Source organism: Trichosurus vulpecula, chromosome 1, assembly GCF_011100635.1.
Source record: "Trichosurus vulpecula isolate mTriVul1 chromosome 1, mTriVul1.pri, whole genome shotgun sequence".
NCBI classification, from domain to species: Eukaryota; Metazoa; Chordata; class Mammalia; order Diprotodontia; family Phalangeridae; genus Trichosurus; species Trichosurus vulpecula.
In genome coordinates, this window is record NC_050573.1 from 54168415 (window position 1) to 54239682 (window position 71268).

Consider the following 71268-nt stretch of genomic DNA (forward strand, 5'->3'; position numbering starts at 1 on the left):
GTAACGAGGCTACATTTAGGGAACATGTGCGAACAATGCAGCTCCCAACCTTAGACCTGCATGGTTTTGATGTTCCTACTACAGAGGTTCCTTATGAAGTTCACGTCTGCCTTGGGGTGTGGTGTCAGTCATGGACAAGTTGCTCTTCTACTCATTTGGGCTGGCTTCTTGTAAGAAATAGTATCTCAGCTGGACGACTGGCCCAGCCCAGCTTTTCTCCTCTTAGGGCTTGACATCTGCTAGGATTGTCAAGCAGGTCTTTCAGCTAATCACCACTTAGGCACCAGGCACTTCATACTAAGCACCTTTGGTACCTTCAGTACCTTCAGACACTGGCTTGGCTGAGTGGGACTATGCTCTCTTCAGCTAGAGCAAGGGGTCAGCTGACTTCAGCCCCATCATCTGTTTCTGTTTGGCTAGTGAAAAGTGATGAGGTGGTTTCCCTCAGTTTGGGACTTTACTTAAAATGATCAGCTAAGCTTCACTTCCCAAGCACCACTTACTAATAAATAAATTATTATTTATTTTTAACATTCTTTTCTCTTTAAATTTTGAGTTCCAGATTATCTTTCTCCCTCCCACCGAGAAGGCAAATAATATATCAATTATGCATGTAAAATAATGCAAAACATTTCCATGTTAGCCAAATGCAAAAAAAAAAAAATGTGAGGAAATTCTACTTCAGTTTGCACTTAGAGTTCAACAGTCCTTTGGAGGTGGATAGCATTTCTTTCTTCATGAGTCCTTTGGAATTGTCTTGGATCATTGCATTGATCAGAGTAGTCAAGTTTTAATCATCATTACAACCTTGCTATTACTGTGCACAATGATCTCTCCATTCCCACTTTACTTTGCATTGGTTCGTATAGGTCTTGCTGTGTTTTTCTGAAATCACCTCCCTTGTCATTTCTTACAGCACAATTGTACTCCATCACAATTGTATACCACAACTTGTTCAGCCATTCCCCAATTGATAGGCATCCCTTTGACTTCCCCAGTTGGGTCTTAATGCAGATGAGTAGCTGGAAAACATAGACATCGAAGCAGTTGGTGCCTTGGGTCAAATTCATTTCATGTCAGACTCTTCACTTTCAGTCTCAGACCCTTTCTAAGTTGCATAATGTTTTCTCTTCATCTGAAAGCATTTCCCTTCACATTTCGATGTCTCTGTCTTCTTGTCACTTCCAACCTTTAACTTACTAGGTCTGATCTTGTCATCCTCATTCATTAAATGCTAACTGTTCCCTATTACCTCCAGGATCAAACATAAAATCTTCTGTTTGGTTTTTAAAGCCTTTCACAATCTGGCCCCTTCCTACCTTTCTAGTCTTGAGGCACCTTACCCGTTTCATGTCCTCTGTGAGTTAGTGACACTAGCCTTCATGCTGTTCCTCTCACCAGACACTCCGTCTCCTGATATGTGTCTTTTGCAGTCTGTCCTCCAAGGGGTGGAATGCTCTTCCTCCTCACATCTGCCTCCTGCCTTCCCTGGTGTCCTTCAACACTCAGCATTTTCTGCAAGAAGACTTAACCTATTCCCCCATCCTACCCACCCCCCCAACCTGCCATCTTCTCTGCATATATCTTAGGTATACATTTTTTTGTATGTTATTTCTCTTCCCCCTCCCTTTAGAATTTGAGCTTCTTGAGGTCGGGGACCATGTTTTTACCTTTCTTTGTATCCTCAGCACTTACCACAGCGCCTGGCACATAGTAGGTGCTTAATAAATACGCATTTACTGAATGACTGAAGTACAAATGAGGCAGAGCACCCTGTTACCCCTGGAAACTCTGTTTCTCGTTAGGAAAGGTCCAAGGTTGCATTAACCTTCTGGGCTGTGACATCTCACTGTGAGTTCCTATTGAGTTTCCTGTCCCCCGAAACTACTAGATTTGTTTTTTGAGACAAATGGCTGTCTAACCATCTTGTCCTTGGGAACTTGGTTTTTTGAACCCAGGAGGAAGATTGTCTATCTCTATTGAATTTCAGCTGTTAAGCTTTGGCCAACTCTCTAGCCTTGGCTCGAGGCTTTCAGTGGGTTTTTTGGATCCTGACTATGTCATCCTGTTTATTAGCTATTTCTCCAAATTCCGTGTCATCTGCAAGTTTTATGAGCTTTCCATCTATGCTTTTATCCAAATCCAAATCGATAAACATTTTAAGTAGTTCAGATGCCTGAAATCCTCCATCAGAGAGGACTTGCCAGGCTGACGCTAAATCATTAATGACTACCTTGACTCCAACCATATAACCATTTTTGAATCCAACTAATTATATTAGTGTGTAGTCTACATCACTCCATTTTTTCACAATAATACTGACACGTTAAGTCAAGCTTTTATTGAGACCTACTATGTGCTAGGCACTGTGTTTAGTGGAGAGGATCTTGTGGAATTTGAGGAGAATATGGAACTACAACATTCTGTTCCTGAGTGGTTTGAGAGAGGAATAAAAATTACGTGAGCGGAATCTATGTCCTGCACATCAAAAATGAGACGAATGAAAAAAGCTTGAATCTACAATAGCAAGCCTGACCAAAGAAACAAGAGAGAGAACAATAAGAAATGAAAATTTATAGAAGCAAAGAACTATCTAGAAGAAGAGAAGGGAAAAAATAACATTATGAGAAATATATTTATTATGCAAGCAAAATGCACTAAGTTCAAAGACAGGAAGCACAGAGACAACCTAAGGATCACAAGTCTCTCAGAATAACACAATAGGACAAAAAACCTTAACACTATAATGAAGGAAATAGAGAGAACTGCCCAGACCAAATTCCAACTGAAAGAATTCACAGATCACCTCCAGGAAAAAAAAAAACAAAAACCAAGGCTGCAAACTTCAAGCCACACAGTGGTTAAATTTAACAACTCAATTCAGAAGCAATAAATTCTGCAAGCCACCAAGAGAAAGACTTTCAAATACGAAAAAAAGAACATTTGAATAATGCAAGAAAACATAGGAAGAGATGGAATGATGTATTTCAAAGAGCACTGGAGTTCAGAATGAAGCCCAGGGTGACCTGCTCCGCAAACCTGAGCCTAACCATGCATGAAAAAAGATGGACATTCAATAACAAAGAGTCATTTGAAACATTTTTAGAAAGAAAACCAGAATTGAAGAGATTATTTACTTCATGGATACCCCAAACAATAGAAGTGTAGAAAGAGTGAGTAAATGCAGCAACCAAGGACAGGAACAGAGTGAAAACAGAGATCAGTAAGAGATTCTTTCTGAATCTACACAAAAAGACTGGTGAAGATAACAGTGAAGAGATGGACCTGAGGCAGTATGGACAGAACCTGCTGACTCCCTGCCTGTAGGTGAATTGATGCTTTTTTTTGTAGGACTACATTACAACATGGGAGGGTACTTGAAAGGGGGGAGGAGAATAGGGGGCCAGAATGGAATGTATGGTCGAGGGTCAAATTGAGGGCTAATAATTAGGAAAGAAGGTGACTCTTGTGGTCTCAGAAAGAGAAGAACCTACCGGGGAGTAGATAAGGAGGAGGGGGAAAGGATTGAAAAAAAGGAAGAAAGGAAGGGGTCTTCCTTTAGTGGTGGGAGGAGGTTCCACTGATAAATGCTCATATGGGTGAGAGGGATCATCTATGAAAGGAGACAGGGACCTTGTGCTGGGTGTAGCCTGGGGAGTTTGGTGCTTGAAAAGCCCACTTTTCCTACCTTGGAAAAAGGGAAGTTGAACTCCAGGGGGCAAATAGCACCTGGGGAAGTGGTAGAGCATTGAATTAAGAGGAAATTTGGAGGCAAATGGGAAAAAAGGTAACCAAAGGAATCTATAAATCAGTGATGGGCTGCATAATCAGGGATGTAATGGGGGAAGGGCTCTACCAAGGGGCATTGTTCAGGGTGTGGAGCACAATGAAAAAGGGAATCCATGGCACAAACTATATAAGGCAGTGGTAGAAACTGCTTAAAAGGGAAAGCCTAGAATGGATAACTTTGAAACTCTGAGTGAGGAATACAGATAAGAGAGAGAAACTATATAATTAAAACAGTTATGAATCAAAGAATGAAGGTCTAGAGTAGGCAGAAAGAAAGGATAGATAATGAAAAGAGTGAGAAATTTTGGAAAGGGGCATAAGATGAGATTTACAAAGCTAATGAACCGGACTAGTTGATAGAGAAGAAAGGAAGGGGAAATTTACTTAATTAACCGAGAGGAGAAAAAAGGTGGGTGGGTGAAGAATTATATAATCCAAGAAAAAGGAATTAAAAAATGGAACTTATAAGCTCAACTACAAAGAGAAGAGGATAACAAATGAAAGGAGGGAATCAGGAGTGAAGGGAAGAGAACTAGTGGAAACAAGACCACTTCAAAAATGATTAAGGTAAAATAACTGAAAGAACAGTTATATGTATACAACAGAAGAGGGAAAAATCATAATAACTCCCCCAATATTAGAGACAAATTGAGGAAACTGTAAATATAACTTTCATAACTTTGAATGTCAATAGATTAAACAATCCAATAAAATGAAAAAGAGTAACAGATTGGCTAAGAAAACAAGTTTCTGCAAAATCTGTTGCTTGCAAGAAGCACATATTGAAAACAAAGACATACACAAAATAAAATGGAGGGGATAGAAAACAAAAACAAAATTTACTATACATCAATTGAATCCAAGAAAGCAGGGATAAACAAGGAAATTATATTATGCTTGAAAGGAACCATAAACAACAAACTAATATTAGTAATAAATCTATATGCCTAAAATGTCTTAGCATCCAAATTCATAAGAGAAACATTATCTGAGCTACAAGAAGACATAGTTAACACAAGAGGGACCAGAGATTTCAATATCCCTCCCGGTTTTGGTTAAGTCTAAAAGAAAAATAAAGAAAAGAGAATATAGGGAACTGAATAAATTACTGAAAAAACTAAAGTAAAAAAATAACAACTTATGGAATCTTCTAAATGGCACAGCAAAGCAATATGAATATTTCTCTAGCACCACAAATAAGTTTTATAAAAAGTGACCATGGTTGTAACATAGGAGTCATCCTAAACTCCTCACTATCTTTCCCATAAATAGTCTATTGTCAAGGTCTGTAAATCTCACCTTTGCAACAGCTCTCAAATATGTCCCCTTCTCTCCTCTGACATTGTCATTACCAATGCAGGCCCTCATCACTTCATATCTAAACTTTCATAATAGCCTGTTGGTGGATCTGCCTGCCTCAAGCCTCTCTCCATTCCAATCTATCCTCCATTCAGTTACCAAACTGATCTTCCTAAAGGACTGGTCACTTCCCTATTTAATAAAATCCGGTGGCTTCATATCACCTCTAGAATCAAATAAAAAATCCTCGGTTTGGCATTCAAAGCCTTCTATAACCTAGCCTTCCCTTTAAAAATATAATAAAATATAATAAATAAATAAAATAAAAATATAATGAAAAGCCTTTATCTAAAACCAAAAGTAAGCATCATATGCAATAGAAATACACAGGAGAACCTTTCCCAATAAATACAGGAGTGAATGAAGGAAGCCCACTTTCCCCAATTTTGTTTTGTATGGTTCTGGAAGTGCTAGCAACAGCAATAAGACAAGAGAAAGGTAAAAATGGTAAAAAGGAGATAAAATTATCCTTATTCGCTGACAATATGACGGTTAATTGGAAAATCCTAGAGGATTATCGAAGATCCTAATTGAGTCAATTAATAGCTTTAGCAAAGTTGCAGGTTACAAAACAAATCCTTAAAAACTAACAGCATGTCTATATAATAATAATAAAACACAAGAAGTAATAATAAGAAGACTATGTCAATATAATAAAAAGGATGATACTACTAAAAATAATTTTCACTTTTAATGCTATACCAATCAAATGACCAAATAGAACTTGATAAAATAATAACAAAATTCATTTGGAGAAACAAAAGATCTAGAATATCAAAGGCAATGATGAAAAGAAGTAAGGAGGGAGGATAAATAGCACTTTCAGACTTTAACTATATCACAAAGCAGCAGTCATCAAATGCCATTTCTGGCATTAGAAAATAGAGACCTGTGGAGTTGTGAACTAACCCAACCATTCTGGAGAGCAATTTGGAACTATGCCAAAGGGCTATAAAACTCTGCATACCCTTTGAGCCAGCAATACCATTACTAGGTCTATGTCCCAAAGGGATCATAAAAATGGGAAAAGGACCTACATGCACAAAGATATTTATAGCAGCTCTTTTTGTGGTGGCCAAGAATTAGAAATTGAGGGGATGCCCATCAATTGGGGAATGGCTGAACAAGTTGTGGTATATGAATGTAATGGAATACTATTGTTCCATATAAACAGGATGCTTTCAGAAAAACCTGGGAAGACTTCCATGAACTGATGCTGAGTGAAGAGAGCAGAACCAGGAGATTGTTGTATACAGTGACAGCAATATCGTGTGATGACCAACTCTGATATACTTAGCTCTTCTCAGAAATACAATGACTTAGAACACTTCCAAAAGACTCATCATGGAAAATACTATCCACACCCAGAAAAAGAAACATGGAGTGTGAATGCAGATTAAAGCATTATATTTTTTCTCTTGTTGCAGTTTTTTCTTTCTCATGGCTTTTCCCTTTGGTTCTGATTCTTTACGATGAGACTAATGTGGAAATCTGTTTAATATAACTGTACATGTATAGCCTATATCAGATTGCATGCTGTCTTGGGGAGCAAGGAGAGGAGGGAAGGAGAAAAATTTAGAACTCAAAATCTGGTAAAGGTGAATGTTGAAAACTAAAACTAAATAAATAAACCAAAATAGAGAGGTGGATCAATGGAACAGATTAGATGAGAGAGAATCAGAAACAACAGAACTCAATAATCTGGTTTGATAAAGTGGAAAAAAGAAATTAACTAAGAAAAACTCTTTATTTGATACAAATTGCTGGAAAAATGTTAGAAAGCAGTCTGGCAGAAATTAGGCTTAGACCAACACCTTATATCCCATTCCACAGTATACTCTAAAAGGATATGAGACCTTAATATTAAAGATCATACTATAAAAAAATTAGAAGAAAAATAAATCATATGTCTCTCACAGCTATGGGTAAGTGATGTATTCTTAACCAAAGTAGAGACAGAGGCAGTTACAAAAGATAAAATAGATAACTTTGAGTACTTGAAATAGAAAAGTTTCCCCACAGACAAAATTAATGTACCTAGGATAAGCAGAAAGTAGTCTAATAGAACATTTCTTTCACAAAGGTTTGGTATCCAAACCATAGAAATAATTTGCGTGTTTGTGTGTGTGTGTGTACTTTGTGTGACATGGAAGAGAGTGGCACAGGACTTCGTGCCCTCATCAGAGAAGGCACCGTGCTCTAGGAGCAAAGCAGAATTGAAATATCTCAAAAGAAATGTGAGATGTGCAGATTTAGAGAATCCACCCCAAATGTTCACATGGACGATTTGTGCCCAGCCTATGGTAGAGCATGCCAAGCTTGCATTGGTCTGATCAGCCACAGTCGGACACACTGTAACTTGACTCTAATATACTGATGTCATTTTGGTCCTCTTTGAGAAGAATGAAGGACAACAACCAACTAACCATATGTATATATACATATACATAAATAAACACATCCATATATATATACATATATATATATACACACACACACAAATTGTTTATGTATCTTGGATACCAAAAATATACAGCCCTTCCATATAATAATAACAAAACTTAAGAAACAATAAAAGAAAGGGAATCCTATTCTAAATAAATACAAAATGCATAAAACACCTGAGGATCAACCTACCAAAGCACACAAAGGACTTGTATAGATTCCATTCCAAGTATTCCTTATGGAATTAGACAACTTAAAAAGCTCGAGAAACATTTAGTGCTTGTGGCTAGGCTGTATCAATATAATAAAATCATTATATACATGAAACATGTATGTGTATGAAGACTAACAGCCATTCCCCAATAGATAAGTGGTCAAAGGATATGAACAAACATTTCTCTAAAGATAAATTGCAAAATATTCACAACCACATGAAAGAATGCTCCAAATCCGAAAAATGCCAATTAACAAAACCCTGAGGTTTTACTTCACACTCAGCAAATCGACAAAAGATGGCAACAGCCAGTGTTGGAGGGGTAGTGGGAAGATAGATACACTAATGCATTGTTGGTGGAGCTGTGAAATGGTATGACCATTTTGGAAAGCAATTTGAAATTATGCTAATAAAGTGACTAAAACATCCGTACTCTTTGAACCAGAGGCTTCTGGGCTTATACCCCCAGGGAAACCATTACTAAAAAGAAATTCCCCACATTCTCCAAAATATATGTAGCTGCACTTTTTCTGTGACAGCCAAGAATTGGAAATAAAGCACACAACCATTGATTGGGAGATGGCTAAACAAATGGTGGTATGTGAATGTAGTGAAATTTTACTGTAAGAAAAAATGTGTGCAATGAATACAAAGATGCAGGAAAAGATCTATATGAACAGATGAGGAATGAAGTCAGCAGAGTCAAAAATCAAAACTAATTAACAAAATTATATGAAGCTTAAACAGAACCTCATTTCCTTGGTGTAGCAAGCACCTAGTGGAGGGCTTGAGGGGCTTTCCTTACCAATGCAGAATGGCTCGTTCTCTACAGCTTACTGTTTTAGAGGCTGGAATTTTTTGCTTTGTATTCCTCATGCTTAGCTCAGGAGCCTAATCGCTGTTAATTCGTCCAGAACACTGAGTGGTTGTGACTTGCCCAGAGTCACATAGTCAAGTGTGTCACACTTGAGCTCTGCCCTCTTGACTACTAGACCAGCTCTCTTCCCCTCCACCCCAATTCTCTGCCTTTCTGTTACATTTCTTCATAAACTGTGAGTTAGTTGGTGAGTTCCTTGTGCATCCACAAGTATCTCTTCAGATATTGCATTTCCCCCTCTTCGCTGAAATTGTTGTCCTCAGAATTTTATTCCTTCCTGCGCTGACTTCCCCTGCAGAATTTTAGTCTGTGGGATCCTGTCTCCTTTCCGCTGGATATCTTCTTTCTCAAAATCTAGAGTGCATCCAGATACTGACCTTCTTTCTTCTATTTCAAACTCTAGGAGGAAGTGGCATCTCCCCTGCCAGGATTCCTAGCATTTCCCTTCCATCCATGTTGGGGGGCTAATGTAGAGCATTGTTTGGGGATGGTGAATGGAGGGGTAACCAAAACAAAGCTGGATATTTTTTCCCAAATCTGACAAGGAGTGTGTGTGTCGGGGGGGGGGGGGTGAGGGGCAGGGAGGAGATCTCTACTTTAAGTAAACTGCTTCTCTCTCTTCTGTAGTGAGGAGAACACTGGACTTGGAGTCATATGATTCCTCAGGATTGGAAGCCTTTGAGGCACAGAGCCAGTGAGGCCACTCTCAGTTAATGGGGCATCTTTGCCAGGCCTGGTACAGAGTACCCCAGGCCCAGTCTATGGCTGTGCCATACAGAACAGATTCAATGCAATATGCACTTATTAAGTACCTACTGTGTACTATATGAGGGGAACACATGAAAAAAATCATAATAACAGTATCTGCCCTTAAAGCATGTACAATTTAATAGGTGGAGTATGACACAATTTGGTAAAGTGGGAAAAATACTGAATTTGATGTCAGAAGACCTGGGTTTGAATCTTAGTTCTTTTTACTTATTAACTGTATGACCTTGGGCAAGTCACAGTCTTTGAGTCTTGGTTTGGCAAGATTAGGGTGGTGGAAGGGTTTGCCCAGATGCTCTCTAAGTTCCCTTCTAGTTCAAAACATTCTGTGATACTGAAAATCACAGATAGACCCCTTCCTTGTTGTCTGGCCTGGCTTGTGACTCAGATCTGGTCTCCTAGCTTGGAGCTCTAAGTTGGTTGTAGTTTCCAAATACTTTGGCCTCAGGTTCTTTCAGTTTTTCTCAGCTTGAGTTTCCAGATAGGAAGTTGCAAAGCCCCACAGGAGAGGGCTTGTGTGAGTCTGTGTTTGAGGGGAATCTCCCCTTGGCGGGGGGTGGGGGGTGGGGGTGAGGGTGGGGGGGGTGGTGGTCTGAACAGGGAGAAGGCAAGAAACCAGGATTTCTATGGCTCACACTAGTGACAGGGTGTGAGCTGCTTCCTGAGGTTGCCAGTTTCTTTTATGAGTTGAGGACTCACACCCTAGGATCTGGTGAGTGAATCAGGGCATCCAGACTGGGGCTGCACTTACTGATACCGCCACTGAGTATTGGCTCTGGGTCTGGAGAGTGGGATGGGGTGAGGTGGGGAAGGCGCAGGGAATTGAGATATCTGAATGTGGATGAAGTCTTCTTCCCCCTGACTGTCATGGAAGCCATAAAGTATTTATTGAAGATAAATGTCTGGGACGGGTGTAGGTCCCTCATACCAGGGCCTGGCCCCAAAGCCCTTTGCACCAGGAAGACCTCATGCCTCTTCTTTCTCCCCTCCGTCTCCAGAAAGGCAAAGATGACACCCTATTTCTCTTCCGGAAATGGTTTGTTCCTTCATTGGGCGGGAGAGTTTTTTTGTTGTTTTTTTGGGTTTTTTTTTTTTTTTGAGAGAGCACGAATGGTGGTTGGTGGTTGGGTAGTTGGGTGAGGGGGAAGGCCTGTGGCTAGGGGCCCAAGAGAAAGGAGGAGCCTTTACTGAGGGGGTGCTGAACCCTGTCTCCTCCCAGCCAGAGGGGCCAGGGAACCCCAGCCAAGGAGGGGTGCGGCACCCTGAGGCACAGGCAAGAGCTTAAGCACACCCTGGTTTTGGAATGAGGAAGGAGCTCCCCACTGGGTGACAGCCAGGGGCAGGCCTGTGGTTGAAACTTCTTCCTCTGCACGCCTGCTGCCTAAGGGACACCCGTCTCCAAGTCTGAGTTTATTCTTCCACACCGAGAAGAAGGGGGAATTGGGACAGTTGGTTCTTATCTCTCCTAGGCTTGCCTGTCAACCTGGTTGTCTGGGTCTGGAACTTGGTGCCATTCTCCTCTTCCTCTTCTCCCTACCTCCGGAGTTGAAATATAAGCTAAGGCTTATAGGAGACCCAGGCTAGAGAGGGCACAGAAGAGATCCATCCCTTTTCCCTTGGGATCCATCACTTATTCCTGGACCCAGCAGAACCAGGAGCTGTACCAAAGAGCTCTGTTGGCCCTTGGGGAGAGTTAGGAAAGGTAGGATCTTCCTGTAGGAAGTCTGCTTGCAGGAATCCAGGACACTCAACATGCTGCCTCAGTCCCTGTGACGGCTCTGAGCCTTTGTGTTCCAAGGTCATGGCCCGTTCCCTCAGCTGGCACTGCTGCCCCTGGTGCCTGACAGAGGACGAGAAGATGGCCTTAAGGATTGACCAAGAAATCAATAAGATCCTCATGGAACAGAAGAAGAGGGACCGAGGAGAGCTTAAGCTGCTATTGTTGGGTGAGTGTCTCTATCTGTCCAGTCCTCCCCAGCCTCAGGGGCATCTGACCCAAGGGGAGGATCGACCTTCAGAGGAGGGTCCAGAGGCAAGAATCCTTGACTCTCTTGGGCTCATAGAGTGTCAGAGTGAGGAGGGACCTTAATGACCGTACATTCATTTTAGAAAGGCCTAGCAAGAGGAAGGGAATGGCCCAAGGTCCTACGGAGAGAACCCCAGGCTCCCGATTGCCAGCAAATAAGGTGATGGCTATGAAACAGTGAAACTATATGTGAAAGGATCAATTGTCACCCACATGGCATTGCTGGTAAGGCCATGAGTCACTCCTGCCTTGACAATTGCCAAATTTGTGCCTCTTTCCTACTAGGTTGTCTGGCTTTCCTCTCTCTGATTCCCTTATTTCTAGGAAGTTCTTTTGTTCCTCTCAAAGACCCAGGGAGGAGAGAGAGTCTCAAGTGGTCAGTCATACAGCGCAGTGAGGGCAGAGGTAAATGAATTGAGATCTAGATGGAAACTCAGAGGTCATTTTACAGATGAGAAAACTGAGGCCAGAGAGGGTAGGAGACCTTCCTAAGGTAGGAAGGGGCAGCATGAGGATTTAAGCTCAGGTCCTCGGAGTTCAAATCCCATGAACTGGTAGACCTTGATGCCCTGAAGGGCCCTGTCATCAACTTGTCAGACCAGGCTGGTCCTGTTCCTCAGGATAACCATGTATGTGTACCTCTCCTGCTCTCTGTTTCTACCGTCCCTACCTCCACCACCAACCCCACCCCCAGGCCGGCTAGGCCTTGCACTTTGGAGGCTGCTGGGATGGGGAGGGTCTCCACTCGTGTTTATATCAGCATGGCTTTTATTCATTTCTACGAAGACTGGGGGATTTCTCCCATTGCTATTTCCTCAAAGCCATCCTTTCTTAATATCTGTTTTCTCTCTTCCTTCTCACCCTAGGCTGGAGCTGCAGGGCTAAGGGTCAAAAAGATAGGGGTGGGCCAGATATGGGGAGGGCCAGAATGGACTAGAAGATCATCCTTAAAAATACTCACTTATCTATGAGGCCAGGGGGAGATGGTGGCCCCTGTCTTTAACGCTTAACTGAATTAATTAGTAGCATCCACAACTTCACCCCTTCCTTCTCTCCCCTCCCCATACCCCACTATTTTGAGAGCTTCTGCCCGTCTTTCTGCCCAGGGGCCTGGAAAGATTCCACTTCTTTGTCTCCTGGCAGGATCTCCCTGGAGTAAGCCCAGACCAACCTCGGCCTCATTTTGCTGCCTTATTTCAAATCTTATAGTTCCCAGGCTTGGGGGCTAGAGACCTATAATCAAAGAATCACAACTGAACAATTGGCTTGTCCTCCCAGCTTTGACTTTCCATGTTTTGTGTTCTAAGGACCTCTCCAGCTTTGATGTTGTATGGCTCCAGGGATCCTTCCAAGTCTGAGGTTCTATGATCTCTAGTAATCCCTGTTAGGACTTAGGGATCCTTCCCAGAAAAGAAGCTGAGACAGGAAGGCCTCTAAACACCAAGTCTTGGGGCACTCTTTCCTGGTCATAGAGGATTAAATGTTTTTAGTCCTACTTTCTAGATGAATCTTCCTCCCTCACCATCCAAACCAGAGCTCATGTGGTCACAGAGAAAGCAGGCCCTTCCTGTCTGAGCTCCAGGTGCCTCCTCAGCTCAACAGACATTCTCTGAAGTCCCTAGTGTGTTGGGCCCTGGACTGAGTAAGGACAGAGATGGAAAAGATCGGGCCTCTGCTTTCCTGGATGGAGCTTGTAGTCTAGAAAGGAGGTGAAATAGGGCCCATGTAATAGATAGCAGGGTAGGATAAAGGCCATAAAAGAGAGGAAATCGGTGTTCTGAGGACTGAGAAGAGGGAACAGTCATTATGGGCTTGGGGGGTGGGAAGTGAGTCAGGGGAGTCTGGAGGAAGCAGCATGCATGTTGGGCCTTGTGGGGTGGGTAGGACTTTAACAGGCAGAGACGGTGTTGGTTAGTCCACATAAATAGAAGGAATGCCAAGGAAAGGGGAAAATCTAGGACAGGGGTGGGGACCTATGGCCTGGAGACCGCATGTGGCCCTCTAGGTCCTCAAGTATGAACCTTTGACTGAATCCAAACTTCACAGAACAAAGCCCCCAGTAAAAGGATAGTAAAAGACTCTAGGATGTGCTTGGGAAAGAACGTGTTGACAGATGTGAAGGGAATTGGGATTTTTATATTAATCGACATGATACGTGTCATGAATATACTAATAATCTAGATTTGTCAGAATTGCCTCTTCTGGCTTGAGGGTCAGAAGCTTGTGGACTCATGGACTTGTGGCAAACTGCTCAAGCCCTAGAAATAGTTGTTTTGTAATCCCCCTCCCTGCCCTCCCCCACTTGTGATTTATGCACATAAACTGGGCCTCTACTCCAGCATAGGGAGCATCCTTCACTCTGAAAGTCATTAACTAAACCGCTGCTTGTTTCCTGGCACTCCTGTCTCTGGCCCGCTTTGTGTGGCTTCAGGTGTTTACAGGTTAGAGACCTGTCCTGTCTGGACTGGTACAGTAAAATCCTGTTAGCACAGAGCATCAAGAACCTGAAGGGGAACAGGGGAGATAATCTGGAAAGATTGCTTAAAGTTAGTTTGTGGGAGGCCTTGAATATCAGAGCGAGGAGTTTGGATTTTCTGCTGGGGTCAGATATCCATAAGTTTTTGAACAGAGGAGAAGTATCAGAGATAGACTTTGGGGGGAAATATGAACATTGGGTTAGAGCAGGGGAAGACTGGATATGGGAGAACAATCAGGAAGCTATTATAAGAGTTCAGACGCAAAGGATGAAGGATGTGGCCTCAGAGCATGTGGCCCAGGATGTCAGAGCCAGAAAGAATCTTCAGATCATGAAATATTAGGGCTGGAAGGAGGAGATGAAATATACAGATGGTTAATAACTGAGTACTCAGTGCTGGTACTCAAACCCAGTGAAGACTTTGTGTATTTGTTCTGGGAATTAAGGAAATGGGGGTGTTTGGCCTGAAGAAGTGATGACCAAGGGGGAACATGATAGCTGGCTTCCAGGACTCAAAGGGCTGTGCCCTGGAAGAAGATCTGACTTGTTCTGTTCAGGCCCAGAAAGAAGGCAGCACTACCAACAAATCTGCAGACAGGCAGATTTTTATCCCATGTAGGCAAAAATTTCCTCCTAGTGGGAGCTATCTCAGCCACCCTGAGAGGAACTGAGTTTCCCATTGCTGGAGGTTTTCTAACACAAGTGACCACCTTCTGGGGATAGATTGAGCTAAAAGACCCTCAAAGACTCCCTTCCTATTCTGAGATTCTGTGATCTAATCCAACCTTAGAACAGAGAATGTTGGAGCAAGAAGGAGCCTGTATTCCGTCAGTGTATGACTCAGGCCCCACTGCCTCACTCTCCTGCTTCCTGCCCTCTCCTCCCAGCTCCCTCTCTGTCCTCCACCCATTTCCTCATTTGTGGCCTGCAACTTTTCCCTTCCTTGTGGTCCATCCACCCCTTCCCCTTTCACTCTCCTTCCAGTGAGGGTCCTAAGGAAAAGCCGACAGCGGTCTGGTAGTCTTTTCTGTTACCACCAGGCCAATGAACTCCCTGTCCTAACCTAAGGTTTGATTCTACCTTCCATTCCCAAATTCCAGGCATGACTCCAGGCATGTACCCTTGGAGCCTATGAAATGGGGTGAATTTGCCCAGTCTACAGTCTGCAGAAGGAAGTTGGAAGCCAATGAGATCATACCCAAGGAGGCTTTGAGGAGGAGATGTAGGGGATGAGTCACAGAGTCATAGGATGGAAGAGTCTGAAGGAACCTTAGAGCTAAGAATACTTTTTATTATAAGCATACTGTATGTGTTGCATGTATAGTATGTTTACTACGAATTACATAGAACAGTATATTTTATAAACATGAGAGTCTGCCAAGCATAGTGGATAAAGAACTGGCGTTGATCTGAGTCCTACCTTTGACACACCTCCTGGCCATGTGACCCCTGGGCAAATCCCGTAGCTTTTCAGGCTCCAGGTGAGTCTCTGAGATTATAAGATGTGGAGAAGCCAACTGCCATTTGGCAGAGAGACTTTCCTCACCAGGGAGTTCCCTATATCAATAAAATTCCAGATGTAGCTCTTATCCCTCTCCCCAAAAGAATATAAACTTTGACAGATCTAGAGTCTCATAAACACATGAGCTTCTTTCCAACGGTTGAGGCAAGAAATTGTCCACTGCTTCTTGACCTCTTTGACTTCGGTCTACGCTGGCCCTCTGCGAATCCTCCACAGGAGACTCTGCCATCAATATGCTGGGGCCATTTGTCTGACACAGTGTGCAGGATGGTGGGCTGTCAGTTGCCAGTTTTAATAAATACAATTAAATAAAATGAAGAACAACTCCTACCCCCAACCCCTCAAGGTCCTCAAAATACCTTTTCCTTTAGAAAGTAAAAGAATAGGGAATTTTTAAAAAAGAGTAGCAATTGGAGCTTTGTTCAGTCTGTGTCTTTTTCGAGCGTTGTTCTTTACATGGTCAGAATCAGTGAGTATGTTCTGCCAGCTCTGCTTTCTTTTTATCTGCATCCCTTTTGTGTTTCTTTCCTCATCTTTGTTATGTTTTAAAAAAAGATTGCAGTTTGGTCATTCCCCAATTCAATTTAGTTCTATTCAGCAAGCACTGAGCTAAGGGCTTGTGGTTGAGCTGCATCCAATACTTCGTGACCTCATTTGGGCTTTTCTTGGCAACGATACTGGACAGGTTCACCATTTCCTTCTCCAACTCATTTTATACATGAGGAAACTGAGGCAAACAGGGTGAAGTGACTTGCTCAGGGTCACACAGCTAGAAAGTTTTATCCTGAATGATCCTCTCAATCAATTAATTAATCATGGACTTTTTTCATCCATAGAATTGAAAGGTAATTTCTTCGTTGTTCTTCTAATTTCTCTGCCATGTGACCTTTTATAACTACACCACATATCCATTTAGAGCTCGTCTTCTGTGGGAGGTGTTGGTCTAGAACTTCCCCCAGACTGCCGTCCATGTTTCCCATTCATTTTTATTAAATAGTGAGTTCTTTTGTGGGAGCTAGGGTCTTTGGGTTTGTCAAACACTATGCAACTGTGTTTGTTTTCTCCTGTGTATTGTCTATCTAATATATTCTACTTATCAATCTCTCTCTTTTTTAACAAATGCCAAAATATTTTAATGATTATTGCTTTGAAGTGTGGTTTGATGTCTGATATTGATAGACCCCCTTCCCCCCACTTTTTTCATTATTGTCTTTGAGGCTCTTGACCTTTTGGTTCCTCCATATAAAGTTCATTATTATTTTTTCTAGCTCTATAACATACTCTTTTGGGAGTTTGGCACAGCACTAAATAAATCAATTTAGGTAGTGTTGTCACTTTTATTATATTGGCCTGACCTGTCGTTGTTCAGCCACATCTGCCTCTACATGACAAAGTCCATGGGGTTTTCTTGGCAAAGATACTGAAGTGATTAGCCATTTCCTTCTCTAGGGTGTCTCCATTTTACAGATGAGGAACTGAGGCAAATAGGGGTTAAGTGACTTGTCCAAGGTCCATATAGCTAGCAAGAATCTGAGTCCAGATTTGAACATAGATTTTCTTAACTCCAGGTCCAGTGCTCTATCCACTGCACCTCCTAGTTGCCCTACCCATTAGCTTGACCTACCCATCAGCAATTACTATTTCTCCAGCTATTTAGGTCTGTATTTCTGTAAAGAGTATTTTCTAGTTGAGTTCACATAGTCACTGGGTGAGTCTTACTAGAAACAGTCTCAAATATTTTCTAGCTTCCGTAATTATTCTGAATGGAATTTCTCTGTCTAGCTCTTCTTGCTGGATTTTGTTGGTTATATATAAGAATGCTGACTATTTACATGGATAGGCTTTATATCCTGTGATTTTGCTGAAGTTATTATTTCAATTAATTCTAGGGTTCTCTGAGTATACCATTGTTTCATCTTCAGAAAGTAGCAATTTTGTTTTCTCTTTATTCTTTATTATCTTTATTTATGCTTATTCCTCCCATTTATTTTTCATATTTAATTGCATTTCTAACCCCATGTCAGACAGTAATGGTAAGAATGGGCATCCTTGCCCATTATCGATCTTGTTGAAAAGGCCTCTTAACTCTTCTTCATTACATGCAACGCTTACTCTTGGACTTAGATAAATACTATTCACTGTATCAAGGGAAGGTCCATTTATTCCTATGATTTTTAGAGTTTTTCACAGAAATGAGGGTTGGATTTTGTTACATAATTATTGATACCTAGAATTTGTCAACATTTGTTAATATAATCATTTTTATTGTTTATATTATTAATATGGCTTATTATATGCATATCTTCCTTATTTTGAATAACCTTTCATTTCTGGCATAAATCTAACCTTATTATAGTGTATGATATTTTTAATGTGTTGTTGTAGTCTATTTCCTAATATTTTATTTAAAATTTTTGCATCAATGTCCACTGGGGATATTGGTCTATAGTTTTCTTTCTCTGCTTTATTTCTCTCTGACTTGGGCATCCAGATCATATTTGTATCATAGAAAGACATTAAAAGGTATCTTCTTATAATTGTAAACAGTTTATGTTGCATTAAAATTAATTTTCTTTGAATGTTTGATAGAATTCATTTGTGAATCCATTGGGTACTGGAGTTGTTTTTTTTTCTTTTGAAAGCCCATTTATATCTTATTCAATTTCTTTTTTGGATATTGGGTTATGTAAGCTAATATTCCTGGTTTTTTTTAAATCCAAGTGTCTTATATTTTTTGTAAGTATTTATCTATTGCCCCAAAGTTATCAGTTTTCTTAGCATATAATTGGACAAATTAGTCTGTGATAATTTCCTTGATTTCCTCTTTATTTGTTTCAAGTTCTCCTTTTTCATTTTTGATATAAACAATTTGGTTTTCCTCTCTTTTTTAAAAAAATCAAGTTAGTTAACTGTTGATCTCTTTTATAAAAATTTAAAAACCAGCTCCAAAATAAGTTTTGTTTATTAATTAATGATCTTTTTGTTTTCATTTTATTAATCTCTTCTTTAATTTTCAGAATTTCTACTTTGTTATTTAGTTGGAGTTTTTGATTTGTTGTTATTCAAATTTTAAAAAATCATTAATTTGTTGTTTCTCTCTTTTATTGATTAAAGCATTTAGACATATAACATTTCCCCTGAGAAGTGCTTCAGCTGCAGCCCATAAGTTTCTTATGTCTTAAGTTTCTCCTTACTGTCATTTTTTAAATGAAATTTTCTGTTGTTTGTTCTTTGACAAAGATATAATTTATTCTTTGACCCATCAGTTCTTTAGAATTATGTTATTTAGTTTCCAAGTACTTTTAAAATTCTTTCTTTAATGGACATTTATTTAATATTCAGTTTCTCATATATATATATATATATATATATATGTATACACACACACACACACACATATATATATATATACATATATATATATACACACATATATATGGAAAAGTGAGGTCCAGAATGGGGAAGGGTCTTGTCTAAAGTACAAAATTGGGAGAACCTTGGCTAGACAACAGTTCATCTGAAGGTGATCTAGGGGGTTCAATGCTATAGCTCAATGAATTAGCAAATGTGATATCTAGTCTGGAAAGGTAGGTTGAGACCAGGTTATAAAAGGGATTTAAATGCTAAACCAATGAGTTTATATTTGATTGGATTAGTGGAGTTTATGGAATGAGAGAACGACATGGTTAGACATGGGCAGGTTAATGGAAGATCAGTTGGAGAGGTGAGAGAGTCAGGGAGACTGATGAGGCTATTGCCGTAGTCTCAGTTAGAGGTGATGAGGGACTGGTGACTTTGTGAGAAGGGGACGGATGGTAGGAAAGGCAAGACTTAGCGACTGAGTGGATATGGGCTTGGGGTAGGGGGTGGGTGAGGGGGGTAGTGGAGGAGAGTGAGGATATGGCAACCAAGAAAACCAGTTCCATCTGGGGCCGCATCAGGGAGGCAGCAATCACTCCACTCCCTGCCCTAGTCAGTTTACATCTCAATTACTGGATTCGGTTCTGAGTGCCATAGTTTAAGAAGGATAATCTGGATAATCTCACCTGGGAAGGATAATTCCCAGGTGAGAAACCAGGATGGTGAAGAACCTTGAATTTATGCCATGAGAAGATGAGTTAAAGGAGATGAGGGTGCTCATCCTGGAGAAGGAAGACTCAACAGGGACATGATAACTGCCTTCAAATATATAAAGGGCTGTGATATTCTGGATAAGAGATTAGAGGGGTTCTGCTTGACCCTAGAGGCCAGAACTAGGCCAGATGGGCAGAAGTTTCAAACAGGCCAATTGGAGACTGACCATAGGAAAGACTTCTTATTAATCCAAGAAAGACTCCATTCCCTGGAGGGCTGTGAACACAGCTTGGATGACCCCTTGATGGCTATGTTGTAAAAGGGATGCTTTTTCAGATCTGCGGGCTGGTCACTGAAGTCTCTTGCCACTTTGAGACTGACACAGGCAGTGGTGGAGTCAGGGCTGGGACCCAAGTGGGAGTCTCATAATTTCCCAGTCCTGATCCCTGTCCTCTGCAATAGACCTATCTATGTAAGTCTTTATTGTCAGTGTCTGCCCAAGAGTTTCTTGGGAAGTAGGTTGACGTCTCTAATCTTTAGATAAACTGTCAGGATTGGGAACCCCTTCCCCACCCACCCCCAGAGAGGAGAGGCTGGTGAAGTTCCAGGAGCCCCTGTGTGGGGCCTGGGATGGAGGGCGAGGGGAGAACTGGGGGGGTATTTCTGACTCTAATCTGGCCTCTCACCCACAGGTACCGGGGAGAGTGGAAAAAGCACCTTCATCAAACAGATGCGGATTATCCATGGGGCAGGCTACTCTGAAGAGGACCGCAAGGGCTTCACATCCCTGGTCTATCAGAATATCTTCACCTCCATGCAGGCCATGATTGAGGCCATGGACACCCTTCACATCCCCTATAGCTGCCCCGAGAGCAGGGTGAGCCCGGCAAGGAGGAACCAAGGGCGGTCTGGGGTCAATGGGAAAGGGTTGGTATACTCTGTGGCTGCTCTAGCCCATGGTCATCTCTCTTTCCTCACATCCATGCCCCTCCCCCCACTCTCACAGGTTGAAGGCTAGAGGGAGCCTTAGAGGACCCTTTGTTGGACTGGTGGGAAAACAGGCACAGAGTAAGGAGAGATATTTGCCCAAGGTTACCCACCTCAGGACTATCTCCTGAAGCATGTGTGGGAGACATCTTGGTGCAGTGAGTTTGGAAGTTAGAGGCTCTGGGTTTTAATCTTACTTTCACCCCTTAATACTTAAGTGACTTTAGGCAAGGCATTCAACCTCCCTAAGCCTCAGTTTTCTCATTGGTAAAATGGGAAAGTTGGGCTAAATCCCCAAGGTTCCCCATAGTATAAATCCATATTCCTGTAGTTCTCAGATATGATTATGGAAAGATGAAGATGACATATGAGGGTGTGCTACGGGTGACCTGGAGGCAAACTATAAAAGAAATTATTTTGGGAACCCAAGAACTGACATCTCTCCTCTCTTAGAGGCTCCTTCTGGCCTGACTTGGTGACCCCATGGCCTCTGACTTCTTGACCCCTTTACCTCCCAGCATCACGCTGACCTGATTATGAACACAGATGCCTACAAAGTGACGACCTTCGAGAAACCCCATGCCCACGCCATTAAGTGTCTATGGAAAGATGCTGGCATCAGGATGTGCTATGATCGCCGTCGGGAGTTCCATCTGCTGGACTCTGCTGTGTAGTGAGTGCAGGGTAGACCCAGGGTCTGGTGGGTATGATTGTTTGTGTGTGTTGGGGGGTGGGGGCGGGGTGGTCTGCCTGGAAAAAATTCAGCTTCTGGGTCATTGAGTTACCAGCCTTTCCCCCAGCCTCTGGGGTGAAGACTGAGCTCTGGAAGTCTCTGGGCCACATCCCTGGGAGGGATGTTGGAGGGAACCCCCACAGACTCAGCTCAGGGGCCAGGGGGACCCCTGGTGGGGATCAGTAATCCAGAAATCCAGAGGTATCCCATAGTCATCTCTACACATATGTGTGTGTGTGTATGTCCTCAAACACAGCCACACAACTCTGGGCACTGGGGGGCAATGTATCACAAAAATTAACAAATACATGCCCCCGGGATACTTATGTCTGGATCTAAAAGTATTAGGTGCATGCGCATGCATGTGGGGAGGATGAGGGGTAGGGGTCTATGTGTTAGAAGGTGTGTGCCTGTGGGCATGAAAGAAAGGGTACACCTGTGGGCACCGTGTGTGTCTGAAGAGACAGAGAATATATCTATTAGTAGGAAACGTGTGTTTGTGATGTGTGTGTGTGTTTGAATATATTGTCCCACCACTTTGTGGGAGTCTGTCTGTATGGGGCTTCATGTGTGATGTGTGTATCTGGATACATGTACTGTGTGTCTCAGCTGAGTGTGGTATATGTTTCTCTATGCATGGCTGGGGGTGGGGGGCGTGTCTGGGCACAAAGATAGAGTATGTGAGACTTTTGGCAGAGCGTGGACGCTCCAGCACTGCTCTGTTGGATGTCTCTGTGGGTTCATGTATCCCCATAAGCTCCCCAGCCTCATTTCCTCTCCTTTCTGGAGAAGGGCACATACCCACTACACCTGCTACACCTGACACCAACACCTCTCAGCATCCACCAGGGGCAAGCTCTTAGTGAACACTTAGCCCACACACCCTGGAAAATAAATAGCCAAGCCCTTTATGCCTACCATTGTTTTACAAGTGATTCTGACCACACTCACACAACCGCCACCCTAGGTCAATAAACTGCAATGGAGCATCTGTGTAGAGACAGCCCTGAGCCAGACACTGTGGGGTGGGGGCAGGCAGGAGAAAGAGGCAGTGATTGTCTGACCCCTCAACCCTGTGGAGTGCAGACAGTGGGGCCAGTGAGGACCCAGAGAAGGAAAGGAACACTGTAGTCCTAGAAAGCTCCCTGGTGGAGGTGGGGTAGGGGATGCCATTTTGTGGTGGGCATACAGAAAGGCTGGCTTCTGATTTGTTGGGGGGTGGGACTGAAGAAGCATTGCCCCAGGACCCAGGGGATTAAGAGGGTCAGAGCCAGGGCTCAGGGCCAGGTCTGGTTTTGTAGTTACCTGTCCAACTTGGAGCGTATCACAGAAGAAAGCTACATCCCCACAGCCCAGGACGTTCTGAGGAGCCGGATGCCCACGACAGGCATTAACGAATACTGCTTCTCTGTTCAGAAGACCAACCTGAGGTGAGCTCCCCAGAGCTGTCCCTCCCCCACCCTGACTCATTGGATCAGGCTCTGGACCTCCTGGTCCCTTGCCCCCCCCCCCCCATCAACCCTGGCTTCTCCAGGATCCCCTGCCCAATTCGTGGAGAACTGGGCAGCCAGCAGGCTCATGTGTCCTGTGTGACTCTGGGCAAGATGGGCCTAATTCTCTCCACTTGTAAAATGGTTGGGGGTGGGGGTGGGGGTGGGGGTGGTTGTACTAGCATGGCTCACCTTGGCTATGGGACCATCTCTTACCTGCCCTTGTCCTTCCAGTACCTAGGGCTCTCTCCCTCCTCTGTTTCTGGGTGTTTACTTATTTCCTAAGCACCTACTATGTGCCAGTCAACATTTTCTAAGAACCTATGTGCCAGTCAACATTTACTAAACAACTACTATGTGCTGGGCACCCTTTGCAAAGCACCTATTATGTGGCAGTCAAAATTTACAAAGTACCGACTATGTGCCAGCCAACATTTACAAAGCACCTACTATGTGTCAGCCAACATTTACAAAGCACCTATTATGTGCCAGTCAACATTTACTAAGCACCTATGTGGCAGCCAACATTTACAAAACACCTATTATGTGCCAGCCAACATTTACTAAGCAACTACCATGTGCCGGGCACCATTTACATTATTTGCTAGCCAACATTTACAAAGTACCTACTATGTGCCAGTCAACATTTACAAAGCACCTACTATATGCCAGCTAACACTTACAAAGCGCAATACTATCCTCTGTGGATACAAAGAAAGGCACAAGATAGTCCTTGCTCTCAAGGAGCTCACAGTCTAACAGGAGAGACTTTATGTAAACAAGTGTGCACAAACAAGATATATCCACGAGAAATTGGAGGTAATCAACAGAGCAAAGGCATCGGCATTCAGAGAAACTGGGAAAAGCTTCTGACAGAAGGTGGGATTTCAGCTGGGATGAGAAGGGAATCCTGGAGCTGGCCTCCAGCAGCCTTCAAAGCTATGATCTGGTGAGGGCAAGGGATGCTCCCTGTTTGATTTCGTATCCCCAGCACCAAGAGCAGTGCCTGCCCTGAACACAGTGAGCGTGTACTGAATAGTCATTGAATTAAATGCTTTCTTCCTAAGCTGACATTCTGGGTTCTAAGGTCCTTCCCACTCCTGATATTCCATGTTCTAAGGGCCCTCCTAGCTCTGGCATTCCACGTTCTAGGGCCTTCCTAGGTCTCACATTCTGTAAGGTCCTTCCTAGTCAACATTTTATGGTCTCTTCTAGTTCTAGCAACTAATTCTATAGCATACTTTTCCATATTCACTAGGGAATTTACTCTATAGGGAGAGAGTTGGAGACCTGGGAAGCTGTGGTAGGTGGGTGCCAGCATCCTACTTTCTTCCCTCCCTGGGCTCTGAAGTTTTCTGGAACTGTACCTACTAGGGAAGGCCCCTGGGAAATAACCTGGCCATGGGGGTTGGGGGGAAATGACGTAGACCCCACTATCAGTGACCCACATTTCTGAGAACAGAGAACAGGAAGGAGACCTGTACAATCAGCTCTGTTGTGGCGGTGAGCAGGGTGGGGGCAGGGCGGAGGCCCTGCCAGGAACCTGGCCAGATCTTTTCCAAACAGGAGGTGGCTCCTGCACTTGAAGCTAAGGTTGGGGCCAGCCTGGGGGGCTGGCTAGGGGATGGACAACTCAAGGCTTTACACTTTCCTCTCCCCTGAGCTCAAAAAAGCAGCCCCTGTATCCTTCTTCCCAGGGGCTAGCCCCGAAAAATGACCGCTTTTTTTCTCCAGCCATGTGCCCTTTCCTTCTGCATGCTAAAATCTGAAGGACCCTTAGAGATAATAATAGTAATGAATAACAGCTCACATTGGCATAAGCACATTAAAGTTTGTAACCTTTGTATTATCTCATTCTATCTTTATAACCCCCATTTTAGAGATGAGGAAACTGAGACAGACAGAGGTCAACTTGCCCAGGGTCACACAGCCAGTAACTATCTGTGGCTGGATTTGAACTCAGGTCTTCCTGACTCTTCCCCTAGTGTTTATATTCTGAGCCACGTAGCTGCAAATGAGCCAATCCCTTCATTTTATCGTTGGTGAAACTGAGGCTCAGAAAGACGAAAGGCAACTTATTCTAGGCCACTTGGCCAGTGATCAGCAGAACCAGGCTCAGAACACAGGGCTCTTGACTCCTGGTCCACCTTAGCTCTAAAAAAAGCTAGATGGACCTTGGAACACAGGGTGTCAGGGCTGGGAGGGCCCTTAGAACACAGGGTATCAGAGCTGGGAGGGCCCTTAGAACACAAGATGTCAGAGCTGGGAGGGTCATTAGAACCCAGGATGTCAGAGCTGGGAGGGCCCTTAGAACACAGTGTCAGAGCTGGGAAGGCCCTTAGAATCTAGGATGTCAGAGCTTGGGGGTCTCTTACAACAGAGAATGTCAGGGCTAGGAGGGTCCTTAGAAAGTTTTTAAATTAACCCTTTCATTTTATACTTGAGGAAACTGAGTCCCAGAGAGGTGTATTTACTTGTCCAAAGTCACCTATCAGTTTAGTGGCAAATCTGGTCCTGTGTCCACTACTTCTCAATCTCATTCCTTCTTGTCTTTCTCTAAGACTTCTGGGTATGCACGGTTGGGGGGGGGGGTTTCCTGAGGAGCCTTGGCATTTAATTCCAGATCTGTGTGTAAAAGGTCAGGCTTGTGTCCTACAAGTCTCCCCCAGAGCCCCCACTCCCCACCCCTTACCTTAGCCCAGGCACGTATTGGGTCTTTCTGGTTGGCGCAGGATCGTGGATGTGGGAGGCCAGAAGTCTGAACGGAAGAAGTGGATTCACTGTTTTGAAAATGTTATCGCTCTCATCTATCTGGCCTCACTGAGCGAATACGACCAGTGTCTGGAGGAGAACAACCAAGAGGTCAGTCTATCAACTAGCCTTTACTATCGTTCAGTCATTTTCTGTCGTGTCTGAACCCTGACCCATTTTGGGGTTTTCTTGGCAGAAAAATGGGAGTGGTTTGCCGTTTCCTTCTCCAGTTCACTTTACAGATGAGGACGTGACTTGCCCAGGGCCAGCACCCTATCCATGGAGCCACCCAGTTGCTCCCATAAAGAGCCTACTATGTGTCAGGCACTGTGTTAAAGGCTGGCAATACAAAGAAAGACAAAAGACAGTCCCTGCCCTCAAGGAGCTTACAGTTGAATGGGGAGGACAACATGTAAACAACTGAATATAAAACAAGATGGAGGGGGGTTGTCCCAGAGGGAAGGCTCTAAGCTTAAGGAGACTGAGGAAAGGTTTCTTGGGACTTGAGCTAAGGCCTGAAGCAAGTAAGGGAAGTCAAGAAGCAGAGATGAGGAGGGAGAGAGTCTTAGACATCGAGGAGGGACAGCCAGAGAAAGCCCTCAGGTATTGGGAGACGGAGTGATGGGGGAACGATGAGGTGGCTGGAGTCACTGAAGCCCAGAGCATGTGAAGGGTGGGAGAGGGTCAGGTTATAAAGGACGTTAGAAGCCCAACAGAGGATTTTAAGTGGGATCCTGAAGGTCATAGGGAGCCACTGGAGTTGATTGAGTAGGGGTGTGAACTGTGGGTTAGGAAGCCCAACGGGCAGCCACGTGGAACATGGACTGGAACAGGGAGAGCCTGGAGGCAGGGAAACCAAGTAGGTGTGAGGTGAAGAGGGTCATATCCTAGGAGAAAATGAAGGGGAGGAGAGGGTGGTGGTGCCTGGGACCATTCTCTGTCCCCCAGGCAGGGGTCTGCCTGGATACTCATTCCCACCCATGAGACATTCACTTAGAGAGACACACAGTCCTAGGTAGGTCCTTGGTACTTGTCATAGGCCATACGCACTGAAATGCCCCCGCTCCCAGAAGGTGATCTGTCACCCAGAGAGACACCGTCAGTCTTGCTTCCATCCAGATTCACAGCCTACTTGGATACGGTTCCACGTGTTGTCAGGCACACACGATCAGTCAGACTCATAAGCATGAACACTGGTATCTTGCGTAGAGAGCCAGATGCAGTCACTTGAAGACAATCATTCGCTGTCACACAAACACTCCCCAGAACCCCGGAATCTCAAAGTTGGAAGGGACCTCGGGTTTCATCTAGTCTAGACCAGACCTTGACAAAACTCCTCCTCTGCAACACCCTCTGACAAGTGGTCATCCAGTCTTTTTTTTTTTTTTTCCAAGGCAATCAGGGTTAACTGACTTGCCTGGGGTCACACAGCTAGTAAGTGTCAAATGTCTGAGGCTGAATTTGAACTCAGATACTCCTGACTTCAGGGCCAGTGCTCTGTCCACTGCATTACCTAGCTACCCCCATCCAGTCTTTTCCTGAAGTTAGAAAAGCTGGGTATGGACCTGTGATTTTATAGGAAACTTTGCTGCTCCCCCAACCCCCCCCCCCCACACACACAGACACCTCTTAGGCCGGAACAAATGAGATTGAAAGTCAAGAGAATCCAGGACTGGACCTGCCCTTGGCTATATTTATGACCTTGGACAGGTCATTTCCCTCTTCGGAACTCAGTTTCCTCATGTGTAAAATGAAAGTGTTGGATGGGAAGGTTTCTGAGGTCTTCTGTTTTAACATGTTATGTTCTAAGGTCTTGCTGGTAGTAGTTTCCCAGCGTGGAAATGTCCTCTCCTAACGTTGATCCATCATCTGTTTGTGTCTTAGAGACACAAACTGAGGAGCTGAGAAGTGAATGGCTTACCTCTGGTGGGGAAGGTGCGTCAGAGTCAGAACTCAAACCCAGGGCTTGCTGGCTCGAAGGCTAGGCCTCCATTCACTCTGCCATGCGGCCTCTCATATTTACCTAACGTGACATAATTGTAGTTCACATTTATCTAGCACTCTGAGGTTGTCAACAAATTCTACATGCCTTATCTCGTTTGAGCCTCACAATGAGACGGTGAAGTGCCCGAAAGAATTTCCTTCATTTGACAAATGAGGAAAATGAAGGCCAGAAAAGTGATTTGATTTGTGATCGATGGAAGTAGGATTGGAACCCAGTATACCACCGTGCTACTGCAGTGGTCTCCAAAGCAGGGGCTGTGGAATAACCTTAGGGAGGCCATAACTTGACCCCCGGGGTATATCCCTTAGATCAGCTAATGGGAGGGTAGGGAGACTAGCTTCATCCCATCCTCTCCCTCTTTCCATAGCCAGTTGTGGGCTTCTGTTCAGCTACAACATCCCCTTAACCACCTTCCCCTCCCTGACCTCTCCTGCCCCTGGTCTTCTGGGGATGTACAGGACAAAGGCCCCTAGGGCAGTTGTAAACTATTCTGCCCCAAAGCAAATGGGCAACAAAATCCCTGGGAGGCAGGCCCCCTGCTCCTCTCCTGGCCTGTGTCTCCATGCCCTGCCTCCCTATCACCTTGCAGCCAGAGCAGGAGCCCCCTCAGTGGGTAACTCCCCCTTATTTCCTTTCTTTCTTCCTTCCTTCCTTCTTTTCTTTCTTTCTTTCTTTCTTTTTCTTTCTTTCTTTTTTTTGTATTTTTTTGGAGGAGGGAAGGGTGGGGCAATTGAGGTTAAGTGACTTGCCCAAGGTCACACAGCTAGTAATTGTGTCAAGTGTCTGAGGCTGTATTTGAACTCAGATTCTCCTGACTCCAGGGCCCATGCTCCACTTACTGTGCTACCTAGCTGCCCCTTCTTTCTTTCTTTCTTTCTTTCTTCTTTCTTCTTTCTTTCTTTCTTTCTTTCTTTCTTTCTTTCTTCTTCTTTTTTTTCTTCCTTCCTTCCTTTCTTTCTTTCCTTCCTCCTTCCTTCCTTCCTTTCTTTCTTTCCTTCTTTCTTTCCCTCCTCCTTCGTTCCTTCATTCCTTCCTTCCTTCCATTTCTTTCTTTCTTTCTTCCTTTCTTTCTTTCTTTCCTTCCTTCCTTCCTTCTCTTTCTCTCTGTCTTTGTCTCTCAATGTGAAAGCACAGGATGAGTAGGCCTAGATGAATTGTGATTATATTATCTTTCTATCAACTCTCCCCCCTTCAAAACCTACCTATTTTTTGTTGAAGTCACCACCATTCTTCCAGTCTCCCAGGCTGGCAACCTCAGAGTCATCTTTGCATTCTTCCATTGCTTTACACTGCATGTCTAACCAGCTGACAGATTTTGCCCTTTCTGTCTCTCAGTATCTCTCTCCTCTCTCCCCTTCTTTCTCTACTCACACAGCCACTACCTTAGGCCAGGCCTCATCGCCTTCTGCCTGGACCTTACCGTGGCTTCCTGACTGCTCCCTACCTCCCCTCTCCAATTCAGACTCCGTGCAGCTGCCAAAGTGTAGGTAGGTCTGGCCAGGTCATCCATCCCTCTTCTCTAGCGGCCTCCTGCTGACTTTACTATCAAACATGATTTTATCTCATTTCATTGTCTGAGATGTTTATTTTTGGGTAAATTTTATAATGTGCATAATTATTAGTACAGCAGCACATGCATGTAATTTATAAATAGGTGAATATACACATAGTAGGGTGCATGCCCCCAACTTTTTCTCTCTTAGGGATATGCAATCAAAGAATCCTATAGTTTATACATCTGCACTGAAGTATCCCTCCATAGCATAGAGGGGACCCTGGGCTCTAGATGGCTATGCCAGCAGGGCACCAGGTCTCCAAGTCTTATTAATCTGGAAAGGCTTTGAGTATGAGCCCAGGGACAGGCTTACTGTCACCAAGTTCAGAGAAGCTTATGTCTGAATCCAGGTTGGCTGATAGGTAAGAAATAGCCTCGGCCTCTGGCAACTCTTCAAGATCACATCCAAAGTCTTACGGGGTCTACATAGAATCTGTGCTGGTGACCAGTGGGACTGGAGAGCCTGAAAGTATAGATGAATAATCCCAAGCACAGATACAATCAGACACACACAATGCACAAAAGTAGTTGCCCCCATATCCTAAGACACACCAGTACTTACTTGTACAGGGACAGACCCCCTTATCACGCAGTCACTCACAACTATTGTCCTCTCCTTTGGTCAGAATGTCAATTCCTTGAAGGCAGGGGCCATTTTTCATTTTGCCTTGCACATAGTAGGAGCTTGATAAAAGCTTGACCTTGTCAGACCAATCAGATGCAATCAATATTGATCAAAGAAAAGGAAAGGCATTGGCAAATTGGAGAATCATAGGGTAATAGGTGTAGATAGAGCTGGAAGGGACTTCAAATCCTACACATGAGGAAACTGAGGACCATGGAGGTGAAGTGACTTGCCCAAGGTCTCTCTGACAGCAATCACCAGAAATAAGATTTAACACGGGTTCTCAACTCCGTGGCCAGATGCCTCCAAAGGAAGGTGACCAGGATGGGGAAGGGAATAGAGACCATTTCATTCCTGGTGATTGTAATCTGAAAGAAATGAAGCTATTTATTTGTCTGGAGGTGTGGGGGAGATTGAACACCATCTTCAAATATTTGAAGGATTGTCATGGGGAAGAAGGATTGCCGTCAATTGGCCAGTCTATAAGCATTTATTAAGCATCTGCTATGACCTAGATGCTTCGCTAGGTTCTGGGGATACCAAAGACAAAGATGGAAGTCCCTCCCCTCAGAGATCTAGCGTTCTATTGAGAGAAGCAACAGGGACACACATAAGTTTGTTTGTTGCTGTGTCACGTTCAACTCTATGAGACCCTATTTGGGGTCTTCTTGGCAGAGACACTGGAATGGTTTGCCATTCCCTTCTCCAGATCATTTTACAGATGAGGAACCTGAAGCAAACAAGGTGAAGTGACTTGCCCAGGGTCACACAGCTAGTAAGCGTCTGAGGCCAGATTTGAGCTCATGAAAATGAGTCTTCCTGATTCCAAAGCTGGTGTTCTATCCACTGTGCCACCTAGCTGCCTATATACAATTTTATGCAAAATATAAATAAAGGGTAATGTTTTTTGGAGGAAGGAGGGACTAAAAGCTCGGAGGATTAGTCACTTCCTTGTTATTGGCAATCTTTGAGTGAAGGTGGATGGCCATAGAGGGACCCTAGATGTTGAGTTAGAAGGGAACTTAGAAGACATACAGTCCAACCTTTTCATTTTTACAACATTCCATAAGCAGCAAATGACAGAGGCTGGTTGGATTAGAAGGCCTTCTGAGTTCTTATTGTATCGAATGACCATTCCCCCGTGATGCCTTCCCCTCCCCAGAACCGGATGAAAGAGAGCCTGGCTCTGTTCGGCACCATTCTGGAGCTGCCCTGGTTTAAGAACACCTCTGTCATCCTCTTCCTTAACAAGACAGACATCCTGGAGGAGAAGATCCCCACCTCCCACCTGGTCACCTATTTCCCCAGCTTCCCTGGTGAGTGATTCCTGACCTTGGCCCCGAGGGATCGTGGATTTCTCTCCAGGCTGCCCTATTTGTCATTCTGCATGCGGAGGGATGTGGGGAGATCCTGGCCATAAGTCATTCTCATCCTCGATTGGGGGGTGGCCCCGCTTTATCTGCGCTCGATCCATGTTCGTTTCATGCAGTCTGAGGGTGGGAAGGGACAACCAAGGGCTAACCAGGTCTACCTCCTTTAGTTTACAGACGGATGGGGCGTGTGAGGTCTAGAGAAGGGGAAACAGCTTCCCTGAGGTATCACCAGTGGCTAGGAGCTAAATCCCTAGAGCCCTGGTCTTTTGCCCACCTACTAGGGTACCCGGACCCCTCTTCCTTCCTCCTCCCTCCCAGGACAGACCCTCTATAAACGTGCAACAGACTGTCTGTCTCTCTTCCCTCTGGGCCTCGTCTTCCTAAACTAGGAGGAATGGATTCAATCCCTTAATTGCTTTTCAGCTCTAAAATCCTAGCATGGCCCTCACTTACATGAACCGATGCATAGTGAAGAGAACAGAACCAGGAGAGCGTCGTACAGTTACTCCCTGCTGACCCCCCACCCAGGGAAAGGGTTGTGAAGGCAGCTCCCCACCCCCACTGCAGAGCACACATCCTGTCCTCCTCCCAGCTAGGCTCTCTGGTTCCCGATTTGAGGAAACTAGACCCCAGACAGGAAGGGGGACTAACTGGCCAGACTCCAGCCTCAGCTGGGGAGCAGGGGGGGTTGGTCCCACTTCCTCTTTTGCTCTTGTGGCAGCTCGTGGAGACCCCGAGACACTCCTCCGGCCACCATGTTTGGGCATGTCTTTTACTGTTCCTTTCCTCCCCCTCATCAGGCCCCAAGCAGGATGCCGAAGCAGCTAAGCAGTTCATCTTAGATATGTACACCGGAATATACACTGGCTCCGGGGATGCCAAAGGCTCGACGAGGAAGAACTCCCGCTCAAGGCGTCTTTTTAGCCACTACACCTGTGCCACGGACACCCACAACATCCGGAAGGTCTTCAAGGATGTCCGGGACTCAGTGCTTGCCCGCTACCTGGACGAGATCAACCTGCTCTGACTCCTTCCCCACGGGAAGCCAGAGAGGAGGCCAGGCTCCCGCATACAGCACTTTGGAGGGCCCCTAAGGGTGGGGAAAGCCTCCTTTTCTCTCCCTGGCTGCTCTTGGCCCTCCTGATGGCCCCTGGCCTTGTGTTCTCTGAAACTGGTCCTAAGCCAACTGGTACTTGCCACCGTGGAGTTCCTAGAAGGGAATGTGGGGGGCTGGGTTTAAATTTAGACCTTAGAACATCAAGGCAGGCAAAGAGAAGATGCATATGAGATGCATGAAGATGCACGTAGAGTTGAAAAGATTCTTAGAAAATATCAGGACTAGACTGGAACACAGAATGTCAGAACTGGGAGGGCCCTTAGAACACAGAATGTAAGGGCAGGGAGGGCCCTTAGAACACAGAATGTCAGAGCTGGGAGGACCCTTAGAACACAGAAAGTCAGAGCTGGGAGGGCCTTTAGAACACAGAATGTCAGAGCTGGGAGGGCCCTTAGAACACAAAATATCAGAGCTGGGAGGGCCCTTAGAACACAGGATATCAGAGCCAGGAGGGCCTTTAGAACACAGAATGTCAGAGCTGGGAGGGTCCTTAGAACACAGAATGTCAGAAATGGGAGGGTCCTTAGAACACACAATGTCAGAGCTGGGAGGGTCCTTAGAACACAGAATATCAGAGCTGGGAGGGCCCTTAGAACACAAAATGTCAGAGCTGGGAGGACCCTTAGAACATAGAATGTCAGAGCTGGGAGATCCCTTAGAACCCAGAATGTCAGAGCTAGGAGGGCCCTTAGAACATAGAACGTCAGAGCTGGGAGGGCCTTTAGAACAGAGAATGTCAGAGCCAGGAGGGCTCTTAGAGCATAGTTGGAAATTCCTCATTTTGCAGATGGGAAAATTGAGTCCAAAGGAAGGGATTCAGCCATCATCCCTCCTGAGTCAGTGTCTATAGTCTTCCAGTAACCTTGGGTCCTGAAGGAGGGTGGTCCAGCCCTGAAGTGGCCTTTGCAGACCTAGGTAGCCCTGGGTACCGTAAGGCACTTTCCCAGATGGAGGCGGTACACCCCATTGTGGAACAGCTAGACTGGAGACTGCTAGTGGGTAACTCTGGGTATTTGTCCTCATTCCTAAAGTTGGATGACAACTCCTTCTTAAGCCTCCCATTCCCTCTACCCCATTCTCCTCTATTTATTTCCTGATCTCCTGTGAGTCTCATGGGGCGAAGGCATTAAAGACATGTATAAGTATTCAAGTGGAGAAAGAACTTGGGGCTCTTTTATCCGCTGGGGTCCCTGCTTTATGGGTGCCAGGTTATATTGACATGGAAGTCTCATGAAGAAGAGGGTGGGATCCAGGCTGCCAGTGTCCTATTGGCCTTCTTCTGGGTCATCTTCTCCGCTATCTCCTGAGTTCTAAAGGAGGGCCATATCAAGGGGCCTCCCCAGCTCCCCATTCTCTAGCTGGAGATGGGCGTGGGGGTAAGGGTTGGGATTCAGCAGCCTGAAACCCGCAGCTCAGGCCAGGCAGAGGCCATGGCTAGAGAATGATAGGCACTTAGAGACCAGGTAATACAACTTTTTGTTACTGTTTTTAACTTTTATTGAGGCATTTTTTCCTTCCGTACCAGTCATGTCCAGACCTCCCCCTCCCTATTTTTCCCATTTATTTCATAAAAGAGGAAACTAAGGAGAAGCGACTTGCCCAAGGTCACACATTGAGTTAGTTTCAGAGCTGGGACTTGGATGTTCAATTTGATTTTCTGTTTTTTTCTGCCTCAGCTGCCTTTGAATGGATCTGATTCTCCAAGGACTGCCCCTAGGGTTAGGCCATGTTATGGGCCCCCCAAAACATGACTAGAACTGTAGCCTCTTAGAGATCTAGCCGAAACAGCTAAGGACACCAAAAGTCTCAAGAAGGGTAGATGTTTGCCCGAGGTCCCACATTGAGCTAGTGGCATGATCAGGATTAAAACACCACTAAATTGGGAACAATGGCTAAAAAGGGACCTCAGAAGTCAGTTTTCTGTTGAGGAAACTGAACCCCAAAGAATTTGAGAAATTTGCCCAAGTCTATGCCACTAGTGAGCCAAACTAAGATTTGACCCACTATCCTGTGTGTCTGAAGCCCCCACTTCACCACACGGCCTCCCTAGGCTTCAGGGCACTGGGCAGGTCGGGGTATGTAGTTAGGGGTGACCATCAAGGGAACTGGAAGCAGCTACAGTCCCTTGGTGAAGGGAATCCAGTGACTAGGCTCTTCTAAGGCCGGCTGAGGCACCCATGGGGGGCTTGTCTCCATGGCAACTCCATTCTACTTTCTTTGTGGTCCTGATCCATGGAATCTATGTATAGATGAGCTGACAACTGTGGCAATGGCAAACAGCTCACTGCTTTTGTCCCTATAGTACTTTGGGTCAGGGGCTCTGGACAGTGATGGAGAATGGGGTCAGGGCAGCAGACTGAGGGGGGAGGTCTCCTTGGGCCTGAGCACAAGGTCTCCCAGATCCATGATTGGGATGTAGCAGCTGTTTCTGAAGATGATGCTGGTCACCTCCCCTCAGTCCCTGGCTTCCTCTGACAGATATCCTGGTCAGCCCCAAAGCCTTTCAGCACTGGTTGGGGGGGGGGGGCGGTGATGCCATGGCTGCCCTCCCTGCCATCACCTCTGAGGACCTCAGCCCCTATTCCTCAGGTCCCCCAGGAGACCTATCAGGGATCCTTCTGTTACCAGCCTAGGTCCTTCCCATTCAGAGAAAGAGGCAGGGCCTGGTAGCTGGGAACAGGAATTCTTATCTCCCTCACCCCATGTCCCCAGTTCCTCTGGCCCCACTCTCCTGGCCTCTAGAATCAGCAACCCCTCACTAGTGCCCCTAATGGGTTAGACAACCTAGACAGGATGTTACCTTTAGAAGTTCCAGGGTCCCTCTGACAGTGCAACCAACCAAGGGTAGGCAGTATGTTTTAGGAAAGATGTTGACAAGCAAGGCATATTTGACATTTGGCAGAAGACAGAGAGGATGATGAAGATGCTGGAGGCCATTTCCTACAAGGACCTATTCAAAAAGCTAGACAAGAGAAGCCTGGGAGCAAGGTGAGCTCTCTGTCCTCAGATGCTGAAGGGCTGACTCCTGAAGGAGACAAAAACATTCTGGTATCCCCAAAAGGTAGACCTTGGAGTGATGCAAAAAAACTTCAGGGAACCCCTAGAATTGCTTAAGCCAGCCAGCTTTGTGCCTGGCGGTGTGTGCTCAGCGCTGGATTTCACCGGCTAAGGCAGATTTGGGTTAGCTGGGGGAGGAAGCTTTAGCACTTAGAGCTGCCCTAGAATGGAGCAGGCTCCTTAGGGAGGGAAGGACCACACTTGCCTATGTTTCCAGTGACCAAGGAGCAGCAGAAGAACACACAGAGTCATATTCTCAGATCCTTGGAAGGCACAAAGCCTGAGCCAGAGGACCTCAGGACTGGAGAAGTAAAGGGCAAACCACTTGGGTGTCTTTACCAAGAAAACCCCATCTGGGGTCGCAAAGAGTCAGACACAACCGAATAGCAGCAGCAAAGGGTCTGAGGTGTCCAGGGTCTGGCCAGCAAGAGCCTGAGTGTGTGTGAGGGGAAGGGTGGAGAGACGGGGAATTTGGCTGCCCCACCAAGAGGACCCAACAATAGAGGGGCAGCTCAGGGAAGGGAAAGGAAGAGCAAGTCTTGGATGAGGATGAAGAAGAGAGAGTTAAGACAGCCCCCAACAGACCCAGACTCAGGAGAGCATGCCTAAAATCTCATCTGAGCCCCCGTGTGTTCCTCCCTGTTCCCCTGAAGCACTGTACCCTGGCACTGCTAGACTGTCCTTCACCTCCATCCCCTTTCTCCTCATTAGTTCAAAGGAAGCTTCCTCAAGGATCATGGGGAGTGGACCGGGCTAAGGACAGGAGGATCGTAAAATTTAAGGGCTGGAAGAAACCTTTTTAGCACAGAATGTCAACTGGGAAGCACAGAACAGAAAATGTCAGAGATGCTCCGCATGTTAGAACGTGGGATGTCAAAGCCAGGAGAAAATAAATGAATGAAAGAATTAAAAAGCATTTATAAGGTACCCACTATGTGCCAGGTACAGCACTGAGTGCTGGGGATACCAAAAAAATATAAAATCAGTCCTTTCCTTTAAGGAGTTCATATTCTAATGAGGGGAAGTCAACGTGTAATTAACTAGGCACACACACATATACCCACATATACATACATATATGTACATGTGTGTTTTTATAAGACACATAGAAGGAGGCCATACATACATACACACCACATAGTCTCCATCTCTAAATATATAGATGTGTATATCTACATACATATACTCTCTATGAATGTAGAGCTATCTGTCCATATCTATAGATCTATATTGATATAGAGTATGTGTGCGCATAGCTATATCTATATAGATATAGACGGATAGCTCTATATCCGCAGAGAGAGCTCTCTCTAGATAGATAGATAGATATGTAGCCGTCTATCTAGAGAGAACCGCCCAGCTAGTAACTCTTTTTGTGTGCTGTATTATGCTGTATGTTGGAGGAAGACGATACAAATCAGGTTGGTGCCTGCCCTCGGGGAGTTTACAGGGTTAACGGGGCAGAGGCCAGATCTATCTAGCACCTCCCTCCCAGGGATGTTGTGGGGACCAAATGAGATTGTATCTTTCTTTACATCACCTCGCTTACTTAACACAGGTCTCCCTTTCGACACAGCTGGGGCTTATTAGATGTTTGCTCCCTTCCCCATTTGGTGGCTAACTAGAGAGCACAGTAACAACGAACCAGAGCATGAGAAAGGAATGCACAAAGCTCTCCCCTTGCAGGGTTGCCTTTTTTTTTTTTTTTGGCTCTGTTTTACTTTGTTTTTTGAACGTGAGTTGTGATTTTAATTCCCTATGCCAATGCAGATCAACAGCTACTCTCCAAATTACAGTTTTAAAGTTTTGCTTAAAGTTTGTTTAAAGAACACATAGCCAGTATGTGTCAAAAGCAGGACTTGAATCCAGGTCCTAGGAGTCATCTTGGTTGATTCTACTCAGCCCTCTAGACACAAGCTCTTTTATGGGGTTTTCTAGGTAATCTGTGAGTAGCCTATTGGACCACACCCTGAGGGAAGAGTGACTTCTCTTCTCTGTCCCCACCTCAGATTGAGGACTTCCTGAGGGCAAGATTGGATCTCCACCTCGAGATTAAAGCCTCTTGAAGTTCAGGGGACAAGTCTCCCTTATCACACTGGTTTAGTCCTATCTTGCCCTCTTCCTTTTGTGACCAGTTCACAGTCTTTCCCACAGGGGGCGCTGGGCTCCCATCATGGGCTAACTGTTGCTTATGAACTCTCCCTTTCTGGTTTCTTGGTGTCCTTTTCCACCCTGTGAATTGTTGGTGCATCAGCTACTGTCCTGCCTCCTTCACCTCGCCAGAATCATACAAGTGTAGAATGTTAGAGCTGGGAGGGCCCTTAGAACACAGAATGTCAGAACCGGGGAGGGTATTAGAACAAGGAATATCAGAGCAGGGAGGGTATTAGAACATGGGATGTCAGAGCAGGGAGGGCTCTTAGGACACTGGATGTCAGAGCTGCAAGGGCCCTTAGAACACAGAATGTCAGAGCTGCAAGGGCCCTTAGAACATGGAATGTCAGAGCAGGGAGGGTATTAGAACAAGGAATGTCAGAGCTGGTAGGGCCCATAGGACACTGGATGTTGGAGCTGGGAGGGCTCTTGGAACACAGATAGTCAGTGCTGTGAGGGCCCTCTGGACACAGAGTGTCAGAACCAGGGAGCGCCCCTAGAACACAGGCCCTAGCACACACAATGTCAGAGCTGAGGTGGGAAGGTCCTTGGAATATAAAACACAATGTCTAAATTGACAGGACCCTTAGACCATGGAATGCTAGGGTTGGAAGGGTCCTTAGACCAGAGAAGAGAGAATGTCAAAAGGGAAGAATTTTCACTGTCCAACATCCCCTTCAGTTCCTGGCCAGGTCCTGAACAGCCTTTGGAGCCTTGATGTGTCTGGTCTCTCTGTGTTGTCACCAGGTGGATGCATCTGTACTTTGCTTTTCAGTATATGTGTATGTCCATCAATGTCGTCAGTATTTCTATTTCTGTGTTGTTCCTTTTTATTAATGTCTACACAGGTGCAGGTTTCTTGTGTATGTCTATCATCAGTGGGGTGTGTGTGTGTGTGTGTGTGTGTGTAAATGCCAACACTGCCTGTGTACTAATTTCCCCTTCTGTGGCTTCCAGGAATTGAGGTTCCAGACTCAATATCTGGGCTGCCCTTCGAGCCCTTCCTTGGACAGAGTGAGTTAATGAGGGCAGCTGTGGCTGAATTATGGCCAAGGGTTTCCATTCTTCAGGATGCCCAAGGTATATCCCTTTCCTCCCTCTTTCCTTTGAGAAAGGACTGCATGCCTGAAGGGAGCATGGAGAGGACCAGCTTCCCTTGATACCTAAGCACCTTAGCCTTACTTGGGCTCCTTCCCCTGCCAGGCCAAGGCCTGTCCTGCTTTGGTCCCCATCTGGAAGCTTTCCTGGGGGCCTCCTTGGTTACTTCTCCTCCGCCACAGCTGGGGTGGAGGCCCTGCTGGGGCCCTGGCCCCTCCCTGCCCCTCCGCCTCACCCTTGGGGGCACTGCTCTGCTGCATAACAGGAAATTTCAAACAACAGGAAACCCTGGCCTAGTCTTCTTTGTTGTTCAAGACAGCAGGGCACTCCACCTTGCTCCTGCCCAGACACCAAGATCTCTCTTTGCCTGTGAGTGGCCCTGGGGAATAGCAGAGCCTAGTTTCCTTGTGGCCCCTGGTTTGCTCCCAGGCTGGGTGATGAACCTCTCCTCTTGCCACCAGCTGGTGGACCTTGGGCACCCGGACCTCATCCTGCAGCATTACAACTACACGGGACGCCTGGAATTTCGGGGACCACCTGAAGAGGGCCTAGGCTGGCTTCGTACCCTCTTTGTGGCTGTCAGCTGTCTAATCATCCTGGAGAACCTGCTGGTCCTGGTGGCCATCATCACTCACATGCGCTCTCGGCGCTGGGTCTACTACTGTATTGTCAACATCACCCTGAGTGACCTCCTCACAGGCGTGGCCTACCTGGCCAACATCGTCCTGTCTGGTAGACTGACTTTCCGTCTGACCCCCACCTCCTGGTTCCTCCGGGAGGGGCTGCTCTTCATGGCCCTGGCTGCATCCACCTTCAGCCTCCTCTTTACGGCCGTGGAGAGGTTTGCTACCATGATGCGTCCCATGGTGGCGCGCAGTACCAGCAAGATGGTCCGTGTGTACGGCTTCATTGGCCTCTGCTGGCTCCTGGCCTTGCTGCTGGGTCTGTTGCCTTTGCTTGGCTGGAACTGCGTCTGTGACTTCTCCAACTGTTCCAACCTGTTGCCCCTTTATTCCAAGTGGTACATCCTCTTCTGCGTGGTCATCTTCAGCTTGATCCTGGCCTCCATCATGCTGCTCTATGGTGCTATCTTTCGCTTGGTCCGCGCCAATGGACAGAAGGTCCCGCGAGGCTATGCCCATTGCAAGGCCCAGCGCCTCCTGCAGACGGTGCTGATGATCCTGGTGACTTTCCTCCTCTGCTGGGGTCCACTCTTTGGGCTGCTATTGGCGGACATCTTTGGCACCACCGCCTGGGCCCAGGAGTACCTACGGGGCATGGATTGGATCTTGACTCTGGCGGTGCTCAACTCGGCCATCAACCCTCTCATCTACTCCTTCCGAAGCCGGGAGGTGTGTCGGGCTGTGTTGGGATTCCTGTGCTGTGGCTGCCTGAGCCTGGGGATTCGAGGGCCCGGGGACTGCCTGGTCCGGGCCATGGAGACCCATTCCATCTCTTCCACTGAAAGCTCCCTCCGGCCCCGGGATAGCCTTCGGACCTCCCGTTCTCTAAGCTTCCGGATGCGTGAGCCTCTGTCCAGCGTGTCCAGTGTACGAAGTGTCTGAGCCTACTGGAATCCCCTGCCCCCAGCCTCCAGGCCCAAACCCCTCCTCTTTTGCTCTTGCCTTCTGACCATGGTCCCCCTAAGGGAGGGCAGGTTAGGGGTGGGGCTTTGTGCCCTTTGCTGTATGGACTATTGGTTGAAGTTCCAGGAATTGTTCCCCCTTGCCTAGTTTCCTGCAAGGGGTTTTGGGCAATGATCTGGGGTAGGGGTCCTGGGCTTGAGGCCAAGGCCCTGATGTCTTGGGTAAAGAGGATGTTACACCATACAGCCCGGCAGCCCCAGTGGGCACTGGCAGGATGCCCAGGGCAAAGATCTTCTACCTCTGGATCTGAGAGAGTGGCTGCTTTGGTGGGCTGAGGCTTTTTGCCTACAGCTGCCTCCCCCTCCACACCCCAACAGGCACCCTACCTTTCTGCTCTGGTTGACCAGGAAGGGTAAGGTCCTTAGGATGACCCCAGCCTCATCCTTCATTGGGTCAGGATTGCTAAGAAGTCCATGCAATCCTGAGGCTGCTGGGCTGGGTGGAGTTGGCAGCTCACAGACTGATGACTTGTTTTAGTGGGGGCAGTGTAGAGAAGGGAGGGGGGCCGCGGCCTTTGATTAAACTGGACAGGGAGCCCAGTGCACATGGGCCCTGGAGAATGGGTTAAATGTGATGCAAGGGAATTTGAAGCATGAATTGTAAAGTGTGGGCAGGTAGGAGATTAGTCCTGGGAAAGTTTTCTTCGGGACATATCTGGGCTGTTGCATGTGTATGAGACACTAGACACTTGTCTATGTGTGTAGATCTCAGAGTCAACAGAGCTCCCCTATGTGATAGCACAGACAGGTTATCTTGTTCATCCCCTCACCTCCAAGGCACTTAAAGTGTCTCTGATGGAAGAGATTGCTCACCCCTCAGTATTTAGAAATCTCTAGGGAAGGAGATTCTGGTTTTCCTGTTCTTCAAAGGTCTGAATGTGGGCAAACGTGTACTAGAACATGTGTTAAGTATGTTTGTGAGTTCATTTTAATTAACTTTATAGGATCACGGGGTTCAGAGCTCAGTGGGACCTCAGAGATGCATTAGTGTAGGGGATCATGATATGGGCCTTGTGAACCGGTTGGGTGTGGTTTTTAAAAATTTTGGTAACTGCATTTCAACATAATTGTTTTCCTCTGTAATCCTACATCTTTTGCTTTATGCATTTAAAAACATGATCCTCAGAAAGGGTCCATGAGCTTCATCAGGCTGCCTCCTAAAGGGGGTGAGTACACAAAGAAAGATTAAGAATCTCTGATCTAGTCCAATCCTTTTATTTTACAGATGGGGAAATTGAGGCCCAGAGAAGAAAAGAGATTATTTGTAACAGAGACAGGATACACACACACACACACGTATATATTTGTGCGTGTATATATATATATGTGTATATATATAAAGTATTAGAATGTGATTGTGTATATGGGGAGGGGTTTGAGGGAGGAATTGAGTGAGAGCCCTCCAAATAACCGTTGATCTTGGTGTTTGGAGTTTTGTTTTGTTTTAAACCAGCTGCAGGCCCCTCCTCTCACTTCTCTTCATCACCCTTCCCCCTCTCTAGTTCTGGGGGATTTATCTGAAAGTTCCCCGTCTCTGAGTCCCTTGGCCTGAGACCATTTAGAAAAGTCATTCTCTCCATCTCCCAGTCTCTGAGGTCTGTGCTTTCCCTCTCCCCCTCCCCCCATGGGCCCCTCCCTTCTTCTGACATGTTATTTTGCACAAATCAAAGAGGAACTGTCAGCCAGTGTCCGGTAGGTAGCTGCCATTCCAAGATGTAGGGTGTAGGGCCCCATCCATAACCATTCTAGGTGGACAGTGGTCAACTGAGGCAGTCAGGGCTGGAAGATGGGAAGGGCAGAGCCCTGAGCCCTGGGCCAGGCCTCTCTGAGCCCAGACGTCAGCAGAAGTCCTTCTCTCCCTGCCCTGGGGACCCACAGTAGCCTCTCACCTCTTTTGACTTGCGTTCCCACAGTCTCTCTCCTTTTTTCCACAATCCCCATGTGGACTCATTTCTGCATTTTCCTAGAACAATGGAAGGAGGCTTGGGCTGGCAGTCTAGGAGACTTGGGTTCTAGTTTCAGCTCGGACAGTAACTTGCTATGTCATCTTGGACAAATCTCAGTGTTCTTCTCCATCAAATGAGAAGATTGTACCTGTAAGACCCAGCACTCAGCTCTGACATTCCGTGTTCTAAGGGCCCTCCCAGTTCTGACATTCCATGTTCTAAGGGCCCTCCCAGCTCGGATATTCCATGTTCTAAGGGCCCTCCCAGCTTGGACATTCCATGTTCTAAGGGCCCTCCCAGCTCAGACATTCCATGTTCTAAGGGCCCTCCCAGTGCTCACTTTCTGTGTTCCAAGATCCCTCTTAGCTCTGACATTCTAAGGTCTCTCCTAGCTCTGGCATTTTTTGTTCAAGGGTTTTTCCCAGCTTGATGATGTGGTTCTAGGTTCTAGGCATGGTGTGCATGAAAAAGAATCCAGATGTCAGACTGGAATGTCATCACTGGAGGTCTTCAAACAGGCTAGGGGACCATTTGTCAGGGATATTGTGCAGGGGACAAAATTGTCTCAGAAGTCCCTTCCACCTGAGTTTCTCTGATCCCCTCCTAGGAGGAAAATAGCCCTAGGTAATGGTAAATAAACATGTTCTGATGATGACAGTGGCTGAGGACTCATTCTTGATTTTGACCTCCAGGCTACCTTTTGGGTAGGCCCAGACCTGGCTCAGAAGTCCCAGAAACATCCCCTTCCCTCTCTCTCTCCTTCCCCCACACCCATTATTGCCTTGGAAACAGGAAGCACAGGGCTGGTGCTGGATGTGGGAGGATATGAAGTGGTGACCGTTGAGGAGGAAATGGCTAACACCCCAGCCGTGGTACTGAGATGAGTCTTGCTGAAAGAGATACCAGACGTAAGAGAGATGTCTGGGATGGTATTGGTCACAAATGTGAAGGGAGGCCCTTGTCCCCTCCCTGGGTGGGAGATAGCTGTGGTTCTTCCAAGAAGATATGGAAAAGTATTGGGTGTTCTTAAGAGCTTGTGTTCTAGAGTTCTCAGTGGAGGTTCCATTGGAAACCCTCAACCCCAACCCAGTCCTTTGGCCCCTTCTGGAGGAATTACAGGTGGACATGGTGTCATTAGAGGGAGGATCACGCAGATGGGATCTGAGATTCCTCCACTAGACGCTGAGCTCCACAAAGGCACACACAGTGTCTTAGCCAAGATTTTAGGGCTTTAAAGTTGAAAGGACCTTGAGATCACTTTGACATATCACAAGGTCGTTGTAGTTAAGCAGCAGTGAAGAAACAGAGTTCCAGAGATGATGTGTCACTTACCCACAGGTTTCAAACTCACATCTCTAAATTCAGGAGTTGTTCTACTATCCTGCAATACCATTGAAATTTGTTACCTCCTGTAGTGTCCAATACAGGGTGTTACATAAAGGAAACATTTTCCCCCCAAATCTTTTATTTAAATTTTCAATGAAAAAACATTTATTTTCTCTCCTTCCTACTCCTCCATTTAAAAGAAAAAAGGAAAACAAAACTCTTGTAACATATGTAACATTGTCATTGTGTAACAATCAAGCAAAACAAATTACTATGTTATATGGGAGGATTTTTTTCTGGCAGATCTTTATAAATGGTTGTTTAATGGCTTAGATGGATGGGGGGGATGGATGGATGGATGAATGGATGGATTGGGGGATGGATGGGGAGATGGATAGATGGATGGATGGGGAATGAATGGATGGATAGATGGGTAAGTGATGGATGGATAAATGGGATGGATGGGGGATGGATGAATGGATGGATGGATGGATAGGAGATGGATAGATGGATGGACGGGGAGATGGATAATGGATGGATGGGGAATGGATGGATGGATAGATGGGTAAGTGATGGATGGATAAATGGGATGGATGGGGGATGGATGAATGGATGGATGGATGGATAGGAGATGGATAGATGGATAGACAGGGAGATGGATGAATGGATGGATGGGCAATGGATGGATGGATGGTTGGGGGAATGGATAAATAGATGGGATGAATAGTCAGATGAAGGAATGGAAAAGGGAGGCAACATGGTGTAATGTAGAGCTTATTGAATTTAAATCTGAGGGTCTACCACTTACTTACTACCCCTGTGACCCTGAGTAAATCCCTTATCTTGCCACTGGATTCTGATAGAGACTGGAGGAGAAAGTGAGGCTGATGATTTAGCACAGCTCCGCCTCACTTAAACCCAATTCACTCACGAGTCAAGACATCACCTTCATGATGTCATTGGTCCTCTTCAAGAAGGAAGGATGCACCACAACAAGGACCTCTAAGGGCCCCATTGTCTTCACTGGTAAAATGAAGTGTCTGGTTGTTCTGAATCTCAGTTTGGAATTATTGAAGAAAAGAGATTTAAATCATCCCCATATGTTGACCCAGTATTCTGATTATCGGGCATATACCCCTAAGGAAGTCAACGATGGAAACGAAGATCCTACATATTGTGCTAAAATATTGATTTCAATCTCTTCTGCGGTAGTAAAGACTGGATAACAAAGTGGAGGCCCGTCAATTGGGGAGTGGTTCAAAAAAAAGATGGCGTATGAATGCATGAAATATTGTGCAGCGAGAAATGATGAATTAAAAGAATTCAAAGAAATAGCTTCGAATGAGAGCTAGCATTCACCTAGTGCTTCAAGGTTTGCAAAGCGCTTTACTTCATATTTTATCGTCTTTGATACAATAGCGGAAGATTTATATGGACTGATGCAGTGTGACAGAAGAATGAAGAGAATGGTAGACTCACTGGCTATCACAATATAAATGAAAAGATTGCTCAAGGAAGCTGACTTCTGAGTAACTGAAAAAATAAGGGAGGTCCCTAAGAATGAGTAATAAAACATATCTTTTATCTCACAGCAGAGAAGCGGAGGACTGCTGGGATGGAATATTGTTTACATTGTCTGATTCGGTCTCTGAATTGGGCATCTTAGCTTAATTATTTCTTTGTCACAGGGATGGGTTCAGTGGGAGAGGGGAGGTTGGAATGATTGTGATACACAGACAAAATTCACTAAAACAAAACAAAAATAAAAATAGTAAAATGAGGGGGTTGGATGAGATAACCTCAAAGTTCTTTTAGAGCTTTAAATTTAAACTTCTACGAAAACAGGATCATTGGTCAGTGTTTCCCAACCTGTGGACCTGGAGGGCCAGCATTTGGAAAGACTTTGCGACAAGCAAAACTGTCAGATCTGGAATGGACCTCCTCAAGGGGGAGTGAGCTCCCCATTGCTGAAGGTCTTCAAGCAGAGACTGGATGACCACTTACTTGTCCAGGATGTTTTAAAGGAGATTCATGCTGTGGGTTAGGGCTGGACTGGCTGACTTTTGAAAAACCTCTCAATTCTAGAATTTTCATGCTCTTTTTAGCAGAAGAGCTAACCCAGGGGTCCTGTTCTCTTGTTTCTCCGAGATCAAACGAGATAATATTTATGAAAGATGCTTAGCACACAGTGCCTGGCACACAGTAGGTGCTCTATAAATGCTTATTCCCTTCCTTCCCCTCTTTGGAGTGAGATCATCGATCTAAGTCCTTCATTTTACAGATAGGGAAACTGAGATCTATTATAGGGATAACAGAAGAAGATATTGCCCGTTGTTACATGGCTGGTAAATGGCAGGGGTGTAGGGGTGTGGGGGGTGTGTATGGGGTAATCGGCCCCCAGGATCAAATAGAAAACCCTCTGTTTGACTTAGGAAGCCTTAACTTGCCCGGCTTCTCACACCTTATACCCTGGACGCAGGATACGGTGACATTCACCTCCTTGCTTTTCCTTGAACTAGACCTTCCAGCTGTGGGCTCTGGGCATTTTCATTGTCTGTTCCCCATGGCTTCAATGCTTTCCCTCCTCATCTCCACCTCCAGTCTTCCCTGGTTTTGGTCAAGTCTCAGCTAAAGTGCCACCTTCCGTAGGAAGCCTTTCCTAATCCTAAATTCCAAAGGTTAATGCCTTCCCTCTGTTGAGCACTCACCAATTTACCTGTATATATCTTTTTTTTTGAGGGGGGAAGGCAGGGCAATTGGGGTTAAGTGACTTGCCCAAGGTCACCCAGCTAGTAAGTGTGTCAAGTGTCTGAGGTCGGGTTTGAACTCAGGTCCTACTGACTCCAGGGCTGGTGCTCTGCTCACTGCGCCACCTAGCTGTCCCATACCTGTCTATATCTTGTACGACCATAACTGTTTGCAGGTTGTCTCTTACATTCGATTGTGAGTTCTTTGAGGGAAGGGATGATCTTTTGCCTTTCTCTGTATCCCCGGCATTTAGCACAAGGTCTGGAGACTCTTATGGTGCTTAATAAATGCTTGTTGACAGACTGTGCTCTCCTTTCCTCAACCTAGCTCCCCTCCTGGCTGGGCCTTTTTTTCCCCCAGTGAATAAACGAATCAATTTATGGTACAATGCAAAGAATGAGTGATTTGAAATCAGAGGGCCCAGGTTCAAATCAAGCTACATCAAGCTATGAATTATGCTTCAGTTTCCTCATCTGTAAGCAAGGAGATTGGATGAGATAAGGTCCCTCTCACCTCTCAGATCAATGATCCTTGAATTTGTCAGCCACTTCATACCATGAAGGCTGAGGGTGAGGGGGGTCAGACCCGGGGGGTGGGGTCTTTAAAAGATGATCACATGCTTGGAATTTATGGAAAGGATTCCTTGTCGGGTATGCTTTGGGCTAGATGTCCTGGGTGGGGGGGGAGGGGCAGCTCTTCCAGCTTAGATACTCTCTATGTCGGTTATCTTGGAATCTCCCTCAGTGCCTAGCTGTAGATGCGCTGTGGAATAGCTGCTCACTTCTTAGCTGGACTTGGAACCAATCAGAAGGTATTTATTAATTGCCTACTACGTGCTAGGCATTGGATCAGTCACTCGTCCTCAAAAACTTCATATTCAATGATAACATCATTATTATATAATAATACATATTTGTATTATTGTAATAATTATTGTATTTGTATTATTGTATTGTGTTGTATTATTTTAATTATTATATTATTGTAATTATTTGTAATTATTATAGCTTAATTTATATAGCACTTTAAGGTTTGCAAGCACTTTATGTATGTTATCTCCTTTGATCCTCACGACAGTCCTGTGGGGTAGGTGGTATTTTACCCATTTTATAGTAAAGGAAACTGAGGCAGACAGAAGTTAAGTGACTTAACCGGGCTCACACAACTAAGAAATATCTGAGACTAGATTTGAACCCAGACCATCTTGAGTCCCAAGTCCAATGTGATATTCCCTATACCACCTACATGCCTCAAATATAATATGTTCATAATAAATGCATACAGGATGTATTACAAATAAACAGAGAAAGATTGTAGCAAAAGGAGAGGAGAAGGCCCAGGACAGAGCCGTGGGGCACACCCCGATGTGGAGGGTAGAGCACAGGTAATGAACTAAGGAGATCGAGAAGAAGGGACTGGACACACAGGAAGAGGACCATCATGGAGCTCAGGCAGAGAAACTGAGGGAGAAGAGGGAATCCAGAGGAGGAGCGGGCTGCCGGCTGTGCCAGGTGCTGCCAAGAGGACAAGAAGGGGACCAGATGGCAAAGGACTGAGAAATGAGTGGGAGGGTGAGAAAGTGAATGTGGGACTGGAGGTAACTTGTTTCTTTTTCTAGTGATTTGACAATGGAAGGAGAAAATACTTTCAGGAGATGCCAGTGTCAAGCCAAGGTCTTTAAGGATGGGGGGCTACGTTTGATCATATTTCTAAAAGGTAGGGAAGAAAATAATGGGTATGGAGATATCTATATCTATATCTAGATATAGATATATGCGCATGCATATGTATGTATGTGTATATATGTATATATGCATGTGTGTATATGCATGTATATATCATGTGTATATTATATGTATGTATATATAGATAGGGACTAGACTTGGGAAGTTTCCAGGGGTAGGGAACAAGGAAGTTCCCTCTATTCATGCAAATTGGCATCTTCTTTGAAATTTACAGTCAGAGGGCAGCCAAAGTCTCTGAGATTTTAAATAACCAGCCCAGAGTTACCCAGCCGGTTTGTGTCAGAGGTGGGACTTTCAGGTTCTGAGGCTGGCTCTATATCCTTCAGAATGAGGAAAAGGAGATGGACAATTAGGGAGGGAAAAGGTGATGAAAGGAAAGGGTGGGCCAATTCTTGGAGGAGAGGAGGAGGGTGGGATCAAAGCAGGGGTGTGCTGGTAAATGTTTAATGACAGGCTCCCCCCCCCCAAATGTACACAGGAAATACTTTTTAAGGGTAATTTGCATCATTAACATTTCTTTCATTACTTTCTTATGTCCCATTAATCAACAATAACAAAATATCAAGCCTTGATTTTTAGCATTTGACCATTTTGAGGGTGTAAAAATTTAACCATTGGCTCTCAGGAGCCAGTATGAATTCCATCTAGTTCACCCCTGGGCCAAGGGCACAAGGTGAGAGGTTGGCATTGACAAGAAGGAGGGCTGTCTGTGCCCTCAAGACTGGAGCACAGGAGGAGAGAGTGACTGTGGGATGGTATTGAGGGGACTGGAAGGATAGAATTGGGGAGCAGTCTCATAGGAAGGGATGTGGTCTTCTAATGAGGGCTGGGGTTTGGGGAGAAGAGAAAAGGTTTGCAAAAGCCACCGTGGGGAGTGGGAGAGTCATTCAGGTAAGTTGAAAAGGGTTGATTGTTGGTCAGTGGTGAGGACCCAAGCAACGTGGACAACATTGGTTTGTAGTGATCCATTACATTGACTCCTCTCTTGGCATCCACCAGCAAGAGAGCAGAAGGAGAGAGTCTGGATGGTTGGAGTACTCCAAAGCTGAGTTCAGGAAACGGATGATGGGGACAAGGAAAATAATGTAATGTTGAACCAAATGACTAAAGAGTATAGACTTTGAAGGCAGGAAGGTGATCCCACTGAGGTGGCAATCATCTGGAAAATCAGGGAGGGGCTGAACAACTGGAGACTGAGGAAGAAGGCCAGAGAAAGGCACCATGGGGTAGTGTCCGGAGCATGTGACTTGGGGTCAGGGACCTGGGTTTGAATCTTGTTTCAGACACTAGCTGTGTGACCTTAAGCGAGTCATTTAACCTTTTGGAGCTTTAATTTCCTCATCTGAAATGAGGGGAGTTGCACATGATGACCTCTAATGTTCCTTCCAGCTTTAAATTCATGATCCTATGAAAGGTGAATTATGGTCACATAGTCGAGAACTTGGTATGCCGGTAAATATTTAATAACCAGCTCTCTGGGGGAAAAAAAATGGCTCTGGTCAGTTCAAGCTTGCTCCAGCACAGCCCGGCCCCATCCTCCTCCCTCCCCCCCTGTAAATCCAAAGGAGATACACCAATACCTCCTTATCTGGTCACCTTGTGATTATATCCTAGGGGCAAACCAACTCTATCATTCTAAGTCAGAGAGAAGAATTTCAGAGTTAGGACCTAGAAGGGAGGAGTACTTGTGGATGCTGACTGAGATCAAAGGCATGTGACCTTCTCTGTGTGAGGCTGAGACCAAACAGCAAACAGCATTTTCTGCTGGATCCTGGAAGTAATAGAGAACCACTAGAGTTTATTGAGGGGCAGGGAGAGACACAGTCCGATCCGCACTTCAGGGAGATCCATTTAATAGCTGAGTGAGAAGGGGCTTGAGACAGGGAGACCAACCAGGGTTTTGAGGGAACATCTGCGAAGGGAAGGTCTGATGTAATAACACCTATTCATGTCCTTCAAACTGCTTTATGATAAGATTGAAGTTTCAACTCCTCTGGTATCGGTGTACATCTGTAATCCAGTCATGGGGGAGTCCGAGGCTGGTGGATCTCTTGAGTTCTGAGCTGCAGTGGGTTGTTATACCAAACGGGTGTCTGCACTGAGTCTGGCTTGAATATGGTGAACCCCCAAGAGTGGGGGGCCAACAGGTCGCCTAAGGAAGGGTGAACTTGCCCAGGTCAGCAATGGAGTAGTATAGGGCTGTGAGTACGTTCAGCGTCAGTGAGATAGGGAGATCAGATATTAAAGAAAATGTCTCAACTTTTTGAGCTGGTTGGTTGGTTGGCTGGTTGCTGTCCTTCATTCTCAAAGAGGACCAGAATGACATCACTATGCTAGAGTCAAGTTTCAATGTGTCAGACTGTGGCTGATCAGACTAATACAAGCTTAGAGATGTTTTACCACAGGTCAGGCACAAATAGTCCGAGTGAACATTTGGGGTGGATTCTCTAAATTTGCACATCCTGCATTTCCTTTGAGTTGTTTCAATTCTGCTTTGCTCATAGAGCACAGCACCTTCTTTGATGAGGGCCCACCATGCTGAGCTGTTCTGTGCCAGTGTCTCCCATGTCACACAATTAATTCCAAAGTTCTTAAGAGAGACCTTGAGGGTGTCCTGGTATCGCTTCTTTGGACCAACTTGTGAATGCCTGCCCAATGTGAGTTCTCCATAAAATAGTCTTTTTGGCAACCCTACCTTTTGCATTTGAACAAGGTGGCCAGCCCATTGGAGTTGCGATCTTTGAAACAGAGTTTGAGTGCTTGGCAGTTTAGTTCGAGTAAGGACCTCAGTGTCCGGTATCTTACCCTGCCAGGTGATCTTCAGGATCTTCCTAAGAAAATTCAGATGGAAGCTATTCATTTTCCTGGCAAGGTGCTGGTAGACTGTCTAGGTTTCACAGGCATATAACAATGAGGTCAGCACCACAGGTCTGTAGACCTTCAGTTTGGGAGTCAGTCTAATGCCTCTTCTCTCCCATACTTCCCTTTGGAGCCTCCCAAATGCTAACGTAGCTCTGGCAATGTGTGCATCAACCTCATTGTCAATGTGCACATCCCTGGAAAGTACACTACCAAGGTAAGTAAACTTATCCACAGCATTCAAAACTTCTCCATTTCTTGTAACCAATGGTGTGGTGGTGGCTGATGGAGCACCTGTGTTTTCTTGGTGTTAATTGTAAGGTCAAAATTAGCACAAGCAGCAGAGAATCAATCTATGCATTGTTGCATCTCAGCTTCAGAGGCTGCATTCAGTGCACAGTCATCTGCAAACAGAAAGTCATGCACCAACTCTCCCTCCACTTTGGTCTTGGCTTGTAGCATTTTTAAGTTGAAGAATTTACCGTTAGTGTGGTAGCTCACGTTGCCATGTTCATCCTCATTAAAAACATTTGACACAACTAACAGTAACAAAGGCCTTGGTCAGATCTACAAACGTGGTGCACAGGCCTCTGTTCTACTGGCATTTCTCCTGGAGTTGTTGGGCAGCAAACACCATATCAACTGTTGTCGACCCTTTCTGAAGCCACATCGACTCTCAAGTAGATGGCCATCTTCCAAGTGAAGGATCAGACTATTAAGGAGGACTCTGGCAAGAACCTTGCCAGAAATGACTAAAAGAGAGACCCCCAACTTCCTGGGACCGTACAACTAAAGTTATGTTGTTACTGAATTGTGTTTTAAATGTTTTCTATCAATGCATGCTTCTGCGTGTTTAATGCTTAATGTTTCTTTTGTATGGAGGAAATAAATACCTGTCCCATACCTGATTCATACGGTATGTGGAGTACCTTTTTACTACTACCTTTGGGAAGACCCTAGGCATTAGCAAAAACTTAAGCTTTAGGGAATTTTTTTTCTGGCTTGCTGGAGTGGGGGACTAAATGAGCCAGTGTGAGAAAAGGGATCCCCCTGTTAGAGGCCACACTTCCCCGGGACTGAACCATATGCCTAAGTCCAGAGAACATGAGGTCCTTAACTATAAAGGGAATGGGAGCAATGCCCTACCAGGGGTGAGGAACCTGGGGCCTTGAGGCCACATGTGGCCTTCTAGGTCCTTGGGTGCAGCCTTTTGACCGAATCCAAGTTTTTGTTCTGTGAAATCCAAGGATTTGTTCTGTGAAGTTTGAATTCAGTCAAAGGGCTGCACTTGAGGAACTAGAGGGTTCCCCACCCCTGTGAGCCCCTTGAATCTAGCTGCTGTTTATACGGTAGGAATGAATCCACATTGGTCATTGGCTCCCCCTGCTGGCCATTGTGGTTGAGCCTCCAGCCAGCTCCTAAGAGCCTGTCCTGGAGACATGGGCAAGTGTTACGAGGGTGGTTGTTAGCTGGAACTTTGCAAGAGAACATTGCCTCTTTGAGCTTCATGGCTCACCAGGGTTGAACAGATCTAGCAGAGAGGTTGCTGGGTTGGGAATCCTCTCTGTTTGCTCCTCAGTCTCCTTTATTGGATCTTCATACAGGTGGCACCTTTAGGTCTCTGTGGATGCCCACCCCCCCAAGGTTCTGTCCTTGGCCTTCTTCTCTTCTCTGTCTATATTTTTGCCCTTAGAGATCTCATTAGATCACCATGCTTCCTACCTTTCCAGTCTTCTCACCCCTAACTCCCCTTTATGATCCAGTGACTCGGGCCTCCTGGCTGGTTCTCAGGCCCATGATACCCCATTTCCCAAGTCTGTGCCTTTTCACTGGCTGTCCTGGAATTTCTTCCCCTCTCACCTTTGCCTCCTGGCTTATCTGGTCCTTCAAGACTCACCTCAAATTCCACCTTCTGGAGGAAGCCAGTTCCCCTCAATGCTAGTACTTTCCTTCTGAGACTACGTCCAATTTTTCCTGACTATGTCTTCTATGTTTGCAGTGTTTGTCTGTTGTCTCCCTCACTAGAATGTAAAATCCTTGAGGCCAGGAACCATGTTTTTTACTTTCTTTGTGTCCTCAGCATTTAGCACAAGGCTTGGCACATGTGTTGTTGTTTGATCTTTTTCAGTTGTGTCCAACCCTCCGTGACCCCTTTTGGGGTTTTCTTGGCAAAGATACTGGAATGATTTGCTATTTCCTTCTCCATCTCATTTTAAAGATGAGGAAACTGAGGCAAACAGGGTGAAGTAACTTGCCCGGGCTCATACTGCTAGTAAGTGTCTGAGGCTGCATCTGAAATCAGGTCTTCCTGACTCTAGGCCCAGCGCTCTATCTACTTAGCCACCTAACCACTCCCATGTGTGGAATGAGTGAAGACCTCTCATAAAAGGGGACAAATTAAATAACTAGAAATAAGTAGGATAGTGAGTCCTATTTCTCTACTTAGATATTTTCCTTTCTGTAAAGCCATTTCTCTACTTAGATATTTTCCTTTCTATAAGCCAAGCTAGTGACCGTAAGGCCCCCAAGGTTAAGAATAGGACACAGGATGCTCACATCCTGTGTATTTACCTAAGGGCGAGAGGCCCGAAAGAAAGAAGGGTAGAGGTGAATAAGTCAGCAACCATAAAATCCTCTGAGAGTAAGGATAGGACACAGGATGCTCATCCCCTGTGCATTGACCCCAGGATAAGGGACCCCTGGCTCGGGAGAAGAATGGATGAAAAGCCTGAAAGCCAGGTGCAATGTAGACGTGCAAGACCAGTTAGGTATAAGAATGATGGGAGACAAAATGTAAGGGTGCTGGGAGATACCCGTCACAGATGTAAGGGTGATGGGAAGCATCCGTTGCAGAAGCAAGGGTAGTGGGAAAGGCTAGTCTGCCACAGGTGTGAAGATGAGGTAACCAACAACTGGCTTCTCCCTGTCACAGATAACCAAACCATTTGTTCATTGTCATTGTCATTAAGATAGATTTATCACTTCAGATTGATGGGAGAATGGGATAAGAATGGTGGGAAGGTTATGTCCATCACCTGCTTGTCAAAAATAACCATACTATTTGTTCTTTGCCATTGTCACTGGGTAGATTTATCACGTCCAGATTGTACCCTCAAGCTTATGTCTTCAAGCCAAGAGGAAGGAGGTTGGGAGGGGGAATTGTGGTTAGGGACCTATATAAACACCCCAATTCTCTGTGTCCTGTGTGCTCTGACACTGAGAGGTGCCTGGAGTTGCCCTTTCCCGTGGGTTCGTAATAAATTTTCCTTTCTACTTTCACCTTGAGACACCTCTGTTTTTAATTCTTTGATTTGTAAATCTGAATTTACATACCCACATACCCACACATACCCACAAGGCCTCGAATATAGTAAGTGCTTAATAAATGCTTGTTGACTCATCTTAAATACCTCACTTCCCTCCCTCCTGTTTCAACAATCCGGCTAGCATCTTCTGTGGGGGTGTAAGATCCACCCACAGCCAGCACCCGGAAAGCTGCCAACAGCACAGGTTCTTTTGATCTGCTTAACTAAGGAAAGCAAGGTGAAGGGGTTGACAAGTTTACTTTAATCCAGCATGCAAACAGCATTCACTTAGTTCAGGGGAAAAACCCAGCACCCTGAACTTCAGAACAAAATACAAACAAATTACAAACATCAACAGACAGACCCAATACAATTCATAGTTACCAACATCTAGGTTCAGCCCGGGAGCTCAGAACAAGGACTGGGCCAGAGTCACATGCCACCACTGCTGCGGCAAAGAGCTCCAAGGAAGAGGAGGCCAACCCCGGGTTTTATATCTTTTTTTAGCGTCAGGGGTGAGTCACACATGTGACTCACCCATGTGACCTAAAATCGTCACAAAGAGGCGACTTAAACCCATGTGGTCTAAGAGCCTCTGCTGTCCCAGACATGTAAACTAGGCCCTCCCTGGAGTTAGCCCCACCTTGGGCCCCACCTTAGTTGCCAATCCACACCCACTAAGGTTTTACACCTAATACAGTTTGGGCCTGGGGCTTAGCACTTAGTAAGACTCAATGAAATACACTGAATTACTCAAAGCAAACAAAAGCCAAACTCTTCAAGGGCACTTGTTGAACTAAGTGCTAAGGAGCCCATTTTGCTTACCAACACAGTCCACCCCTTGTTCTAGGATACATAATCTAATCAGCCATGTATCCTAGAACATACATCGTGATCCAGTTACAAGGAAACTAAAACATCATTCACAATAAAGCAAAACATATCATTCAATGACATTCCCAAATATTGGTTTACAATTCAAATGTGGCCCACCCCTAGGTCAAAGCAAGTTAATCTCTTTAGCTCATACAAAGTGTCTAAATAAACTACTTCTTCGGCAGCACACTGCCATCCTGTAATACAAGGAAAATTAGAAACCCCTGAGAAACCCCTAGCTGTTGACAAGTACCCCCAGAAAGGATGGACTTAGATATCTTTGGCATTTAGCAAGCCCCCTAGGATCAGGTGACTCCTTCCTGGAATGTCAATAGATAGGACCATCCCACTGAGAGATAACTTGACAGACCCTTCCTGGGAGATATCCCTGGGACTCTGTGACTCCACCAAGGAATGTAAATGAGATTATCCCACTAGTACGATAACCTGACTGAATCTTTTGATCAGCCAGGACCTTTGTTCCTCTTGCCCCCTACTCTGTACCCCCATATCCTATATAAGCCAAGCCATCACCCCAACACATTTGCCATTGATTTGTGGTGCCATACCCCGATGGCCGCCAGCTAATAAATTCTCCACTTAAAACTTATACTCTGTGGTGTGTCTCGCTCGCTTCTGGTACAACAAAGGGAGGAGGGTCTGGGGAAAAGATAACAAGATCTGTTTTGGATGTATTGAGTTTAAGTTGTCTTCTGGACATTTTAGTTTGACTGTCTGAAATTAGAGGTCAGCAAAGAGGTTGGGGCAGGATAGGTGAATATGAAAATCATCAATGTAGAGCTGATAGTTAAATCTATGGGAGCTGATGAGATCACCAAGTGAAGCTGTATAGAGGGAGAGGAGAAGAAGGCCCAGGACAGAACCTAGAGAGATGCCTGTGATTAGAGGGCATGATCTGGAGGAGGATCCAGCAAAGGAGACAGAGAAGGAGCCATCAGAGATGTAGGAGGAGAACCAAGAGAGAGCAGGGTGTCCCAAAAACACAAAGAGGAGAATATCAAGGTGGAGAGAGTGATCCACAGTGTCAAAGGTTGCTGAGAAGTTGAAGAGAATGAGGATTGAGAAAAAGCCATTGGATTTGGTAACTAAGAGATCATTGGTAATTTTGGAGAGAGGTGTCTGTGGAATGATGAGGTTAGAAGCCAGATTCTAAGGGGTTAGGGAGACAGTGAGAGGAGAGAAAGTGGAGGCATCCATTGTAAGAGGCCTTTTCAATGAGCTTACCTAGTTTCATGTTGTCTTTTCCAATTAGAATGTGAGTTCCTTGAGAGCTCTCATATTCATGCTTGTTTTGCGTATTTAAATATTTTTTGCCTTTCTTTTTATTCCCAGCATTTCAAATAATGCCTGGAACACAGTAAACACTTTATACATGCTTGTTGAAAGCTCCAAAGGGGTACCTGATTTAGACACAAAGACATCACAAACAAATTAAAGGATTATGGAAGAAATTACTCTTCAGGTTTATGGATAGGGGGAGAATTGACAACCAAGAGATAGAGAGGTTCACAGGTGAAATGGGCAATTTTGATTGCATAAGATTAAAAAAAATTTGTACTTTTTAAACAAAGCCAATTCAGCTAAAGTTAGGAAAGAAGCAGGTAAGTGGGAAAAAAAATCTTTGAAGCAAGTTTCTCTGATAAAGGTCTCATTTCTAAGATATATAAGGAATTGATTCAAATTTATAAGAATAAGAGCCATTCCCCAATCGAAAAACAGTCAAAGTACATGAACAGGAAGTTTACAGAGGAAGAAATCCAACCTATCAATAGCCATATGAAAAAGTCCCCTAAATCACTAATAATTAGAGAAGTACAAATAGAAACAACTCTGAGGTATCACCTTCAACCCATCAGATTGACAAAGTTGACAAAGGAAAATGACAAACGCTGGAAGGGCTGTGGGAAAATAAATATAATGAACTATATTAGTAGAGTTGTAAACTAGTCTAGCCATTCTGGAAAGCAATTTGGAACTATACCCCCAAAACTATGAATCTATGCATACCATCAGATCTATCGATTCTACTATTAGATCTATTTCTCAAAGAGACCAAAAAAGGAGGAAAGGCACCCATATATACAAAAATATTGATAATAGCTCCTTTGTAGTGACAAAGAATTGGAAACTGAGGGGATGGCCATCATTTGGGGAATGGCTAAATAAGTTGTGGTCCATGAAAGCAATACTATTGCGCTGTAAGAAATGATGAAAGGGATGGCTTCAGAGAAATCTGGGAAGACTTGCATGAACTGACACAGAGTGAAGTTAGCAGAACAAGGAGAATAATTTATATTGTAAAGATAAACAACTCTGAAAGACATAGAAGTTCAGATCAGTGTAATGGCTAATGATGACATATGATGAAACACATTCCCTGCCTCCTGAGAGGTGACGGACTGGAGGTGTAGATTAAGGCATTTTTTTTGGGTACGTGGACAGTGTGGGAATTTGCTTTGTTTGATTGTCCATATTTATACAGGTTTTAATTTTCTTGCCTTCTCATTTGGGGTTGGGTAGAAGTGAGAAGGAATGTGGATATGAAGTAAAACTGAACAATTTTTTTTAAAGTTTGTTTACTCACTGACTCATGGACAGGCAGTGAAGTATAAATACATGAATTGCTTTCTAATCTTTTCTAGCATGAGGGTCCTTTTTAAATGTCAAAAGTCTTTTGAGGAACCCCCAAATCATAGTAACTGCTAGTATCTGTTAATTGAGATAATTAAGGATGACAGAAATTCACTAATGTTTTCAAATGAATTTGCATTTTGTTCATTACAACATTGAGCATAGTACATAAAGGGCTGGTCTTGGAGTTAGGAAGATCTGGGTTCAAGTCTTGCTTCCGACTCGTGGTAGTTGGGTGACCCTGTGAAAGTCAGTTAACTTTTCAGTGCCTCAGGCAACTGTGTAGGACTACATGGCACAGAAGTTGCCAATTTGTATCATTGGAGAGATTTATTTTTCCATGCTGAGGGTTCCCATATGGATGAGTTTGAGGGTATGGACCTGTCCCCACCCCTGCTCTTCAACCCCCTCCCCCCACTTCCATGCAGGACATCTCATACATCTCAAAATAGTAACGTAACATTTCAGTATGAAGAATATACATTTGCTCATTGAATAATTTGCCAAAAATTCCATGGCTCCCCAGTGATCAGGTTGGGAAGTGGTACAGTGGGAAGAACGTTGTTCTCAGAATCAGGGCACCTAAGCCTGAGCCCCAGATGTGCTCCGTTCTATCTGGGCAGCCACAGATAAATCATAACAACACTTGCTCTTCCTGCCTCACAAGGTTGTCATGAGCTTAGCAATTTGTCAACAGCAAAAGGAAGGAAAACAATTGTTATAGGATCAGAGATTTAGGGAATGGAAGGAATGAAACAAGCATTTATTAAGTGCCTACTGTGTGTCAATGCTTTATAAATATTTGATTTGATCCTCAAAATAACTCTGGGAGGTAGGTGAAATTATCTCCATTTTACAGATGAGGAAACTGAGGCAGAAAGCCATGAAGTGGCTTGCCCTCAGTCACAAAGTTAGGAAGTGTCTGAGGTTGGATTTGAACTCGTGTCTTTCCTAGATTGTAGGCCTAGGGCTCTGTCCACTTTGCCATCTAGATGCATCATTTGGTTCAAACCCCTCATTTAGCAGGTGAGGAAACTGAGGCCCGCAGAGGTTTAGCGACTTGCCGGAAGTCACACAATTGAGTAGCTGGGCTGAGTCTAACCCAAGCGCCACGGGGGTGCTCGCTCCCGAGCGCCTCTTCCCCAAAACCTGAGATTAACGTTTTAAACTCCACGTGCTTTCTTGGGGCTGGCTGAATCAGCCACCTTGGCCAAGGAGACTACACCTCCCGACGGCCTTTGCGCCCGTCTGTCAACGCTTCTCCCCCCCCCCCTCACGGCCACCGTCGGCCCAGAGGACTACGACTCCCATGAGGCTGAGCGCGCACTGAGAACGCGTTCTTTCCCCGGTGCCGCTAAGACTACATTTCCCAGGAGGCAGAACGGCAGCGGGGTGTACGCGGCGCTGCCTGAAGGACCCCGGGGCTGTCCATGCCGCTGTGCTGCCGGCGGACCTGGAGTCCGAGCTTCGGGACCCTAAGCCCGGGCCGTTGCCGCCGTCCGTGTCTCTACCGGAGCCCCGCCGCCCGCGGGCCGCCCCTGCCCGGCCGCCAGGATGCTGGAGGAGGCGGGCGAGGTGCTGGAGAACATGCTGAAGGCCTCGTGCCTGCCCCTCAGCTTCATCGTTTTCCTGCCCGCCGTGCTGCTGCTCGTGGCGCCGCCGCTGCCCACCGCCGACGCGGCGCACGAGTTCACCGTCTACCGCATGCAGCAGTACGACCTGCAGGGCCAGGCTTACGGTGCGTCCTCCCCCCGCCGCCGCCCTGTCCCGCGCTCCGGCCCCACCCCCGCCCCCCGGCGCGACCCCCCCCCCCCCGAGTGTGAGTGAGTGTGAGAGTGTGTGTGCCCCGCCCCGCCCGGGCGTACCCCGCAGTGCTCGAGCCTGAGGCCATGGGCCCCCTCCCGTCCCCGTCCCTGTCCTAGAGCCTGGCCCCCTTTCTTTCCCCTTCTCCTGCCCCAGAGCTGGTACTTCCCCCCTACCCACCTTGTCCACCAGCTCAGCCTGGCCCTGGCCGCGAGGCAGACGGACCCCAGCACTGGCCTGTCCCGACCCGTTACTTCGGGACAGAACCCTGTCCGGACCAACCGTTTGGAGTGGGAGCCGCCCCCCACCCCCACCCCGGGTCTGGGGCCAGCGTCGCCCGTTCCCCCCTGGCCCCGAGCTTGAGCCCGTGGGCTGCCCCGCTCCTCTGGCCCCAGCCCGTGTGACCCCTGCCCTCCTCTGAGGGGGCTCCGTGCCCACGTGTCCGCTACTATCCCTGACTGACCAGTGTTGCCTCCAGCTGCCCATTCCCGGCCGGCCCCAGCCTCGCCTTTGAGTGGCCCGTTAGTCACGCGTCCCCCTGCCAGGGAGCCCCCTCCCCGAGCCCTGCTCTTCGGGGGCTGTGATCCGAAGCCCCCTTACCTGCCCCGCCTCCCGTCTTGGGCCTCACCTGTCAGGGTCCGACCCTGCCCGGCGCCCTGAGCTCAGAACCTTCCCGGGCACCTTGCACTTCCTTCCCGTCCGTAGGCCCCATTCCTGCCTGGAAAGCCCCCATGTGGGCGCAGGGTCAGACCTGCCCTGCACCTGCTGCCCCTCCCCCCCTTCTGCCCCCGTTCTCCAAAGATGCTCCATTTTCTGCGGCTTGGGCTCCCTTGGGCTCCCTCTCCTACGTTCTTTTCTCAGAGTTAGTTTCTTTCTCACAACCCAGTAATTTACCTGCCTCCCCCCCCAAAATCACCTTTCATTTCCCCACTGACCCTCCCCTTTTTCCCTGCCCCTCTCCCGAGGTCCTGGCCTTGCCGGAGGCATTTGGAGGTTGTTACTCCCTTTGCTCAGGATTCCAGCTTCTCCCAAAGCTTGGCAGCTGCCCCACCCTCGGGGCAGTGGGGGTCACTCCCTCTCTTGTCTCCCCAGTAGTCCAAATTGCTGGTGGCCCTTCCCATCCCCCTCCCCCCCCACCCTCTTCTTTTGGGGGGAGGGGAAGGCTTGGACAGTTGGCAGTGACGGGCTTTTGAATCTGCAGAGCGTGTGTGCCTGCAAGAATTGGTGTGTGAGGCATGTGTGCTGTGTTGTGCGTGATGAGTGTGCCGTTTTCTTGCCCCCCCCCGCCCCCCAACGTTCATAGGGAGAAAGAGAAAGAGAGAGGAGAGACAGGGAGACAGACAGAGAGAAGAGAGAGTTTCTCCTCAGGCTATTGTCTTGGGCCCCAGGCATCCACAGCTCCCCACCGGACTTGAGATCCAAAGCCTGGGGTTTGAATTTCTGACTCTGCAAATGCTAGTTACTTAACCTTGGGTGAGTGTTAAGCCTCAGTTTTCTCATTTGTTTAAAAAAATAATGATGAGGCTATTAACCCTTGCACCTCCAAACTGCTGCCCCCCCCACCCCCTTGTGTGACGGTGGTAACAGCTCTTACGTTCATGTGGCGTGTTCTCGGGTGCAGGGTGCTTTCCTCACAGACCCCGGGAGGTGAGTACGGCCTTCATTTTACAAGTGAAGAAACAGATCCAGAAAGAGAGACACCTTGTCAGTGTGGCACAGCCCAGGACCTCTCCTGGCCCTGGTACCAGCCCTTGTGCAGCTGTCCAGCAGCTGCTGGGAAAAGCCCAGTGGTCACTGCAACTCCTGTCAGTCCCAGCTAACGTGGGCTAGTGGAGTTCAGGGCCAGGCTCCACGATGCCTGTGTGACCCTCAGATGAAGAGGGGGCACTGGGTGATTTTCAAGGCCCCTTCTATGTCTTTATCTTCTCCCTTCAGCGTGGACTTTGGGCAGCCGGTTGGCCTGACCTGGAGTGGCCGGAAGTGTGGGACATGCAGTGGTCCTGGTAGAATGACTCTGGAACCCGTTGGGCCTCAGTGCCAGTTCTGCGCCCTTGGACAAATCACTGACCCTCCCCTTCAGCTCCAAACGAAGGGGTTGAACTCACTGGCTTGTGAGGGCCCTCGCTACCCTGGGACCGTAAGCCGGGCACCGTTAGAGGGGCTGACTCCCTCATGGCAACCTAGAAGATTTGGAGCCCTCTCCCCTTGAGCATCAGCTGCTCAGAGTCACAGTGTCCTTTGGACTATTTGGAGCTCGAGGTTGGCTTTGCCTGCCTTGGGCCCCTGCCCAGCAAAAAGTCCCACTTTCCTTGCCCTTACAGCCATTACCTTGTTTCCTGGCCTGGGGAATGAAGGCTCTGGAGGCCCAAGGAAGAGGCAGCATGTTTTTCTGCGTTCTTCTTAATTGGGCCCCGTGAGAGACTCCATAGCTCCAGCCTGGGAACTTCTGTTCCTCCCAGGCAATGGGGTCTTGGGGCTGGGTTATGTTTCCTCCCCCTGGAACCAGGCCCTTTTGCCTGACAGCCTCTCCCCTCTCCTCTCTCCTTCTTCTTCCCCCTATGTAGGGGCTCCTCCCTGTAAGTCTGCTTTGCACCTTCTCCCTAATCAGCCCCTCTGCTTCGTGGGCAGGCTCCCAAGTTTGGATTACAGTGAAATTCAGCAAACCTCCATTAAGAAAGGGGCTCCCGTGTATGGAGAAGGCCCTCTGCTGGGTGCTGGGGCTGCAGAAGCTCGTCTGGTCAGTAGAAAGCAGATTCCTTGAGGGCAGCAGGCAGGGCTTGTCCCCAGATGTGTGCTTCTCCTTGCCCTCTGCTGATCAGATCAGCCCCATGCTGTCTGTATGTGTGACTGGAGGAATTTGGGGTGTGTTCGGGAAAGGCCTCTGGGGGAAGGTGTGTGTGTTGCTGTAACGCCCCAGGGGTAGTGAGTGGTTCCTCTTTCTTGCTCTTCCCTGCTTCTCTGGCCAGGCCCTCCTATCTTGGCTCAGAGGGAAATAGAGGAAGTGTTGAAAGGTGATTATCGCTTAGGGTGTCTGCCATCCCTGGAGATGGAGCAGCCCCAGAAGTCTCCTGGTCCTGTAAGCCTGGACCTGGTGTGGAGGAAAGAGGGCGGCTAGATTTGGGCCGGCTGGGTTTGGAGTTGAGCCCTGGACCTCTGAGCCGTGGTGGCGTCACCTGTCAAGTAAGAGGAGGCACTGCTCCAGAACTCTCCTGCTCCCTGTGCACCCTGGAGCTGGGACCTGAAGAGAGCCAGTCCTTGGCTTCTTGACTGGCTGCTCAAGGTTGCTTTCCTTGCTACCTTTCCCCCCATTCACCTCCTACCCATTTCCAGGTCAGATTATATTGCATCTTGGATTGCTGGGGGCGGAGTTCAAGGTTCCTTGGGAGCTGAAACAGTTTGTGAACTGGGCAGGGCCTGGGGCTGGGCTCTGAGTCAGAAGACCTGGATTTAAATCCATGCCTGCCCCTCCGTTGCTCCATGATTTTAGGCAGATCCTTTCCTCTGACTGAGCCTCAGCTTCCCCATTCATAAAATGGGGTGTTTGGATTTGAGCTCTTAAGGCCCTTGTAGCCAGAAGATTCTGAGATGTGAAAAGTAGCCCCAGAATGAGGGTTTTTTTTTTTTTTACCACCCATGCAGTATCTGGTCCTCGAGGTGGTCCAAGAAGCTTGTTGAGAAATTTGTTCAGATGCCAATCCCTTTAAGAGTGGCTTGTGAGGAAGATTGCATTTCCAGGAAAATAAGGGGGGACAAGTACTGCCACATTGAGGATTTGGGGTGACTTGGATTCGGACAGTGGTCATAACCAAAATATGTTAGTTATATTTGCAGTTTTTTTTTTAAATTATTGCTATTCATTTGTTAAGCAAAGAACAGGTTGTTTAAAACCTTGTTCTTGGACTGTGAACCTGAGAGAATGGCCAGGGCCATGGTGGGCTTGGAGGCAGGCCGTCACCTTGGGCTGGAAGCATTCTCTCAGATACTGGGTGAATGACCACAGGCAAACTGCCCTTTTATGGCCATATGTAATGAGGATACATTTTTAAAATTCCCTATTATTACAAACCTGACATAAGATTTTTCTAGTTCTGAACACAAGTGGAAAAAGAAGATTGCATATAAAACTGCAAATCTTGGTGTAATGATTATAATGAATGATTCTTCCTATTTCTGTAGCCCTGTAGGGGCAGTGTGGTTTGGTGGATAGAGCTGGCCCTGAAACCAGGAAGACCTGGGTTCAGATCCTGATTTGGACACATTCTGACTGAGACTGGTTGAGTGACAGGACTGATTTGCATCCCAGGCAGGATTTGAGCTCAGCAGGTAGAGGGCCAGGCGCTGGGTGGTATTTGTTGCTGGGGGACTTGGACGGTTGTCAGGGCAAGGTGATGTCAGATCCCCTTTGCTTCTGGAGTTCCATTTATCTTTGCTGTCACTGTGCCCAGAACACGGCTAGCTTCCCGGTGAGATCTTGGCAAATCCAGCCGACCAAGTGCTGATAGCCTCTTTCCTCATGAAAAGCACCATGTCAATTCTTCCCTCTTACCCCCTCCAAGTTCTTGCAATTAATATTTCATAGAATTGTTTTTTCAGGACTACTTTTCTCCAAGTGAAATGCTCCTCCTTGTTGTCCCTGGGGTTTGCTAATTCTGCTTGTTCTTTCTGATGGGAGGACAACTGTTTCTAAGGTCAAGGCTCTGGTTGGCTGCAGAGGTTTGTCCTAAACTCAGAGTGACTGCCAGGGACTGCCAACAGCAGCACTTCCAAAGGGGCCCTGACCGAAAACATCCTTTCCTCATGTTTGTTCCCTGAGAAGAGAGTGAGTAGATAGTTTACCATAGAGGGAGAGAAAATAATAATGAAGAATCATGTGTCTATAGCCCAGCACACTTAGTGCTTTGCACATGGTAGGCACTTAATGAAATGAGTGTTCTTAAATTGATTGCTTGTACCACCTCACACCTATCAGAGTGGCTAATATGACAAAACAGAAAAATGTTGGGTGTTGGAGAAAACCAGGACACTAATGCAAGAGCAATTTGGAACTATGCCCAAAGGGCTATAAAACTCTGCATACCACAGTGCTAGATCTATATCCCAAAGATATCCAAGAAAAGGGGGAAAGGACCCTTTTGTATAGAAAAAAATTGAAAAGGATGCCCACCAATTGGGGAATGGCTAAATAACCTGTGGTAGATGATTGTAATGGAATATTATTGTGCTATAAGAAGTGACAAGCAGGATGATTTCAGAAAAACCTAGAAAGACTTAGGTGAACTGATGCACAGTAAAGAGAACGGAACCAGGAGAACGTTGTACACAGTAACAGCAATATTGTCTGATAAAGAACTTAGCTATTCTCAGCAGTGAGCCAAGTTTTGGCTGAGTTTGTGTTTTACAGAACAAATCCTTTTATTAAGGAACTAGAACGTTTCAGACAATGACAACATTATAGAGAAAAACAACTTTAAAGACTTGAGAATTCTGATCAATTCAACAAGAAGCCACTGATCCAGGGAACTAAGGTGGACCGGGAGACCCACTTTGCACCGGTTCATAGCGATCTCTTCCATTTCCTCTGAAGCTCCTTCATTTCTTTTGGCCTCATTGTACTCCATTTCATTCACATACCAGAATTTGGTTAGCCGTCTCCCAATAGGAGAGCACCCTTTTAGTTTCCACTACGAGAAAAAGCTGCTCTCAGTGTTTCTGTACGTGTGGTTCCTTTTCCTTTTCCTTTGACTTCTTTGGGGTATAGCCCTAGTGGTGACTTTGCTGGGTCAAAAGGAAGGTGGAGTTGAGTAACCTGGGGCACTGTTCCAAATTGCTTTCCAGAATGGCTGGACCAGCTCGTGGCTTCTTGCAGCTCCTCCAACACTGACCATTTTCTTCTTTTGCCATCTTCGGTCATCTGATATATGGGAGGTGGCGCCTCAGAGTTAGCCCTAAGATTCATTTTTTAACTTTTTTTTTTAAAGGCCTAAGATTTAAACCCAGGTTTTTAAATTTCCACATTGTGCCTCTAAAGTGAGTACATGTCTCTGTGAAATTCAGGGGTTTGGAGTGAACAACCTCTAAATTCCCTCGCAGCTCTAATATTTTATGATTCAGTTGTGATGTTTCAAAGTTTCAAGAGACATAATTTCTGAGCAATTAGTCATTTGATTAACAATGTTAGCATTTTAGTAAAAGAGGTCAGTGGTACTCTCAAATGCCAAAGACAGTCATGGAGGCTGGCTCAGCTTATATGCCCTTGGAAAAGTGGGTGTTCCTGAGGGTGACAATCAACTTTGATTGGTTAATAATTAATGGAAGAATGAATATTACAATGAGAAGTGGGCTCACTGCCTTGAGATTCTGAGAGAGTGACATCATATCACTTTTGGGTCAAGAGACTATCCCCCCAGAGCACCCCCAGCTTTGGGCAATCTAATCAAAAAATTTATCCCCATCCAAACCTGAGTAGAACACAATGGGCTTCCCCACCTTAGGTTAAATTTCTTGTAAGGTTGGGTGGGGTCTGACCAAGATTGAGGAGTTCTTTCTGTCTCATTATCAGTACCATCCTTCAAGAGACTGAACTTCGAAATGAGGACTATAGAAAAAGGGGGAACTCTGGATCTCCCCAAGTTAATAATAATCATTTCTCTCACGTTATAATCAACATTAGGGAATCTGGGGATTTGGAATTCAGTAGAGGAGACTTAAATGGATAAGGAATTAGAGACTGAGAAACTTTAGAAGATCATTTTGGTCTTCCTCGTGTGCTTGCTTTCTCTCTGGGAGGAGGTGGTAAAAGTGAAGGACCATGAATGCTATTTAATGGCCTAAATGGCTGGTTAACAGCTAACATGAAAGCACTTAAAAGGTAGCCCTGCCCTCCTTTGAAATTGTGAAGAGAGCAGCTCTTTCCTTGGGAATTAATAGCGACAGCTTAGGTGCTGTGACACCTCAAATGACGTTATTTTGGCATTTTTGCTTGTAGTGACCTATTGCCAAGTGTTTGTGTTAGCTAGGCCTTTGTCAATCAAATGGACATTTGCACTGATGGGCCCAACTCCTGGGTTGTGTTCCATCTGTTTGTCATGTCCCTGGCTAGCAGACCATAATACCCTCATTCACAGATCGTCTACATATTATCCAAACTGGGAAGGCACTTAGAAATCATTAAGTCCAACCATCTTAATTTTACCAGTAAGGAAACTGAGGCCCAGAGAAACAGTGGGACGTGCCCAAGACCAACAGCAAGTTATTCCTAGTGTTAGTGGTTTCATAGACATCTCAAACTCAACCTGTTCCCAAACTGAACTTCCTTTCCCCTCAAACCTCTGAAAGACATTCCTAAGTCTTCTAGACTCCCATCTGTGTACCCTTGGCATTAACTTCAACTCTTCAGCCGTCCTTACCCCATGTATCCAGTTAGCTGCTAAATCTTGGCTTTTCTACTTTTCTCACCTTTTTCACCCAGCTTCTCTCCGCTCCAGCAGCCACTGCCTCAGTTGAGGCTCTCATCACTTGTCACCTAGATTTTTGCAACCGCCTCTTTGATGCAGGTCTCCTTGCCTCTAGTCTCTCCCCCTGCAGCCTATCCCACACATTGTAACCAGAATGATTTTCCTTAAGCAGAGATTTCACCCCTTGACTCTCCTATGTCAGCGCCAATGGCTTCTTACTGCTTCCAGGATAAAATGTTAAGTCATTTTCCAGTTGTGTTGGACTCTTTTGTGACCCTATTTGGTGTTTTCTTGGCAAAGATACTGGAGTGGTTTGCCATTTCCTTCTCCAGCTGATTTTACAGATGAGCAACTGAGGCAGACAGGTTAAATGACTTGCCCAGGGTCACACAGCTAGGAAGTGTCTGAGGTCAGATTTGAACTCATGAAGATGAGTCTTCTTGATTCCAAGCTCAGTGCTCTATTCACTGGGCCACCTAACTGCCTGGGGATAAAATGTAAGCTTCTCTATAGCTTTTAAAACCATATACAACTTTCCCCAACTTACTTTTAAAAAAAATTAATTTTCAGTTCCAAATTCTCTCCCTCCCTCTCTTTTCCCACTCATTGAAGAGGCAAGAGATATGACGCCCATTAGACATATGAAGTCATGTTCTACATTATCCATGTTCTGAAAAAAAAAAAAAGCAAAAAACAGATAAAGAGGAAAAAAATATCCTTCCATCTGCACTCTTAGTCCATCAGTTCTCAGTCTGGAGGTGGGTAACATTTTATATCATGAGTGCTTTGGAATTGTGTTGGCTCATTGTGTCAATCAGTCACGAAGTCTCTCACAGTTCATCTTTACATTATTGCTACTGTATACAGTGTTCTCCTGGTTCTGCTCACTTCAGTTTGCATCAGTTCATGCAAATCTACCCAGGTGTTTCTGAAAGCCTCTCCATTATTTCTTTTTTTTAATTAAGATTTTTGTTTTTAGTTTACAACACTCAGTTCTGTATGATTTTGAGTTTCACATTTTCTTCCTCCCCCTCCCCCCTCCTCCCCAGATGGCATGGAATCCGATATATCTTCTACATATAACTTCGCATGGAGCTTACTTACACAATAGTCAAGTTGTAAAGAAGAATTATGACCAATGAAATGAATCATGAGAAAGAAGAAACAAAAAGAAAAAGAGAAAAAACAAAAGAAAAAAAGGGAGAGCACACAGTGTGCCTCAGTTTGCATTCACACTTCATAGTTCTTTCTCTGGATGTAGCTAGTCCTCTCCATCATGAGTCCTTTGGAGTTGTCTTTGCACCTTGTATTGCTGAGGAGAGCCAAGTCTATCAGGGTTAGTCATCACAGAATCCATATATCTGTGGTTCTGCTCCACTCACTCAGCATTATGTCGGGTAGGTTTTTCCAGGTTATTATGAAGTCCGTATCTTCCCCATTTCTTATAGCACAATAGTATTCCATTATCTTCATATACTACAACTTGTTCAGCCATTCCCCAATTGATGGGCATCCCCTTGATTTCCAATTCTTGGCTACCACAAAAAGAGCAGCTGTAAAAGTTTTTGTACATACCGGTCCTTTTCCCACTTGTGTGATCTCTTTGGGATACAACCCTAGAAGGGTATGAACATTTTTATAGCTCCAAATTGCTCTCCACGATGGCTGGATCAGTTCACAACTCCACCAGCAATGTAACAGTGTTCCAATTTTCCCACTTCCTCTCCAGCATTTATCATTTTCCTGTTTCGTCATTTAGCCAATCTGACAGGAGAGATGTGGTACCCAAGAGTTGTTTTGATTTGCATTTCTCTAATCAGTAGTGATTTAGAGCATTTTTTCATATGCCTATAAATATCTTTAACTTCTTCCTCTGAAAACTGCCTGTTCATATCCTTTGACCATTTCTCAATTGGGGAATGGCTTGTATTCCTATAAATTTGGCTCAATTCCGTGTATATTTTAGAGATGAGGCCTTTATCAGAGACACTAGTTGTAAAGATTTTCTCCCAATTTTCTGCTTCCCTTCTAATCTTTGTTGCACTGGCTTTTTTTTATACAAAAACTTTTCTTTCTTTCTTTTTTTTTAATATTTTTATTTTTAGTTTACAACAGACGGTTCTACGTAATTTTGAGTTCCAGATTTTCTCCCTTCCCTCCCCCCTCCCTCCCCAAGACGGCATGGAATCTCATATAACTACCACAAATGACTTCGCATTGAATTAATTTATACACTAGTCAAGTTGCGGAGAAGAATTACGACCAATGGAATGAATCATGAGAAAGAAGAAACAGAACCAAAAAAAAAAAAACCCAAAAACAAAAACCAAAGAGAAGAGAAAAAGGCGAGCATGAAGTGTGCCTCACTCTGCATTCAAACTTCATAGTTCTTTTTCTGGACATAGATAGCATTCTCCATCGTGAGTCCTTTGGAGTTGTGCCGGCACCTTGTGTTGCTGAGAAGAGCAAAGTCTGTCAGGGTTGGTCCTCTCGGAATCCATGTATCTGTGGTTGTGTACAATGTTCTCCTGGCTCTGCTCCGCTCACTCAGTATTATGTCGTGTAGGTTTTTCCAGGTTGTTATGAAGTCCGTATCTTCCCCATTTCTTATAGCACAATAGTATTCCATTACCTTCATATACCACAGCTTGTTCAGCCATTCCCCAATTGATGGGCATCCCTTTGATTTCCAATTCTTAGCTGCCACAAAAAGAGCCGCTATAAATATCCTTGTACGTATGGGTCCTTTTCCCACTTGTGTGATTTCTTTGGGATACAACCCTAGAAGTGGTATTGCTGGGTCAAAGGGTATGAACATTCCTGTGGCCCTTTGGGCATAGTTCCAAATTACTCTCCAAAATGCCTGGATCATCTCACAACTCCACTAGCCATGCAACAATGTTCCAATTTTCCCACATCCTCTCCAGCATTTATCATTTTCCTGTTTTGTTATTTTAGCCAATCTGACAGGAGAGATGTGGTATCTAAGAGTTGTTTTGATTTGCATTTCTCTAATCAGTAGTGATTTAGAGCATTTTTTCATATGCTTATAGATAGCTTTAATTTCTTCCTCTGAAAACTGCCTGTTCATATCCTTTGACCATTTCTCAATTGGGGAATGGCTTATATTTCTATAAATTTGGCTCAATTCCCTGTATGTTTTAGAGATGAGGCCTTTATCAGAGACACTAGTTGTAAAGATTTTCTCCCAGTTTTCTGCTTCCCTCCTAATCTTTGTTGCACTGGCTTTTTTTATACAAAAACTTTTCTATTTAACATAATCAAAATTATCCATTTTGCTTTTTGTAGTGCTCTCTATCTCTTGTTGTGTCGTAAATTCTTTTCTTTCTCATAAATCTGATAGGTAAACTATTCCTTGCTCTCCCAAATTGCTTGTAATATCAGCCTTTACTCCTAAATCATGAACCCATTTTGACTTTTTTTTGGTATATGGTGTAAGATAATTGGTCTATGCCCAGTTTCTGCCCTACTATTTTCCAGTTTTCCCAGCAGTTTTTGTGAAATAGTGAATTCTTAGCCCAGAAGCTGGATTCTTAGGGTTTATCAAAGAGTAGATTGCTATAGTCGTTGACTTCTCCATCTTGTGTACATACCTTGTTCTACTGTTCCATGACTGTTTCTTAGCCAGTACCAAGTGGTTTTGGTGACTGCTGCTTTATAGTACAGTTTAATATCTGGTATGTCCAGGCCACCTTCCCTAGCATTTCTTTTCATTAATTCCCTAGATATTCTAGACCTCTTGTTTTCCAGATGAATTTTGTTATTATTTTATTCAGCTCTGTAAAATAATTTTTTGGTAGTTTGATTGGTGTGGCACTGAATAGATAAATTAATTTAGGTAAAATTGTCATTTTATTATATTAGCTCAGCCTAACCATGAGCAACTGATATTTTTCCATTTATTTTGATCTTTCTTTATTTGTGTGAAAACAGTTTCATAATTATGTTCATATAGGCCCTGGGTTTGTCTTGGCTGATAGACTCCCAAATATTTTATAGTGTCTACAGTAATTTTGAATGGAATTTCTCTTTCTATCTCTTGCTGTTGGGCTTTGTTAGTAATGTATAGGAATGCCGAGGATTTATGTGGGTTTATTTTATATCCTGCAACTTTGCTAAAGTTGTTTATTATTTCAAGTAGTTTTTTACTTGATTCTCTAGGATTCTCTAAGTAAATTATCATATCGTCTGCCAAAAGTGGTAATTTAGTTTCTTCTTTGCCTCCTTCATCATTTCTTACAGCACGATATATGTGTCTAACCTGACTTTCCAGCTTCATTGGACAGAGTTCCTTTTCTTGGACTCTTGTCTTCCAGGCAGACTGGCCTTCTTTCTGGTCCTTACCCAGGACAGCCCCTGGGCCTTCGTGCTGGCCAGGAGTAGTCCCTCTTCC

The 71268-nt window shown here is 45.5% G+C and overlaps 3 protein-coding genes across 4 annotated transcripts in view; all 3 read left to right on the forward strand.

Annotated features, from left to right (window-relative positions):
• Window positions 1–11030: 11030 nt before the first annotated feature.
• Window positions 11031–32433, forward strand: GNA15 (G protein subunit alpha 15). The gene is made up of 7 exons (XM_036734391.1): window positions 11031–11398; window positions 20243–20427; window positions 21056–21210; window positions 22572–22700; window positions 25493–25622; window positions 30859–31012; window positions 31870–32433. Exons 1-7 carry the CDS (start codon window positions 11254–11256, stop codon window positions 32094–32096), a joined length of 1125 nt encoding a protein of 374 aa, XP_036590286.1. The 5' UTR covers window positions 11031–11253; the 3' UTR covers window positions 32097–32433.
• A 6463-nt stretch (window positions 32434–38896) lies between these two features.
• S1PR4 (sphingosine-1-phosphate receptor 4) lies at window positions 38897–40060 on the forward strand. The gene has a single exon (XM_036742310.1). The coding sequence runs from the start codon at window positions 38933–38935 to the stop codon at window positions 40058–40060; it is 1128 nt and encodes a 375-aa protein (XP_036598205.1). The 5' UTR covers window positions 38897–38932.
• An 18839-nt stretch (window positions 40061–58899) lies between these two features.
• Window positions 58900–71268, forward strand: part of NCLN (nicalin) — a 42722-nt gene continuing 30353 nt past the window's right edge. Inside the window, exon 1 of one of the 2 annotated variants that reach the window (XM_036735256.1) lies at window positions 58900–59335. In XM_036735256.1, the coding sequence (XP_036591151.1) occupies window positions 59152–59335 (184 nt within the window). In that variant the 5' untranslated portion in view covers window positions 58900–59151. The remainder of the gene's footprint in view (window positions 59336–71268) is intronic. The other variant, XM_036735267.1, reaches the window with a different exon arrangement.

Excerpts from the sequence above, each read along its gene's own strand:
- S1PR4 (XM_036742310.1), top strand. The coding sequence starts at position 38,933 with ATGAACCTCTCCTCTTGCCACCAGCTGGTGGACCTTGGGCACCCGGAC.
- GNA15 (XM_036734391.1), top strand. The coding sequence starts at position 11,254 with ATGGCCCGTTCCCTCAGCTGGCACTGCTGCCCCTGGTGCCTGACAGAG. Across the intron at positions 20,428-21,055 it reads ATAGCTGCCCCGAGAGCAGG|CATCACGCTGACCTGATTAT; the intron begins GTGAGCCCGGCA and ends TTTACCTCCCAG. Across the intron at positions 31,013-31,869 it reads CTATTTCCCCAGCTTCCCTG|GCCCCAAGCAGGATGCCGAA; the intron begins GTGAGTGATTCC and ends CCCCCTCATCAG.